This window comes from Gymnodraco acuticeps, unplaced genomic scaffold (assembly GCF_902827175.1).
Source record: "Gymnodraco acuticeps unplaced genomic scaffold, fGymAcu1.1, whole genome shotgun sequence".
Taxonomy (NCBI): domain Eukaryota; kingdom Metazoa; phylum Chordata; class Actinopteri; order Perciformes; family Bathydraconidae; genus Gymnodraco; species Gymnodraco acuticeps.
The window spans coordinates 620,780-692,868 of NW_022989748.1; the positions used below are offsets into that span (position 1 = coordinate 620,780).

The 72,089-nt window shown below is 41.1% G+C and overlaps 2 protein-coding genes across 6 annotated transcripts in view; one reads left to right on the plus strand and one right to left on the minus strand.

The window, feature by feature from the left end:
• Positions 1 to 3,544: 3,544 nt before the first annotated feature.
• Positions 3,545 to 57,003, minus strand: plcb3 (phospholipase C, beta 3 (phosphatidylinositol-specific)). Of its 5 annotated transcripts, none has more exons than XM_034223165.1 (34): positions 56,784 to 57,003; positions 41,457 to 41,543; positions 27,435 to 27,503; positions 25,244 to 25,381; positions 24,080 to 24,159; positions 23,947 to 24,000; positions 23,654 to 23,726; positions 22,221 to 22,324; positions 21,877 to 22,043; positions 20,462 to 20,608; positions 19,672 to 19,829; positions 18,922 to 19,004; positions 18,480 to 18,564; positions 17,489 to 17,636; positions 17,214 to 17,315; positions 17,052 to 17,125; positions 16,864 to 16,960; positions 16,409 to 16,493; positions 16,085 to 16,209; positions 15,089 to 15,243; positions 14,847 to 15,008; positions 14,635 to 14,734; positions 13,943 to 14,047; positions 13,507 to 13,601; positions 13,227 to 13,359; positions 12,785 to 12,829; positions 12,564 to 12,673; positions 12,346 to 12,455; positions 11,505 to 11,664; positions 7,858 to 7,934; positions 7,588 to 7,677; positions 7,409 to 7,466; positions 6,889 to 6,975; positions 3,545 to 5,808 (listed from the first exon to the last, which is right to left on the minus strand). In XM_034223165.1, exons 4-34 carry the CDS (start codon positions 25,262 to 25,264, stop codon positions 5,524 to 5,526), a joined length of 3,375 nt encoding a protein of 1,124 aa, XP_034079056.1. In that variant the 5' UTR covers positions 25,265 to 25,381; positions 27,435 to 27,503; positions 41,457 to 41,543; positions 56,784 to 57,003; the 3' UTR covers positions 3,545 to 5,523. The 5 variants fall into 5 exon arrangements, with proteins under 5 accessions (XP_034079056.1, XP_034078900.1, XP_034078825.1 ...); XM_034223009.1 differs by having other exon boundaries at positions 22,221 to 22,321; positions 56,318 to 57,003; XM_034222934.1 differs by having other exon boundaries at positions 12,785 to 12,826; positions 56,318 to 57,003.
• Positions 57,004 to 64,278: 7,275 nt separating this feature from the next.
• ppp1r14bb (protein phosphatase 1, regulatory (inhibitor) subunit 14Bb) overlaps positions 64,279 to 72,089 on the plus strand; it is a 26,004-nt gene continuing 18,193 nt past the window's right edge. The window contains exon 1 of the mRNA XM_034224536.1: positions 64,279 to 64,877. Within this exon, the coding sequence (XP_034080427.1) occupies positions 64,692 to 64,877 (186 nt within the window). The 5' untranslated portion in view covers positions 64,279 to 64,691. The remainder of the gene's footprint in view (positions 64,878 to 72,089) is intronic.

The following is a 72,089-nucleotide window of genomic DNA, read 5'->3' on the forward strand; positions in this document are numbered from 1 at the left end:
TATAAAAGTGCTTCGTTAATCGTTCTAACGCTCGAAGTGGAGTCGAAAGAGATGAGTTTTCAGTTTGCGCCGGAAGATGTGCAAGCTATCTGCCGTCCTGATGTCAATGGGGAGCTCATTCCACCATCTTGGAGCCAGGATAGCAAACCCACGTGTTTTCGCCGATGGGAACTTGGGTCCCCCTCGCAGCGAGGGCGCAACGAGTCGTTTGGCTGATGCAGAGCGTAGTGCACACGCTGGGGTGTACGGTTTAACCATGTCCTGGATGTAGGAAGGGCCAGATCCATTCGCAGCACGGTAAGCAAGTACCAGTGTCTTGAAGTGGATTCTAGCAGTTACCGGAAGCCAGTGAAGGGAGCGGAGGAGCGGAGTGGTGTGGGAGAATTTAGGAAGGTTGAAAACCAGACGAGCCGCTGCATTCTGGATGAGCTGCAGAGGTCGGATGGCACATGCAGGTAGACCAGCCAGGAGGGAGTTGCAGTAGTCTAGGCGTGAGATGACGAGAGCCTGGACCAGAACCTGAGTCGCTTTCTGAGTCAGCTGGGGACGTATCTTCCTGATGTTGTAAAGCGTGTATCTGCAGCAGCGGGTTGTAGCAGCGATGTTTGCAGTGAAGGACAGGTTGTTATCTAGGGTCACACCCAGATTCCTTGCAGTCTGAGTCGGGGAAACAACTGAGGTGCCGATGTTGATTGTCAGGTCAAGAGTTGGACAATCTTTTCCCGGGAGGAAGAGCAGCTCAGTCTTGTCAAGGTTGAGCTTGAGGTGGTGAGCAGACATCCACTGAGAGATGTCAGCTAGACAAGCAGAGATGCGTGCGACGACCTGGGTCTCTGAGCGGGGAAAGGACAGAATTAATTGGGTGTCGTCAGCGTAGCAGTGGTAAGAAAAACCATGCGGGCTAATGACTGATCCGAGCGAGTTTGTGTACACGGAGAAGAGGAGGGGACCAAGAACAGAGCCCTGAGGGACCCCCGTAGTTAATTGACACAGGTCGGACTCAGACCCTCTCCAAGTCACCCTGTAGGTACGGTCTTTCAGGTATGAGGTGAGGAGGTTGCGTATGCCGTTCTATCCACTTTGGGACCCGTTATCGTTTCCTCAGTCGTTTAGTGCAGTATGCAGTGGTCCTCGTGTGGCCGAATGGTCTATATGACACTAAACAGTAACGCAAACGGCCGTTTTTGTCCTCGTGTGGCTGCAGCCAGTACAGCAAAGTACTCGGTGTGAACGCGGCTTATGGGACGCCCTGCCCGTTGAAAACTGACTTCCAAGGGGTACCCTGTATGTAAATAGAGTGACGGGGAGGGGCCCTGACCGTCCGTCAATATGTGACGGGTTGGGAGTGAGAACGTGTTGCTTCTGAAGCCATAGCCTCGAAATTGAGGGACCAAAATGACTCCGAACTCAAACAACCAAATCAATGACCAAAAACAAACTGTCTTCATCACACACATGAAAAAAAAAATCAAGGTTCAACTCTGTAACAGGAAGTTTATCACTGAATGTTCAGTCATATACTTTATATTAATTATGAATAAAATATTACATCTCATTGTATAGTATTCCCTTACATCCAACAATCATTTACACATATACAGTGTCAAACAACTTATCACACAACTATTGTATCCGGCATGCTTTCTTCACTATGTCAAGTGTACGAACTGCTTTTAATTAACTTAACTAGTCCAAAAGCAAAAGACGGTCCATAATTGAGTGGAACTGAGGAGAAGGAAATGGGACAGAGGGGAATAAAAAGAGAGCAAGAGCAGACATGACAGCCAGGGGCCTCGGGGGGGGGGGGGGGGGGGGGGCCTGCAGGGAGACGAGTCACACCAAATGTCTAATAAGAGTCAACGTGTTTGTGTGAGGCTGCAGCCAGCACAGTGTCTGATGGGACGCTGCAGTGTTTGGGCCAGAGAGTGGTCATGTGCGTGTCTGTTTGAGTGAATTCAACATAAACAAGACAGAAATAGCAGAGGTTAAAGCTCACATCTGACATGAAACATCCACCAGGCTGCCTTCAGGTGGAAAGGGAACTAGCTTAGCAGAATTCACTTTCCTGTGTGTGTGTGTGTGGGGGGGGGGGGGGGGGGGGGGGGGCAGTATTTACATGCCTAAATACTGCCAATTTAGGCATGTATTAAAAAAATACCTTTTTAGTGTCATGGTTTACACTCAGACAAGTATGATCCTGATTCAAAAGCTAGTGTCATAGTAAAGAAAATGTGGGACTATAAACAACGTTTTATTAAATAATCAAAGGTAACACGAGGGGTGGGTAATCGATTTACAATTGGACTTTTTAGAAGTTAAGTATTCCTTTAATTCTGCGACTGGTTGATAGGACTATGTGAACTGTGCACATGCTAATGATTTAGCATGCAGTGTGTTATGCAATGTTAGGTAATTGCAGATAAATATTAAAAACAAAAATGCTAAAACAGTATTTCGCAAGGTTCATCACTATCAGTTGTAATTTAAAAATAAAACCTATTTATAAGTGTGACTTTAAGTTGAATTTGAATAAACAGCTAATGAAACAGTTAACGGGGATTTCAAGTTATAATGTGTGGTATTTTACCAATCAATCAACGCATTACATTAAGCTATGTATAACTAATGATCTAGTATTAAAGTAGCTCGTTGACATTTAATTACAACATTATAGCCTTAGAGCTAACAGGGAAAAGATGAATCTGGTGTCAAACTCCCAAATGCCATTGCACCAATATGAGTTTAGAACTACTAAGACACCATATTTATCTTCCTGCACAAAATGTCCAAACAATTCATGTTGTTTGATCTACAAAGACACTCAACACCTCACGTTAAAGCCACTGGCTGCCAAGTAGAACCAACATGTATTTTTTACAGTAGAGTCTAAAGATCGAACAACTTAAGCTATTTAAAGTAGGCCTGATATGTGCTATCCCCTTTAAGATGTTTCGATGTAACGGGAAAGAAGAACAAGCAACAAAAACAGAGATTGGTATAATTCAATCAAGCATGAAAAGAGTCTCTACTGAAACGGGTACATGTAATGTACATATCTTATAAACATTTTTTTTTTTTTATATATGCTGCTGGACTTAGAACGACTTTGTCCAACTCAACCCTTAAAGCAGACTGCCTGCGAGGAATGTCTCGTCTTTTTTCTCCTTATTTTTTAGCAAATGGTGGCTGTTTCACCTGTTTAATACTCAGACTGTATGCATTAGCTTCCAAAAATAGATAGAGCATTTACATTCTGTATACAGACAGGTAGAGGTGAACAGGCTGGCAATCTTCTACTTTAAAAATGATTAGAGCTCAAAAGGTCAGCGTACATATTTAAAGGAAGTGCTCACACCAGCAGGATGTTGCTGCTGCTGTCCTATACATTTAATACAAACAATTTGATGCACTTTTTTTGGGCTCCAATATTTCTTGACCTGAAAAGCAGGTTGATTATTGTAAAAGATGCAATTTACACTGAACTGAATGAAAAAAACTACCACAAAATAATACGTTGTTAAAATTCCATTTAAATAGATGTTAGTTTACAAAGACGTTTGTGTGGGGGGGGGGGGGGTAGACAGATAGACAGGCAGCCAGTGCTCGCTGAAGGATGGAGGACAGGAATCTCACCCAAAAACAATCTATCTTTGAGAAAAAGCAGAAATGATATTCTTCCCTTAGCCTTCCCTGACCTTCATCCCTCTTCAGCACTTGTGGTCAGTAGTCAAATTCACATAAAACTAAACATTTACATGGAATACATGTACATAGAGTGCCATCATTATACCCTCAAAGCAGACAAGACAACTAAACAGAGTGGTATACAAGAACAAAAAAATAGTCTTCAAAAATGGCTGAAATAAAGATAGAGGAAACTTTTAAAGTACCGTTTGTGCACTATACAATCCTACATTCAATATTTGGCTTAAATGAACAAACTGGGGGAGCTGTGTGGGATCATTTTAAGACATATTCACCCTTAAATAAAATATAACACAAGCTCTTCCTATGTCACTCTGGAGGTGAACGACTGTTACCTATAAAATGATATGTTAAGAGGTCACGCTCTGAATTTTGAGGCTTCAGTGAAGTTAAAGCAAAGAGCTGGGGCTTCTTACCACATTATAGAACAATTAAACAATTTGGTATATTGAGCAGATCTGCAATAAGAACGCAAAAGACCACCCTCATTTGGTGATTCAGACCTCAAATACAGGCGCATTTTTACATTAAAACGTCATGATGCAGCTTTATATCCTCATCTGAAGAGTGCCTCCTACAGTACTGATGCTTTTAAAGCATACTAGGATAGAGCAGATGTCACATCAAGGGACTAAGTTCTGAATGCACATACACACACTTTCAAATACCCTTGAAAAGTTTCGGCCATATTTGTAAAGTTATGGGATTGTGTCTTGTTTTTCAAACGGGATAGATTGGATGGGATGAGGATTTTAAAGGCTTTTGGCCACTGAACCAATTAACTCCGAGTGTGTCCCACTGCATTTTTATAGACGCCTCATTACAAAATACAGTGTCATGCGTGTGTGTGTGTGTGTGTGTGTGTGTGTGTGTGTGTAGTGTGTGTAGTGTTACATCACTCAAGCCCTCCCTATTCTCTCTCTCAAACAAACACACTCGTATCTAGACAGATGGATGGATGTCTGCTGACCTCTGCCAACCTCCCATTCAACCTTGTCTGGATTCAGTTTGGAGGTTAGAGGTCAGAGACTTGATGCTAAACAATGATGCTGCGACAGATGTGTGTGTGTGTGTCAGGGTACAGTGTAATAGGATGATCACGCTCCATGAATGAAAGGCGTTAAAATAAATAGCCAACGCTGCAGCTCCCCTAGCTGGTCAGCTCCTGCCATTACAGTTAAAAACTAAACTTTTAAACCCTTTTGTTAAAATGTTGCCCTCTTTTACTCTGGAAAATGATCTCTCAGCGTTGTTTAAAAAAAATGTTATGTAGTACTTAAAGAACTCCATAGGCTTTGTTTTAAATAGTTCCTCATCTATTTCTAGGGAATAAGACCATTATGAATCTACTAACATCATATTACCATTAATTGCTTGGGTTAGCTGTATTTATTCTAAAAGGTTTCCCTCAACAAAGTCATCCGTTTTCAAATCCTGCTCTTCTCTCTGCACAGTTTAAAGCTTTCAAAGTGAATAAAATGTGAATGTAAAGCTGGTTTCTAACTACAGTAAAGCTTACTGACCAGACAATTTAAATGATGCTAAAAATAAGGCATCAGACGATATGACATTAAAAGCAAGACATAGACCGAAAAGTAAAAAAAGTAATGATTCTAATGAAATCTTCCAACAAAAAGGCATGTGCATCTGACAAAAGCAGCAAAATAAAAAATTATATAGCTCTGTAGACACGAACATAGCAGTCTGTAATAAAAAAAGGAATAAAATTAGTAAATAATTAATATCACTACTATCCCACATTATAATCATTATAGACCCCAGTTGAATGTAAGCATTTTCTTTTTACAAGTAATAGTTTTAACTGAACGACATCTCCGCCTCTGATAGGACAGGAGTGGACGAGGAAGTGGAATCAGCCAATGAGGCGGTGCTATTGTCCATGCTCCTGTTCCAGGGGCAGCGGTCGGGCGTGGAGCAGTTGGAGGGGGGGCCCGACCTGGGGCTGCCCTGGTTTGAAAAGGGCGAGTACAGGGCGTCTGTCCTCAGCCCTTTGTTGTGCAGCTCCACCTGGAGGTGCTGGCAGATCTCCTCCTGCAGGCGCTCATACTCCTGGTCCAGATCCCTCTCCAACTGAGACTGGAGCTACAAGAGAAACACAAAATACACCAAAATATAAACAAATATATTCAAACATTTAATACTATGGTGTCCTATGGTCTTTGTAGGTAACATGAAAAAAAATAATATATATATATATATATATATATGGACCCTGGGGAGGAGGATAATATTCCGGGGGAAAACGTAACATTTCAGATTAAATAGGCACATTTAAATACGGTTATTTATATAAACATAATTGAAATACGGTTATTTATATAAACATAATTGAAATACGGTTATTTATATAAAAATAATTGAAATACGGTTATTTATATAAACATAATTGAAATACGGTTATTTATATAAACATAATTTAAATACGGTTATTTCTTTGTCTGTTTTGGCCGATCCAAGCCACCGTACTGGTTTAAAGAAGCTGTCGTGGCGTTTTAATCCGTTTCTACATTTAATAGCCACTTTCCTCTATCGGGGTTGTGGGTTATGACGTGCCACTCTTTGCTTCCAAACAAACTTTGTGGAGAGCGTTGTAGCGTTGAATCACATCAGATGTATTCTTTGATCAAGGCGGCATACAAGCATGAAGACAAACTTCCTCGCTTCAAATTAACTAAAAGTTCTCCGTATCAAAAAAGAACAAAAAGAACACGGTCAAAAGACTATACCGCTTCCCGTCTAATCACACACTCAGCTGTGTACCATTGTCATGCCATATATAGGCATATAGACATGCACGTCATACCCGACAGCGCACATTTGACAGCAAATAAGTGACCCTTAAATGTATATCTTTTTAACTGTAGTGTGACCCACAAAAGTAAATAGTTAAGAGTTTACTCTAAAGCCTTATTCAAAACATTCAAACCATAAAGATGAAAGGAAAATGGCTCTAACAGAAGCAATATGGTCGCTTGACAAATGAGTGACTCAAAAAGTCATTTTAATCTCAGAGAACCTTCTATTTATTTTTTCTTGTTAATGCACAACCTTATTATCACCCCCCTCCCCCAGCTCCATAGTTATTCATTAATACCTATTGTACAATGACCCTGATTTGTTGTGGTACATCAATGTCAGTGTGAGTCGATGTGTTTTGCTCACCAGAGGAAGTTCATCATCTATGTGTTGCAGCATCTCCCGGTGCCTCAGCATCAGCTTGTCCTGCCTCCTGGTCTGAGCCGCCTCCAGCTGGGGGGGAGGAAATAAGAGAAGGAAGGGAGTAAGACATAGGAAGGAAGGAAGGAAGGAAGGAAGGAAGGAAGGAAGGAAGGAAGGAAGGAAGGAAGGAAGGAAGGAAGGAGACAATGGGAGGTACATTGGATGGGTGTCAGATGGGGCAGAAAAGGTTGCAAGGAAAGTAGAAATGGAGAATGGACAGACGGGAAGAAGAGCAATATGTAAGAGGGGATTCAAAAAGAAAGGATGAGGGAAGGAAGAACGGAGGATAAAATAGGCAGATTAGGGAGGAAGGGAAAAGAAGATGATGTGTGTGAAGAGGGGAGTAAAGATGATGACAAAGGCATACAAATGTACAATAAAGTAGATAAATGGCATTCCTCAAGGACTGACTGTGTGTGTGTGTGTGTGTGTGTGTGTGTGTGTGTGTGTGTGTGTTTCTTACCCCGCCGATTAAAGAGACAGAATCCTGAATATGTTTCCTGTTGATCTCATTCAATTCCCTAGAGAGAGAAATAGGGAGAGGAAGAGAAGGTGCAAGAGGTGTAAAGAGATGTGAATAAAAACACTGTTCCGACTGCCTTAACATGAAATGAAATCTTTAATTCCAGACGAGCTCATTACGTTTCTGCCTTGTCTTTGTCGCGGGTCTTGGCGTCGCTGATGCTGTTCTGTCGCTTCCTGTCCATGATCCTCTGGAGCTCTTTCTTCTCCCTGCAAGTACAATGATATTACATCCAACTGAAGACAACTTGCAATTACCAGAGGGGACTTTTCATGGGAACATTTTTGTGAATGTTATTCAAAAACAATGCTTGTGGCAAAACCAACAGTCCCAATATGGCATTATGGAGAAAACTAAGACCTATTGATGCCATAAGCAGCTGCACTTACTTCTCGCATGTCTCCTTGAGCTTCTTCAGCTGAGCTGCTTGGCATTCATTGGCCGTCTCCTTTAACTTCTTGAAGGCCTGAAAACAAACGGCAGCAGACGACCAGCTGTCATAGAATCGCTTTTTTAGAGGTCAGCTAATGAGGAGTGTTTGCATATTTAAGAATTCATGCAGGGGTGCTGTGTTATTCGAAGTGTGTCACCTTGAGCATGCAGAAGTATGCAAAGAATGGGGGAATGAATCTCTGTGTGTGTGTGTGTGTGTGTGTGTGGTGTGTGTGTGTGTGTGTGTGTGTGTGTGTGTGGTGTGTGTGTGTGTGTGTTTGTGTGTGTGTGTGTGTGTGTGTGTGTGTGTGTGTGTGTGTGTGTGTGTGTGTGTGTGTGTGTGTAACATAACATAAAAACAACAGAACAACAATAAGGATGACATACAACATAATGTACAGTTTACAAACTCTATTTACAGTGACAGGTACCATGAGTATCAAACAGCATGTCACCCAGCTGAGTTTTAAAATGATGCAGGGGAACCAAAGTGCTCAGTTTTAAACATGTTTGCAGACTGTTCCAAGTTAGTGGAGCTGCACAACTAAAAGCTTTCTTCCCTAAGACAGTCCTAGCACTTGGCACATTTAATAAAACAACATCATGAGATCTCAGGCAATACGTACTTTCAATTCGTCGAGAGATCAGAGAGCAGATATAAAAAGGTAGTTTACCCAACATGGCTTTGTAAATGAACATGTACCAATGACTGAGCCTCCGTACAGTTAGTGAAGGCAGACCTGCCTTGGCATACAGGGTACAGTGATGAGTAAGTGCTTTACAGTTAGTAACAAATCTCAGGGCACTGTGATAGGCGGCATCTAACTTTTCCAGGCAATGGGCAGGTGCATTCATATAGATCAAATCACCATAGTCAGCACAGGTAAAAAGGTCACAGTGACTAGCCTTTTCCTGGCTTCAAAAGAGAAACAGGACTTGTTTCTGAAAAAGAAACCTAGTCTAACCCTCAGCTTTTTAAGCAGATTAATGACCTGAAGTTTAAAAGTAAGACAATCATCAAGCCAGATACCTAGGTATTTATAACAGATAACCACTTCAAGTACTTGTCCTTGCATAGTAACAATATCCAAAACAGGCTCTGTAGTCTTTTTAGCTTTTGAAAATAGCATTACCTTGGTTTTATCAACATTTAAAATAAGCTTAAGTTCAGCAAGCTGAGTCTGAATAATGTTAAAAACAGCCTGTAATTTAACACCAGCCTCCTTAATGGAGGGACCTGCACAATACATCACGGTATCATCAGCATAAAAATGTAAAGTAGTTTCATCCACATTTTCACCTAAACTGTTGATATATATGGAGAATAAAAGTGGACCTAAAACAGAACCTTGAGGAACACCATTAGCAATGTTTAACCACTCAGAAGACAGCCCATCAAAGTGAACACATTGGGATCTTTCAGAGAGGTAGTTCACAAACCAACCCACTGCATGGCTGGATATGCCGATACTGAGTAGCCTCTGCTTTAAGATGCGATGATCGACGGTATCAAACGCTTTGGACAGGTCAATAAATAGAGCTGCACAACTCTGCTTATTGTCTAAAATACTCGTAATGTCATTCACCACTTTCATTGTGGCAGTGATGGTGCTATGTTGCTTTCTGAAGCCTGACTGATGTTTAGACAGGATATCATTTTTACATAAAAACTCCTTTACCTGTTCACTCACTAGGCGTTCGAGCACCTTCGCCAGAACTGATCATTTAGAGATTGGCCTATAGTTATTTAAAATAGTTGCCTCCCCTCCTTTCAGTAAAGGCAAGACATAAGCTGACTTCCATACTTTTGGAATTGCATTTGTGCTGAGGGAGAGGTTAAAAAGAGTAGTAAGAGGAAGAGCAATAAAATCTGCAGCTATCTTTAAAAAGAAAGGTTCTACGTTGTCCGGGCCAGCCGGTTTCTTAGGATCTAGCTTAGATAAGGCTTCATGAACAACATTGACAGTAAAAGGAGTAAAACTGATAGGGTTTTCCAGACCACATTGTTCAGAGTCACGGATTGGGGTGTTCACAGCAGCAGAGTTAGTGACAAAATCAAACATAGAACCGCAGGACACAAAATGCTCATTAAAGCAATTTAACATAGTGGCCCTGTCCGATATAGAGCCAGATGCTGTGGTGAGGCACGGAGGTAGCTCATTACGGATCTCACCGGTGGATATCGATTTTATTGCTTTCCAAAATTTCCTAGGATTATTTAGGTTTTCTGTGGTAACTGACAAATAGTACTTCGACTTTGCACTTTTGACATTTGAAGTGAAGCTATTCCTTAGCTGCCTAAAACGCAGCCATTCTACCTCTGAGCCTGATTGCCTAGCCTTAGCCCAGGCCTTGTTTCTCTCATGAAGGAGACTAGACAGCTCAGCAGAAAACCAAGGATTGTCTCGTCCCTTTACTCTAAATGTACGCAGGGGTGCATGTCTATCAATGATCTCCATAAAACCAAGATAAAAATAAGACCATGCGGTTTCCACATCAGCACACAGATCGATTTTACCCCAATCAAAATCAAACAGATCATGCACAAAACCCTGCTCAACAAATGTTTTTTGTCTCTCTTAATGATAATGCGAGGTTTAACCTTTTGGACCTTAGTGTCCCTAATTGTGGCTACAACACAGTGATCGCTCAGATCATTTGCAAATACTCCCACAGATGAATATTTATGGGGAACATTAGTTCAAATGAGATCAATTAGGGAGGATTTATTAGGGGACTTAATGTTAGGGCAAGTAGGACTGTCAACAATCTGAGTAACATTCAAAGAGATACAAAGGTTTTTAAAATCCTCTGACACTGCAGTTAACCAGTCCCAGTTAAAATATCCAAGTAGCACTATTTCCTTGTAGTCTAGTTGTGATAAAAGATTTGCTAGTGAAGACAAGGAGTCTTTCACAGCTGAGGGGGGTCTGTAACAACTCACTACCATGACCTGTTGACCCTTTGCCACTTCTATATTTATGGCTAAAAATTCAAATTGCTTACTGATCGATTTGGAAACTACAGCGGTTACACTGAACTTATTCTTAACATAAATGGCAACGCCACCACCTTTATTAGGCCGGTCGGTACGATACACATTAAAACCATTTAAGGCAATGTCAGAGGCCAAAATAGATTTGTTTAGCCATGTTTCTGATAAGACAATGACGTCAGCGTCAGTCGATTTTGCGGCATGAAACCCAACCCAGACCTAGCTTTAAAATCAGCAGGAGTAGCGATCTGACTACTACTACTGGGCGGACCAGGGTTAGGTTGAACATTTCCTGACAGTAATAACAACAACAAAACCAAGCATCTGTGTGTGTGTGTGTGTGTGTGTGTGTGTGTGTGTGTGTGTGTGTGTGTGTGTGTGTGTGTGTGTGTGTGTGTGTGTGTGTGTGTGTGTGTGTGTGTGTGTGTGTGGTGTGTGTGTGTGTGTGTGTGTGTGTGTAGTGTGTGTGTGTGTGTGTGTGTGTGTGTGTGTGTGTGTGTGTGTGTGTGTGTTGTGTGTGTGTGTGTGTGTGTGTGTGTGTGTGTGTGTGTGTGTGTGTGTGTGTGTGTGTGTGTGTGTGTGTGTGTGTGTGTGTGTGTGTGTGGTTACCTCCTGCAGGTGTGTTTGCTGCTTTTCCCGCTCCGGTAGGTGAAGCTGCTGTCGGAGTTTAAGGAGTTCTTGCATCTGCCACTCCCTCAGCTGGACCGACTGCTTCTCCAGCTCCTGATCCAAAGCGGTTAGCTCGCGCTGCACCGGCTCATTGGGCTCACTGAACACACAATGAACTCTGGTTAAACACACAGTATGTCATGTTCTGCCACTAGTTGCCTTCACCACCATTCTGGAGGTGTTGACCCTGAGCTGAATTATCTGCTGAGATCTTCTCCTCCCCAAAATATAGACCTTTGATTAAACCCGATAAGAAACGGTGAATAAATATGTTTTAAATAATGTGAGTTTCTCCGGTGCCTTACACAGCTTGTGTCTCTGATGATTTAAGATTCTGATGTGCAATGACTTGAATCACTCATCTGGTTAAAATATACAGTTAAAGAACAACCTAGATCGAACAGGGTTTGTGAGAAATGTGGCTTTAAATTGGACAACAACTCACTTTCTGACAGCTTCTTGCAGACGACACAGACACATGCTTAAAGGGAATAAGACCCCATTACAGAAGACCAAATAAAAAGGCACCGTTACCAGTTTAAATTACAGATTTTTGTTGGAAACATTTGGGTTGATGCAAGTACACAACAATTGAAATAACATTTGTGAACTCATTTAACACTGAAATATGAAATATTATACCCTTAGGTCAGCCTATTTAGATCCATCTATCTTTATAATATCAATCTATTCTTATTTTTCATCCAATCTGTTTCTCCTTCCCGCCCTAATTTACGATCTAATGTTTGATCTACTGTTCTTTCTTCACACACACACTTACTTCTTCCTGATGCTCCGTTTGAGGTGTTTCTCCATCTGACTGCGTCTCCTCTGGGTGTCAGACTGAAGCTGGCTGCTCCGACTCTTCTGCTCCTTACTCAGATTCCACACCTACAAACACACGGGGACATTTTAAATCATTTGTTTTGCCGAGGAAAATTACATCACACGGAAAAATATAAATCCTATGGATGGAAGAGCATGTTTCTGTGTATGTACCTTTTTGAGGTGCTTCTTTCGGATCTCTTTGAGTTCTTTGCTTTGTTTCTTTTGGAGCTTCAAGTAGCCCTTCTGCTGCTTCAGCTCCTCTATAGACTGGACCTGGATGTCTGACAGAAAGAATTATAACCAATTATCATATCATTCCATTTGAATAATACTGACAAGACCTGCTAGTTTGTCCAAGTGATGATAGGGAATGAATGCTAGTTTGACCTTACCTGCCAGGACAGTGGCTATGAGGTCCTCCTTTGGACTTTGTACTACTACACACGCATGCAACAAAAAGAGAAGGAGACGCACAGACAGAATGAGTGAAATGGAGATGGGAGAATGAACCAGGAACACATAATTGTGCCTAATGCAACTAAGAAATAGCTAAACACTAAAAAGCTTCCAATAAATGACATGCATGATTTTCACAACACAGTGAGTGGATGTCTGTACTGTTAATGGTCTCTTAATAAATGATACCTGCAATCTAATGTAATACTGACAGTGGAAACACATTAATGGCAGTAAGTTAAACGTATCAATCATTGAAAGTGATGCCAATCTAATGTATTACATTACCATAACACACTTTCCTAAGTGCAGAGAAATGACAGGTGTGTGTGAGACAACATGTATCCTTGTGTATGAACAATGTGTAGAGGTCTCTACCCTGTGCATGAGGTTTGATGATGTCAGGGGCTTCGACCGGTAGGCAGGGGGGAAGGTTGGGGGAGGGGGAGGGTCCCTGAAAGACCTCCCACTCCCCCTTGCTCTCGTGCTCTTTGGGCTGGTTGGGAATATGCTGGAAAAAAAGCGACAGGAAGATGAATTTGAGTGATTGACAGCACACCGTTTGCAGATATTCAAAAAATGCATGGGGTTTTAGAGATTTTTCTTAACCACACACGTTTTGAATGATGTGTGAATCATCAGGATGTTGTTGTCTTACCTCACTGTTGTCCTCTATGAGAACAGCCAGCTGAGTCTCCCTCTTGTGTAACTGACTGATGTGCTTAATGGGGTTGGTCAGAGCCTCTGCATACTCTGAGAAAAACACACACACAAGGTCGTTACTATCATACACAACTGTGACATTATTCTTGAACATCAGCAAAGTTGTATGAAGTCTTTTATGGTAAATCAAGTCTTAAAATCAGGAAACTTTCATTAACTTTAATATTTCTAACGTGTTCCCTGTGATATTGTCTAAAACGTTTTTTAGCAGTAAAGCAGAAAAGTCAACAGTCAGCTAGTAAAATCGTACAAATAGATAGCAAAACATAATGGATGAACAGCTGGAATCTATATCTGAATGTAGTGCCACTTTGGAGTGAAGGGACTGAAGTGTGAGTGTGTTGCAGTGTTGTTGTTGATGTGGGTCTCACCCTGGTGTTCATTGGGGATGTAGTCCTGAGCCTCAGTGTAGACCAGCAGAGAGGGCAGGATGAGCGGCTGGTTCAGCTCACTCTTCAGATTAATGTAGTGGTAGCCTGGAGGGAAGGAGGAAGAAAAGAAAGATGAAAAGAAATACATGAATACTCTCCATTGGTCCTGGAGAGGATAGTGGACAGCAACACTGAGTGCAGAAATACAGGACATCCGCTTTGTAATAACAAGACTTTTCTATGGAAGTCTAAGAAAGAAAAATATCTGGTGATCCATTATGCAACAATCTAAAATCATGTTAGATGCTTTTCTTTAGATGAGGTTTAATTTGTCCATGCATCTTAACAAGTTCATTCAGTTTGAAATCAACATCAGATATTCACCTATTTTCCACAAATATTCAATTAAACATGTTTGTTTAAAGGAATGAGCCTGGCAAACCTTATTTTCACCCGTTCTTACTAAATTAAGAAAATAGATCATACGTTTTTTCATATTGTGTGTGTGTGTGTGTGTGTGTGTGTGTGTGTGTGTGTGTGTGTGTGTGTGTGTGTGTGTGTGTGTGTGTGTGTGTGTGTGTGTGTGTGTGTGTGTGTGTGTGTGTGTGTGTGTGTGTGTGTGTGTGTGTGTGTGTGTGTGTGTGTGTGTGTGTGTGTGTGTGTGTGTGTGTGTGTGTGTGTGTGGTGCTGACCAGGTCTTATGGCTGACACAGGGAGGATTCGATGTCCAATAAACTTTCCATTTTCTTCAAACACCGCTATCCTCAGAGAGGCCAGTGTGGGGAGGACCACCTGCAAAGAGAAGAGGTGATGTCATTGGTGCAGTTAACAATCAGGAGTATAAAGACAGACAATGAAGGCTGACAGGACATTTCACATGACATCTGTATCCTAGTATGCACACCTTATTAAACACAAACATGTCATCGTCCCACACGGGGTCCAGAGAGTTCCCATTGGATGTTTTGGTTCTGTACTTCCTCTTTGTATCAGCAGGAAGTCCAAATATGTCCACTTCCACATACACGCCCACCTTTTTATCAGTCAGAAACTGCCCTGAGATCACCTGGTGGAAATCCAACAAGTTAATTATAACAACTCTTAAGAGAACTTTAATATCTGAATGATGGCATGTTTTGTCCTTACCCTAATTTTAACAGTATTAGCGACTATCCCATCCACTATGTTTTCTGTGAAAGGGTCAAACTGTTTGTCCGTCCTTCTCATGAACTCAGGTTTCAGCAGGTATCCGCTGTGGCCGTTGTACTCAAACACACCCATGTTCAGCTGCATAGGGAGGTCTGGAGGAGGAATGCAGAGAAAGGGGGGAAAGAGATGAGAGGCATCAAGAAAAGTTGGGAAGAGAGGGATTTACAGGGATGAAGACTAAGATGCTTTAGCTTGACCTCTCCGAGTAGGGAATTGTTTATAAGGCTGAATAAGCTTTCTAAATACCACAGTATCTGCCAGCTACAGAAATAAAAACTTAAAAAGACCTTATTTATGGTTCTGTGGATACTTTGTACTTTGAGGCCATCTCATGCTAAACTGCAAAATGACCCTCAGTAGAATGTGCTCAAACAAACAAGGTAGCATCAAATCACATTCCGCTTGTTTACATATTGTATTGTGCCTAACTTGTGGATTAAAACATATCAGGTATGAAATTAATCGGCAGAGGCTTTGGTGAAAGACCAAACTTTTCAATGGATTTCAGTTTTTAATAATAATTATAATACATGTTATTTGGAGGCGCCTTTCTTAACACCCAAGGACACTTTACAATTCATAAAATATTCGGAAAAAAAGGTTAGCAACAGTAAAACCAGACGAAAAAACAAGACTGGAAAACAGCGTTATAGCAACCTGTTAATCACAAGTAAGCAAACGCTGCTTTTTCCTTTCTTTTTGTCAAAATGGGGCAATCATTTACAAACTTAACATCATGCTGTATTAAAGAATGATTGGCAATAGTGTTTCAGATCATAGACTCCTAGTAATAAGTCAAATGAGAAATACGGTCATTTTCTCATAGACTTCATAAATGAGCACAATAGATGTATCCAGGAAAAAGTTCAAAAAGGCTGCGGACAAACTGCGGATACACACAGGAAAGGAGTAGGAGATATAAACGGGACTCACCGAGGGTCTGGAAGTTTAGCGCCACCATCTGGCAGCCGACGTTCCAGAAGAGCTGCGGCATGTAGTTGGAGCTGTCCACCCTCGTTCCTTTAGGGTAGATTCTGCTCAGCTGGTTCTTATTGTACCTGGAGGAGCTCTGTTAAGAACCAAACACTGTATACGTAGCATATGTGTTAGCAGACATCATTTTGTTCATGTTATTTTAAAGTCAAGGCAGCTTTGAAGATTGATACTCCCCCACTACTTTCCATTCTAATGGGCAAAATAGACGCGTTTGAATTTCCTAAAATAAGTTGTCAAAAGGTAACAAGCCTTCAAGGATACTCTACAAACTTGATGGGGGAAGCCTTCAGGATGTCCATGCCTTTTGTTTCCACCAATGAGGACATTTCAAAGTACTTTCTTCTCTCTGGTGGACAGCAAGAGAGAGAAATAAGAGAACAAATTCATTCAGAAAAACCGACACTGTTTTTACTGGTTCAGAAATTGGTTAAAATAGTCAATGTGAGACAGGTCTGTATGACAAGATCAATAACCACAAATGACTCCACCTTCTTTCACTTCATATCTTTCTCATACACTTGTCTTTTTGTATCTCAGTAGTTGTTTTATGTCTCTTTGTAGATGTGTTGTGTCTCATCGTAGTTGCTCTATGTCTCTTTGAAGTTGTTTTACCCCTTTTCATAGTTTTCAATCTCATTGTAGTTGTTTTGGTCTCTTTGGCATAGCTGGTAGGCCTGTTTAGTAATCTGTCCATGCACACACATCCACACACTTACTGTTTGCCACCTCAAAGCTCTTGAATTTGACAGGCTCGATGTAGTTGACAAGAGTGGACATCTCCTCTGTGGCGTTCACCTCACTGCTGGCTGTACCCTGAAGGAGGCAGATAGCACTGATCCATCAATCATCCAGTCACACAACACTTCAGCCCTTCACAACATCATCACCCGCTGGAGGCTCTTACCTCGTCAGAGTTGGGCTTCTTCTGGTCTGTCACCGGTTCGTCCTCCTCATCCTCCTCGCTTTCTCCCTCACCCCCTGAGACATGTAATACATACACTTTAGGCAAAACTTATGTCTAACTTAATAAAACTTAAATCCATCTGTGCCTTCGTTTAGAACCCACCAAGGGATTTGCGTGGCTCAGAGTCTTTGACCATCCTCTCAGCTAGCTTCTCCTCTCCGTTAGTCAGCAGCTGGCTTCCCTCGCCATCTGTCAGTGGGCCTTCTACACATTTAACAGGAAACTTGTAGTTTAGTGCAATAAAAGTTTAAAGGAATAACGGTTATTTTAACTCCATTGTAAGCTTGTAAGATCCTATTCCTCAAAACACTCATTAGAGTCAGATGGGAGTAACATTAGAAGTGAAATCAGAGATATAGGTAGTCGCCTGCTCTCACCGTTGTTGTGCGACGGTTGCTCCTCCAGCTCTCTGCGCCGTATGCTGCCGCTACTCGAGGGTCGGTGGTGCTGGTGCTTCTTCTTGTTTTTGATGAGAATCCTCCCCAGCAACTCCTGTGGGGTGGGGAGCGGCTGACCAGGGTCCAGCTGACCAAACACAAAGACAACATGTAACATTTGGAAGAAGAATTAAGGTAAGTAGGGCTGTGTCAGTGATGTGGACCGGCAACATATCAACATAGTTGGTGTTAAGACACACAAGTCACAGGGTTAAACACAAACACTACTGTATGACTTTGTAAATAAAGTTAACAACCTTAAAACTGTTTAAATTAAGAACAGTTTAAGATTCTTAAAACTCGGATAATTGTGTTTAATTTCAAGTGTTTACACTCTGCCTTTTCAAATACTTTGGTAAAAAACTACATTATATACATGCAGATTAAAATGTATAATTAAACACATGAGGAAATGTTTACATATACTTTCTATGAATACAAGCTCATCAGGAATTTCATTCATACAGTATGTACTTCATTTTCGAACCCTGCTTTTACTTTCTCAGAAAAACACTAGAATAAAAATGAAAACATGCACAACTTTCTGCAAATACCCTTATGTACCCCTTTCACCTATAGCATAATAGAAACCGATCACACAAAATGTTTTAATGATCAAATCTGGTACCAGGATGGTGTAAGGTTTTTTTTTAATACAGAGAAATGCATCACAAGTTGTGTCTCAGCAAAAAAATATCATCTGGTTATCACAAGCTGTTTCATCCTTTTGATGGTTTGTAAGTTGATTAACACCATGACTGTGGAGTCAAAGGACATGAGTGTGTTGAATCTTTCCTTAAGGAAATGTCAGTGACAAACCACTTAAGATGCATTTATTTTTGGTCAAAAAAAGGCCTTAAAAGGATACCATAACTGAATGTATCCCACAAGGACATTGTTCACGTCAGATCTGCCTGGGGGTTAGTCTTACCGGATATTTCTCCAGTGGATCGATGAGCAGGGCGTCTCCAAAGATGGTCCTGCAGTACTCTGCCATCTTGGCCTGCTGCTTAGCCCTGACAGAGCAAGAGACACGGGTTACTTTCTCATTTACTTTAACCCTTAAATTAAAACCCAAATTCCTCGCGATTATCAATTGCTGTTATAACAGCCCAGATTTATTCTCGACATCAAGGAAGACTGTTTAAAACTTCCAATAAATGCTTGAATATTGCATCTGGTTCTAGTGATATATACAATATAGCTTTATTTATAGAGCACTTTAAACCTCCAGACCAAAGTGCTGTACAGGCAAATAAACAAAACATACAAAAAGTAACACAGCTCAGCTCACACACCATAAAACAAGTACAAGTAAAAAACAATAGACAATTTAAAAGCAGCGCTCTAAAAGATATACATTTGTCACTTACGAATCTACGTGGTTTTCAAAGGACAGGATGAGGGGGTACGCCGACGTCTTGAAAGCACTCTCTGCTATCGCCTCGATCACCTCCTGCAGGCAGAAAGAATCAAACATTAAAAGGAGCTCTAAACATGTTTTGCTTCAGTTCATTTTTGGCAAGAGGTCCTCATAATAATGTTTTATAGTTTTACTAGCAGAGGAGGAGAAATCGCACCACAGCTGTGGTGGAAAGGGGAACATATAAGTCAATAAACCATCAAATAAACTAGACCCAATGTCTTTTTTTCTATTGAGGTTTTCCAATGAAGCTTTATATGTCTGTCCCCATATCTTAAGAAAATATCTTTATATAGAATGCTAATTTAGAAATTAAATGTTCGAATTAATAATTCATGGTATTTACAGTAACGCTTTTCCAAGAGCTCAAAGCGCTTTACATTATATTACATATACTGTATTAGACATGTAATACATTGAATACTGTGGATAATACGCACAGGAGAAATTTTAGGGTGAAGTGTCTTGCCAAAGGACACAACGACATGCTGTCTGCAGTGGCGGTCAAGGTGGGATTGAACCTGTATATCTGAAGATAAGCACACTAAACCACAGCCGCCCCAATTCATGTTCATGGCTGAAGTGAACATTTAACACCCTTGTAAAATCCCGTATAGTACATATATATGAGAGCAAAGTCTCTTTAACATTCAAACTCAAAAGGGAATCATCCTGTATAATAAATGAAAATCAACCCCACCTTAAAGGGGATCTCAGTGGTCATGGTGAAGCCGTGGGTGATGTAGGGCTCCTCGTCCTGCGGCCGGCCCTTCCAGCAGTCCAGCTCGATGCAGCGGCAGCCGGTCAGCAGCACCTGGCGGTACATCTCCACCGAGGAGAGGCCGGTCAGCTGACCCACTGCACACACACAAAGGAAGGGCAAATGGTTTTATATAAAGATATTCAAAGTTAGCATTGATAAACTCAGGTAGGTACTAGGCTGCATTTCTTGCAAGATAGCAACTAATTATTCTGGTGCAAATTCACTTTGAAATCTGCTTTGAAATTACCTAAAATTCTGGCGAGAAAAGCTATTGATGCGGAAATGGTCAGGAATGAAGTCTCCTCTACTTCCATTAGAAAAACTGTAATCGTAATCACTGGGTACTTTGACTCTAGAAAAAACATGACGCTCTTTCGATAGATGAACTCTTTTTTTGCAGAAATGTAAGAAACCATTGCAATGGTTTTTGATATGATCATTGTAATATTGTTTTCTGAATTTAAGTTAATTATACCTGTGTAAAAATGTCTGAACTGGGGACACTGAGCATTAATCCATATATACAAAAATGTGCATTTAATGTCACCATTGTCTGTCTCTTACTATAGTTGCCTCATTTCTTTATTTTGTATCTTTCAAGGAGCGGTCCTGTAACATTTTGTCTGTACGTTTAATTCTTTGGAAAATGTTGAATATTAAAAAAAAGTCAAAGCAAAAGAATGCAGCATCATACGTGTGTTAGTTCTGAGGTGTGTATCTTTTTTACCTGTGAGGTATGTGTTGTGTGATGAGTTGATGAAGTAGTGAGACAGAGGCTGATTCATGTCGTCGATGATATCCAGCCTCTCTGGAGGAACGATGCTGTTTTCTTCTCCTCCCAGATACCGAGTGAAGGCCTGCAAACTGATCTGATCTGAGACAGAGAGATGGGGAGAAGAATGAAACGTGTTAACCTGTAGTTAGAAAAGGTCAAACTTGTTTGGGGCTCTGAAGATTTGAAGGGCAGAGACTGGAGGATACTATAATTAAGTGACGTCATGTGCTCGATTACAAACTGACAAAAAGGCTTCTGTTTTCTGACTTAAAGGGAGCTCTAGCTGAGTCTGAACACTGTGGGCTGGATTCTTGATTACCTCACAGTTGTTGGCTTAACAGTGTCCTAGCAGGGCAGCTAACGGCAGACAAGGCTGTGCAAGTTCCACAGTTTTTCCACAGCAACACATGTCGAGGACATTTGATCAAAATCGCAGCTGATTCCCACATTCTGGATGAGAACAGATATCTATGTCAGTGGATGTCTAAGGATTTAAGAAAAGGACAACCTGATGCTTACAAGAACCAGGAATAAATCATACCAATAAACCTGTAATATTCTCAGTACTACTGCAGCTGGTAAACACTGCTTTGGGATAAACAGATCAAATCTACAAGAGGACACAGCTGCACGTACTCTGAGCTCTTGTTTTGAACCCTTATTTACGTGACATGATTCTCTTTAAGTGTGGGTCTTTGATTCAGCAGCTAAATAAGGTCAGCGTATCCTGGATATGACCTTGGATGATCTTTGGGCAGCTAATTAAAGGTAAAAAAAACAGGACTGATTTATATTAGCAGCACTGTGTATTTTTATCGAATGGAACATTTGTATTCAAAGTCCAACGTCTTCTAAGGTCTTGTTTTATCAGTTTAATATGAAATAAAAAAGAGAAAGCAGGATATGTCGAAATAAGCTGAATTTTTTTTTGCTTTTTGGCATGAGAAATTACTTCAACAATAATTTATTTGGCCATAAGCTTATTGTTTAGTTGATTGATCTTTTCAGCTCTATTAATCACACAATGGAATTTCTACCAGGTTGTAAGCTATGTTTTTTTTATCAGTATCAAAAGCATGAACACCCTTCCAGAGGTGAGGACATACAAATCCAAGCTAATTTTGTTTGTCTTTACATCTCTGTTCTGTCAAATGCTGGTGCATGATGCAGAAAGAACATTTGATTGCAGCTGCAAATTCAGATTTCTCTGTCAATATAGCCCATGTTGTTGCTTAATTCGAGTACACAAGCCATCGACATAAAATGATTCTCATAAATGAAGATCACATGTTTTATCTGCTCTGGATACAAGCATCTAAATGTCAGGAATGTGTACACATAAATAAAGAACTCTCAAAGTGACGTACCTCTCTCCAGCTGGCTGACGTTGGTCTCGTATTCCTCCATGATCTGTCGGACCTGCTCTCTCTTCAGGGGGGGGTACAGCACCTCGTTCAGTCGGGAGTCTCGCTGCCTGTGGTTAATGAATTCTATCAACTGGTCCAAAGAGATGAACGGCTTCCTCTTGGAGCCACTGCGAAAGAGAAAAGAGTGTGTGTGTGTCACCGATAAAGGTTGCTGGCATTACAAGGAATCCTACAAATACAACTAGAGCACCATTATGAAACGATTTAGGGTGGGGGTTAAACCTTTGGACAACATAATGGAAAGAGATTGGATTTGTTTGTAAAAAAAAAATGTTATCACATACCTTTCCTCAAAGATGCTTTGTATCTCAGGCCGGAGACAAAGGCTTTCAAGAAACTTCTGGAAGGCGTCCCACGTGAAATCATCTGGCTTGATTCCCTCGGTCTGCTGAAGGAGAACAAACAAGATTGTATAGAAAGATATGGAGGGAAAAGAAAGAAGGAAAATGACCAAACTGAGGATAAAATACTAAATGTAACACATGTAAGTCATTCTAATCTTTACTAATGATCCCCAAAAACATTGAAATACTGTAAATGTTAAGGGCTGAAGATAATTAAGCCCAGAATTGTGGATCAGATGTCCTTCTGTCTTTTCCCTCTACATGTGTGTTCTGCTACTCTTCCAGCAGGAGGCACCAGAGCACAACAATACAAAGAGAAGTGCTGACAGTGCAGTTTGCCCAATCTTACCTCTTACTCAAAAACGAAATGTCTTGTGACTCTAAACTGATTTTCAAGAAAGATTGCACTGATCAATTAGACAAAAAGAACCTTGTTGTTCACCTAACAAACCACACGCCTGCGGTCCCTTTCACTGCAGAGACTTTTAGGTTTGACAGAATGAATGAAGCCTGGGTTTCTGTTTTTTTAACAGTTGGAAATGTATTAGGGACTATTGTGCAACTTCTCACCTACTTGATATCTTGTTTATGCAACCTTAAAATGGGGTTACTATTGTGTCTTCATTTTGCAATCAAGCATAAGACTTTTGCACTGTCAATAACTGCAATCTAAAGTTTTGTTTGCGAATCCAAACGTTTAGTTTGATGTTGCCCTAAATGTGAGTGACAGCTTGGCATCATCCGCAGTTAATAAATGAGAGCTGTGAATCGATGTGTGCTTATTAAACATCCGTGTTGGTCGCAGCCAAACTTCTGGTTTGGCAAGCATAGCTTTGGAATTCTTCTTAGCACAACTCTTTATCTTTTTAGATTGCAGACACATTTGCTCTAAAGTCTTTTTGACTGTATATTAAAGAGAAACCCCATACCTTAATTGCAACAGGAAAAAAAAATGGTATAACATTTAGGAAAATAGACGTATTTATTCAAAGTTAGGTGATAAGATTTACACTACTCGGTAAATATGAAGGTACCAGTAGCTGGTTAGCTTAGCACAAAGCTAAGTAGAAAAATCTAGCTGTGACTGCGAACCAGTATTTAAAGTCATTAGCATTATATATGTTGTTTGTTTCATCTGTGCCAAAACAATCTTAAACTCTTGATTAAAGTTCATTAAAATGTCCACTTTAAAGCTACTCTCCCACAAGCCTGCAGCCTTTGGTGCCTTTCTAACAGAGCAAAGGCATGCAGAGAATGCTTTGCAGCACCCCAGGGTGACGGACTGATTTGCAACTTTTCGAATTTATGAACCAACATACTGAACAGGCATTTTTAAAGCTGCGCTGTGGTCAGTGATGGTTTCAGATGATTACCTTGTTATTGACGAGGCCACACTGCTCCAGAGCCGTCTCCACTCTCTTTTTATCTGAGAACATCTTGAGGATACTGACAGAAAGACAGAGAGTTTGGAGAGTTAGCAGTCATTATTCAAAAGGATTCCTTTAGCATGATCATCAACAGTGAGGAGGTAAAACCAAAAGTGAACTTAAGACGAGAGAAAGTGGAAGAGAGACAGAGAAGAGGAAAGGAAATGAAGAAGTAGAGAGCACTGGTGTTTACAATTCTGTACAGAGTTTAAAATGTGGTAGATGTGTGTGTTTCTCACTTCTTCACAGGAATCTTCCCATCCTGATTCACCTGCAGCTTTAACTTAGTGTACCTGAAACAGAAATACAGGGTTTAAAAACCAATATCTGAAATCTACAGTTCCCGAAAGTTAAGATAAGACTTCTTCTTACGCTTTGTGCAGGAAGGTGTTCCGCGATGCGTTCTGGGAAAGTATGTTTGTGGCCAAGGTGAAGAGCTCATCTGTCCAAATCTGGAAACACACATAACAGGGTTGTTTAACTCTTCGTCTGATGTCAAAACTAAGTGGAACAGTTACTATATACACACCACACACACACACTCAGAGGAGAAATCCCTCTTTACAACCCCTAAACACGCACATGCCTTGATGTCAACATCGTAAAGTGAGCAATTAGCATATGTCCTGAGGAAAGAAGGAGACAAGTTTAGGGGATAAGGAGAGAGGATGGAGAGATGACAAGAGGAAGATAAAATAAAAGGGAAAGTTCAACACTTAACCTGTATTAACCTGTCTAACCTGTATCGCTATTTATTAATCTAGATTGTTTTGGTGTGAGTTGATCACAAGCCTCTTGCCCATGAGACAATGAACGCTTCCCTTTGTGTGGTAATACAGTTGTGAGGTGTAGTTTGGTATCGAGAAAATAGTTCCTACAGGAAACACAAGGTGGAAGAAGTACCCGGATGATTATTGTGTTTAAATACTCGATTACAAGTAAAAGTCAAAATGTCAATTAAGTAGTAGTAATTAGGAGTTTTATCAGCAAACGTTCTTTCCTGCGTGAAAATCATAATAACAGAGTGTTATATTACTATAGAATATTATATATTGCTGTTTTTATCACAAATAAATGCATATAGGAGCATGCTCATGTTGTATTTTGTGTATTTAAAATGGTTTAATACTGTGTTCAGGAGTACTGTATCATATCAATAAGGCATACATGGGTTTCCGATTTGAAAGTAACTACAAGCATTAAATAAATGTTGTGCAGTAAAAAAAAAGTACATTTATGTCAAAGTAGTACTAAAGAATGGGACTTGAGAAAATGTACTCAGATGAAACTGCTTACAACTAGGTCTATAGCCAACGTCGATAATCTTAAGTAACCGTATTGTCATTTCTGAAAAAATATAATGCTTTTGTGGTTTTGAATAAATGTTTTAGGCGAGTGCCATCCGCTTATATTGTAAAGAAGGCACACCTATATAGGCAGCTCATATTTAAACAATCTAGATTGAGTTTGGGTGAACTGTTCCTTTAAAGCCAGGTTTAAGTGAGTAGGTAATTGGACGGTGGTTTCCATGGTTACCTTGGCTGTATCTTCCTGCATGGCCTGGAAGTTCAGGTAAGAGATGTTGACCAGGTCATTGCCATAGACGACGGTTACCAGCTTCCTCTCGACGCTCTCCCCCTTAACGAAGCCGAGCACGTCCCGCAGCTTGGCGTCCTGAAACAGAAACACACACTTTTTATAGACACACACTTTGCATACATAATGTATCGACCACAACACTCTCCATCCTTCCCGCTCCAGCTCTCGGTCTCCTGAGAACAGTAAATGTGATGCATGTGGTGTAGCACTCTGATCTAATTAACTAAACGACTCTTTCCTCCTTTTTAGACTCTTTATCTACCACCAACCGTCTCTAACACTCAATGTCTCTCCATCACTTCCTCTCTATCATGTCTCCCTTTCATTCCAATTTAACTAATCAACTCGGATGGACGTTCATCAAGACAAATCCGGCCAAAGTAGCGCACAAAATGTACTCAAGCAGCAAGCGAGAGTTTAGAGGATCAGTGCAATCAAATTACGGAGAAAACAAACAGCGTCCATGTGACTCAAGACGTTACACAGGCCTCACTTTAAACAGTTTTCTCTGAAACCATAGAAATAGTCCTCGTAAAACTGTTGACAGCGAGTTCTGTGGATTTTCAAGAGCAACATTGCATCTGGATATAAACATTTTAGATAGAACATCTACAGTGTGTCCCACACACAGTACGGTTTGTTAACGGCCGCCAAAGCATCCCTGCTGAACCTGTTCACATGGCAATCGCAACAACGGTAAAACAGAAGAAGAACACAGACAAAAAATAGAATCAACCTTGAGTCCACCAATTGTTATTTTTCAATCGGTGGGAACCATCATTATTTGCAAACATTTTAAGAAAATAGATAAAGGTGTAGTGTAGATCTCCAACAATAAGTCGACCAACGATTGAGGCAAGCTGTGGCTCAGGAAGTAGACGGTAGTCGTCCAATTGGAAGGGGTAGTGGTTTGAGCCCCAGTCCATCAGGACGACATGTCTTTGGGAAAGATATTGAACCCCAAATTGCTCCAGATGGCATTGCGAACAGTGTGAATGTTAGTCCACGTTTGGGATTGGAACCTTGTATGGCCACCTCTGCCTCTGTAGGGATGTGTGTGAATGCTGGTTTGTGCTGTAAAAGCGTTTTGATTGGTCGCAAAGACTGGAAGAGTGCTCCATGAATGCACTCCTTAAGTATTACACAGAGAAGTAGCTGAATATCATCTGGAGTTTACAAATGGTTCGCCTCTGTCCAAATGTGTCTGTCTACTGTATGTTCTTAACACAGTGTGGTCAATGTGGTAGACACAACTTCATATGCAATCATTTAAGAAGGACATAGTACACATAGTACTGATAAAGCAGTTTGACCAATATACAGATCATTCTATTTAGTTAAAATAAATAATAAACAATAAGTAAAAACATTTAAATAATGATAATCTATTTATCATTTAAAGAGCTGTTTTTATTTAATCCACCCGTGGTTTGGTGCAGTTCAGGAGGCATACACTTAGGTTTCTTTTACCCAGGGTTTTCTCTGATAACATCTCTGTAAACTATCTGCAGTTTGTGACTTTAGGCAGTTGAACCAGTCTGATATGATTCTTTTTTGTTTCTTCTCTAAAGACCACATTTCGAAATAACTTACCATGTCATCACCACATGACAGCCTACATTTCACATAATAGATCCTAGAAATGCTGTTTTCCTGACATTATGCCTAAGATTTTTGGTTTGAGTTATTAGCAAATAACTATAAACTCTTAACCAAATGAAAGCAGAATCAAATGTCACAGTGACAGCTGTTTTGTAACCAATTTGAGCCAGGAGGCAGCATATGTTTGAACCACTAAAGCCACTGGCAGCGTAATATCAGCGTCTCCTTCAGCCTGATCTATGTCTTACAAAACGACTTCCTCGCTAACGGTCACTGGTTATATCACTTCCTGTCTGAGAGCCCATCTGTCAGCAGGCTCATTAACGCTCCGTCACCTTTGCACCATCAGCTGAGGGAGGAAACACTCGCAGACAGTGGACACACACGGTCACATCTTTCTGTGACAGTCACACGTCTGGTCAGAGGACAAAGTTATCAACAGCAGAAGGTGACAGCTTCTTTCTCTATATAACACACACACACACACACACACACAAAATTACACACATATACACACATTACTGACCTTTGGTAGTTTGGCGTATTTTCCTGTCCTGGTGTCCCTGATGGTGTTGATGTCCAGAGTCTCCACCTCCTATAAAACAGATTAAATAAAATATAAATAAATAAAAAGATTGAGATTAGTGTCAGTCAATCCCTAATTGATCACTTATTTTGCATCAATGACAGAAATTCCCCAATTGTATCAGTAATAGCTGCCTGTAGAAATATATTATTAACTCAACCAATGAGGTAATGTCTTTTGGTTGTCAACAGGATTTGCATTTCATTTTTGGAGCAGCTCAGAATTTTGGTATTTTTGAATGGAAACAAATGAGTAGCCATCATTTTTGGTGTACTATTCAGTATCACTGTTGAAAATCAGGGAAAGAGGAAGCAGTGAGATTAGCTGTAATACATAATCACTTACAATATAGGGACAGTTAAGGGCCTACACACATTTATTTGTTTAACAAAAGGCCATACCATCAGCCTTAGCTTTCATTTATGCTAAAACGCACATGTTTTCATGCTAACGGAAGAAAACATGGGCGTTTTGGTGAATGTAAACTCAAAACAACAACACCAGTCAAAGGTTTTTGTTTTTTTAAAGTAACAAATGGTTTTCCTGGTTTCAGATGTGTTGTGAAATACTGAGTTTGGTCTAACACTTCTCAGATTGACAGTATCAGAAACAGGATATTTAGAAAACACAGGGCAGAATACACAGATGAATTGACAAATTACAATGATGAAAAACAGGGATTTTAAGCTGTTTTTTTAGATAAGGGCTCAAAAAAATCGGGCCATATTGAGGTCAAGGGGTGATATTTGATGCGCTCGAGTAGAGGGTAGAGTTTGCAACCACAGGAAATGTACATAAACAGGTATGGGTGTAAGTATGTTTACACACCATATATTATAACATGTTCTGCTGTTTGCAATTCATAGCAACAAGCAGAAATACTGATGGAATACAAATGTATTTTTGATATGTTTATGCCCTCGACTTTCTCTTTCCACGTTTGTCTATCTTATCAGTCTCTTCTGCTTTTTTAGACATAAAACACAGCAGTGACATATGTATTGTTTGTTTAAAAAAACAAAACTGCACACACAATTTGGGTAACATTTGCATAACTGATGTTGCGACACAAGTAGTGTTTGTATCCATGCATGCATGCAAAAACGGGAAATCCACAGAGAGAACATATGAAAAATAGTTTGCACTGCATAACAGTAAACAGCGACCCAGCGAGGACCATTAACCTGAAGGAAAAGTGGTCTGGAAAGGCAGAGAAAGAGCGGAGGATGGGGATGACAGGAGGAGGAGTGTGTGGTTGTAAAGCCACCATAAACAGAGGAGGGCGCACTGTAAATATTTGTTTAGCCGTGCACTCAATCCCCAAGCTTTCTACTACATGTATGTCACTCATCATTTTTTCTCCTTATATCTGTGTGGCTTTGCTGGCTGTATTTTAAGGAATCTATTTGCGCTTTCACTTTTTACAAATGTTTATGTTGCTCTTCTTGTTACTCTGTCTGACTCTGGGTCTGTTTGCTCTCCCCATGTTTCCGTTCCAATAACCAACACAGAATACATCTCATAAGGTCACTGTCCCTGGCCTCCAAGTATTATAAACTCTTCTCTCATTACCTCACTTGGGCATGTGATGTCATCGCCCTGCTGGCTGTGTTGCTCTCCTGGGATTGGCCGTGGGGTATTAAAAGGTCAGAAATACTGGACCAATGGGCATTACACTCTGTCTCAATCAACTTTGTCCTCTGATTGGCCTGTGGAGGGAATAAAGGAACTCAATTCCTGGGGGGAAGTGGAACCACTGCGGGGGCTGTGGGACCACACACACACACACACACACACACACACGACACACAAACACACACACACACACACACACACACACACACACACACACCACACCACACACACAACACACACCACACACACACACACACACACACACACACACACACACACACACACACACACACACACTACACACACACACACACACACCACACACACCCACACACACACACAACACACACACACCACACACACACACACACCACACACACACCACACACACACACACACACTACACACACACAACACACACACACACACACACACACACACACACACACACACACACACACACACACACACAACACACACACACACACACACACACACACACACACACACACACACACACACACCACACACACACACACACACCACACACACACACACACACACACAACACACACACCACACAACACACACCAATTAATCTCCCCCAGGCCCGTGGTTTCCATTCTGCCATTACCATTGCGCTCCTTGGAGACCGCCCCGTAGTTAATGAGCACTAAAACTTAGTCTGTAGTGTGTGTGTGTGTCTTTAACAGTTCACATTTTCTTACTAGCTAGTAATGCAAGACACACACAGACGCAGCGATATGCAGACAGGCATATCCTCGACATGCAGGTCCTGACTTGTGAAACATCCTGACCTGTTGTGCAACTAAGACAGGGTGTGTGTGTGTGTGTGTGTGTGTGTGTGTGTGTTAAAGATGTGATGCACGTGACACAGAAGCGAGAGCAATTCTTCACGAGCAAATCTTCGCGCGGAAAGAGTACAAATGTGTCAGCATGTGATCTGAGAAGTGTGTGAACGCGAAGAAGAAATGTGTGTGTCTTGGCACGCTGCTGTGTATCCGAGCGCACAGCGTGGTGCGTGTGTCCGCGTGAAGGTCGCTCATCCCAGCAAGCACATTCCTAACATATTCCTGCCTTCTGCTCAGTTAGCGTGTGTGTATCTGTGCGTTTCAGTGTGTAATATTTAGCTCGTCGTGGCAGCTGTTGCGCTCCATTCATCCCACGGAGCCCAAACACAGCTCGCTCCATTTATCTCCCCTGACTGGGCTGCAGGCTCATTGTTGCTTCAAATGACTCTTGTGTTGTGACAAAGTGCTATACTTTACTTTAATTGACTCTTTTTTTCTTACTCAAGTACTTCTGGCTCGCTTGCTGATTTCCTACAGTTTCCACAATGCACTTCTTCACCACTCCCGTGAACTTGTTGCACTCAGCGGCTGATTGTGTGGGCGAGGAGTATTGCTAGTTAAAAAAAAGGTGTAGTTGTTATTGCAGCGGCATGTGCTGCAATGCACTGTGGTCTATTGAGTCTAGAAGAGTTTCAACCTCCCTTTGTAGTTCTAATGAAGAGACATAAACATTTCTAATGATGTTTTATATTAGATTTGTTTCTGCCATCAACCACAGAAGCCCTGAACTTAGCTATTGCTGCTATATCATTTTACTGGTCAATTCATTGTGATTCATGATATTATCCTGAACCATCAGAATATGCTTTAAACTTTTACAATGGCACTAAAACATACTGGAATCAACCTGGGGGGGCAGAGCCATCTGGAACTCACTCCCCAAACACATCCGTGACTGCCCCAATCTCAACATGTTCAAATCTCACCTTTTCTGCTGCTTTTAATCTGTAATTAATGTTGTGTTTTATATATTTGAAGTGTTTTTATCTGTAAAGTGTCTTTGAGTTTCCAGAAAAGCGCTGTATAAATAAAATGCATTATTATTACTACAGTATCCCACATTTGGATAAGAGGACTATATCATAAATCATAAGATCACCATGACTAAAAAGAGAATAAATAATGATTTTTTTTATTACATGATAACTCCTGTATTTTTTAAACCAGGCTTCACTTCACTTCTAAAATGATAGATTTGTTATCACATCCACGATAAGTTACTATTTCCTCCCTGATAGCATAAATAAGATTATAATTCATGACATAGTATCCTATAGGGTAATTGGGTTGCCCTTCTGCAGTTGCGTGCAAAGGTGGGTTTGATGCAACAATTGCTATAAGGTTAGTCTATTGTTAGACACTACACACAAGCAAGGTAAATGCTACTCTGATTAGGTCCTTGTTCACTGACTCCTTTCCTTCCTTTATTTATTTCTTTGATGGATTCTCCACTTCCCCCTATTGCCACTCTCCCATTCATTTTCTTAAGATTAAAAAAACACAAAAGGGCAACTGAACAATCCAAAGAGTGCCACTCCTTTCCTGTGACGCGCCTGCGAGTGCGTTTCAAAGATCAGCACAGCTAAATAAGCCTCCAATAACCAATAACAGCTCCTATCAGATGGCACATGATGACGGCATAAAGGAAACTGATCCACCTTGACACGTGAACACACACAGCGCCAGAGCAGCACACATCTCCCCCTCTGGGGAGGTAGTTCGACAGAAGAAGACTTTATAGGACATAGAAACATGGGAGAAGTAGAACAAAGAGACCTTCAGATTGTTTTATGGCCGTGATGGGAGAGATGGCAAGGTGTTTAGAGAAAAAGAAGGAGAAGGACACTTTATACGCTGTGAAACATGGGAGAGCCCTGGATCTCTTTCTCTGTCGCCTCGTAATATTTCCTCTGCGTGAGATAACGCTCTGCCTTTTATCTCTCCGTCTCGTTCTTTGTCTTTCACTTTGTTTCATTAATCTGTGGTCTGGAAAGAGAGCAAACATTTTAGTCACTTAGCTAAACAGTCTGATCCGGAGTCATTTGTAATCAGTGAATTATGAGCACAAATACAAAGCAGTAGAAGTGCTGCAAAGCTGGAAAAAGAAACAATAAATGAAGTCCAAATGTGCGAAGCGTTTATGAAAAAGTTGGAAATCAATACCAAATGTCCCAAAACAAATAAATAAATGCAGGACTTGGCCCAATTCACACGATAACTCACACACAACAACTGCAGTAATCATAAATCTCTCACACATAAATCAGGGAGTGAACCCAAACCTGCATGTGCAGGCAGATGCACAGAAACAAAGCAATAAAAGATCCAGAAAGAGTTGATGAAACCACATTCTTGGGAGGTGGAACAAAGAAAGAGTCAACATTAATGTTCATATTAAAAAAGGGAAAACTATGGCAAGGAGGTCAAAGCTGAATCAGAATGTCTGTGTGTGATTTGTGAGGGATGTATTACATTTAGTCATATACATTTTTGTAAAGCGCTTTGAGCACCTGTAAAAGCGCTCTAATAAAAAAAAAAATGTAATGCATTATTATTATTATTATTATTATATTTTAGGGATACAGTGTTTTAGGCACAGGAACGAGGCAGGACAGAGACCCTCTAAAAAAAGACTCATGGTGATGACATAATGAATTGGTGGTTTACGTCTTAAGAAATGTCTCGAGTCAGCTTCGTTTGTGCTGAATGCCTTTATTCAAGAAAATGATAAGCCAGAAGATTTAAAGTGGGGCTATGATGTCACTCTTTTTGGAGAAACTCAGTTTTATGGATCTCTCGATTAAATCAATTCAGTGGTTGGTCATTAAAGTGTTGAATGTTAGGCAATTAGTTGAAAGCCAAAGCAATACATTCTATTTGCCCATATTTTTCTGCCAAATAAAATAAGTACTGTATGGTCAACAAACCACCTTTTTGTATCGCCCCGTCTGCCTTTACGCTATTCAGTAGTGAAAAACTAGACTTATGCTTTAAATTAGAATTGATAAGCCGCTAACACACGTGGTGGAAGTTTGAACAGCGGAGGGATGAGTAAAGCACCATGACATGTACTCTGTGGAGAAGAGGAAGCATCTGCCCAGACAATGGACTCGATACTGACAGTGTCTCACTTCTCCATTCAGTGAAATTGTATGTGTGTGCGTGCGTGCGTGCGTGCGTGCTTGTCATAGAGTGAAAGTGAAGACTGCTCGGCCATGTGCACGGCCTGATAATGTCAACAGAAGATGATGGAGTAGAGTACAGAAACCAGGAGGGAAGAAAGAGGGAGCAAACTGTCACATTATCGACTAACACACTCCACTTCCCCTGCAAACCGCTCACTGGGGGTGTGTGCGAGAAAAATGACCTCCTGCACGAGTATGTGTGTGTGTGTGTGTTATCTAAACCCCGTGTTCAAAGTTAATTCCTTGTGGATGTTTGACTTTAGTCAGGGAGATAATCTTTATTAGATCTCTCCCTAGACCTAACAACACACACACACACACACACACACACACACACACACACACACACACCACACACACACACACACACACACACACACACACACACACACACACACACACACACACACACACACACACACACACACACACACACACACACACACACACACACACACACACACACACACACACACACACACACACACGACCTTTGTTACCAGTTAAGATGGCTAAGATAAAAGAGTTGATTTTTAATGGTTTTAGGTTGTTGCTGCATTTCTCTATATTATATCTTAAAAAATGTAAATGTTTGACAGAATATGCAGTTTAAATATGTGAGCTACTTTATTCAGAACACAACAAATCTAAAGCGCAGACACCACTTCCTCTAATATTTGACTTACACGTTTCAGATCATTGTCACAACTCAAGTGTTTATGGTTTCTGTCCCCCCCCCCCCATCAATCTGGTCAAGGTATGTGAAATCACTTCCACCCCATTAGAGCCTAAATTGCACTTCTGTGGCAACTCAATTACCTCCCTGAGGGCAAAGTCCAAAGGACCAGGTGCTATTGACATGACCTGCACACCTTAATGGAGGAGGGAGGGACAGAGAGAGAGGAGGAAGGACAGGAGGAGAGGGAGAGGAATTCAGAGAAAAGGGGAAATGTGGAGGAGGAGGGGGAGGAGGTGGGGGAGAGGGGATGACGAAATTCCCCAGAACCTCCATCTCCATGTCTGAATGACTTCCTGCCAACTTTCCCACGCCAAGGAGGGGGAATGAGCGAGATTAGAAGTGTTGTTGCAAGAAATGAAAGAGTCATAACTCTAGTAGGAAGGACCATGTGAGAAAGAAGAAGAAGATAAACCGAAGAAGAAGAAATAAATTTAGCTATAGGTGGCAGACAAAGAAAAGATGAAGAGCAGAGAGGGAGGAAATGTCATCCTTCAGTTTACATTAGAGGAACAACTTCTGCCTCGTCTCCCTGAAGGCTACCAGCTGCCCCCGACACAGAGAGACACGAGGAAGTGAAGGGGGGAGAGGGAGATGAATTGAAGGTGGATTATCTGTTTAGAAACAGGGCAGGAGCCAGCAGCTAAAGTGATCAAGAAAGCATAGCCAAAGTAAAACACAGCGGTGAGGAGGATTAGCTGTAGTGTTAGGTGCATTTCAGCTCATGGCAGGTGAGGCCAGGACAACACTTCATCAGGAAGGCTTTGGAGTTTACTGGAAACGACCTTTCAGCTGACAAATCGTCCGCGTTGGCAACAGCAGTGTGGAAACTGACTGCAGACATGAAATACGGGGAAACAAGTTGCCATGATGGATATCTGGACTGGTAAGCCCAGTTTGGCCATGCAGTGGAGACCAGGCTTTACAAGGTGTTGTTTTTCAAACTACAGGAATAATCAAATGTCAACATTCCTGAATAATGAAGGTGCAAGATAGAGATGGAATTGACACAAATCCAGGTGAAGGGCTCAAAATGTATCCGAATTTGATTTAAATTGCAATGTCCAAATATTGGAGTAAATTCAATATTTATTAAAGTGAATAATATGAATCCAAATGAAGTCGTGTGGAGCTGCAGAGATGTGCCAGCCAACAAATGTTATTCAACAGACATACAAATCCTTCCACATTATCATGTTAACATATATGTTAGTGAAGATTACAATAACGATGCAAAAATGGTTATTCTCTTCAATAACATGAATAATTATGAGATTGCAATATCAGTGAGAATAATCGCAAATATCTTCAAAAGTGTTCAGCCTTAATTATAATGAGTAAGTATTGAAAAGGAAACTTTGATTCGAGGTTATCCTCTCTGGGAAAGCCATTTTTCACTGAAGTAGCTTCTTTCATTTATACTAGCTGTTTAAAAGTTTATGATGCATCCCAAACTTCTTAGAGATCCCTTTAACCCCCTTCCTCCATCTTCCTGTTATTGTACCAACATCAATCCTCTCATCTGCTAAACACTGAAAACACTGAGTTAAGCCTGCACATGTAAAACAGAGATGAAGCACAGTTTGGCTAGAGGACAGAGAAAGGACACACACAGCGGAGTAAACAGCAGGGTGCAGACATATGTTGTAACAGATGTGTGGATTTTGGATGTTGTGTAACCCTCAGGCTGGCATGCACTGTGTGTATGGACCAACCGACCAGTATTCAGGAAGTTTGAAATGAGTCGTAATTAGTTTTTTTTAGGTCTAATATGACTATTTCATTATAATAAAAGGCATTTTAATAGTTTGATAAGAGGGTGCCATGAAGATGTTTTTTTTATTTTTAGGACTGATGATGTATTGGGAAGTTTCCCACCTGGATAAGATGGACACTTAAGGATTGATAAAGGGGTCCCAACCAAATACATTTACATTTTTTCCGTGGACAGGCAGGCATTTAGAAACAGCTTTTGTAGACTTTAATCATATGGGTTTTATGTATTTAAAAAAAGATATCTTCTGAACTCCTGCTGCACATGAACTGTTTCAAAGATAACACTTGAAACAAATGAGCAGTGTGTACATCAAACGGCATCAAATGTGTTAGACCAACGTTTGTTTAGGCTTGTACGCAATGTAACAGAATCCTGCTGTCATTACTTTCAACTATTCCTACAAAAATCAAGCCCCCTGTACCCAGCTCGATTAATGCCTGCAAAAAACCCAATGAATAATTACTAATATAAATCACAAGATTAAAGGAGCTGAACTCTTTCAACTGCAAATACATTTCTGAGCATGTCAATAACATATTTCCCAAATAGTGGACAGATGTTAACATTTGGTAACGAAAAGACAGACAGATGGAAGGACAGTGAGTGAAAGGAAAGAAAAACAGACTGGTGCATGCTGGGGTGTGTCTGCCTGGTCTCACTGCCAAACCACCGGTGTGTGTGTGTGTGTGTGTGTGTGTGTGTGTGTGTGTGTGTGTGTGTGTGTGTGTGTGTGTGTGTGTGTGTGTGTGTGTGTGTGTGTGTGTGTGTGTGTGTGTGTGTGTGTGTGATGTTATCACCACTGACTCAAGAATTATGGGAAATTCTGGGCCCCGAGCGCGCGCACGCACGCACGCACACACACGTCAGAGGTCTGGTAAGCCGAACCTCCGAACATTACACAAAGATGGAGAGGGGGAGATAACCGAGAGAAAAGGATAACGGAGGAAGGGGGTGAGAGAGACATGTCAAAGATTAACAGATGGAGAAAGCGCATATAATGCACAGCTGAGCGACACCGCAGGAAGAATATTGTCCCCAAGAAAAGGACGAATAAGACCAAAGCATATCAAATATCTGAAAATGAGAGAAATACAAAGACGGTTACTCAAACGAAAAAGTTAAACAGAGTGGAGGTGACACAAAACAGATGGAGGAACGTGAACAGAAAGGAAATGGAGGGAGGATGGGACGAGGGGGAACACCTGGAGAAAAGGTGAAAGGACACACATTCAGATGGATATACAAAAGGAGGAAGAAAGGGAATGAGATGATAAACATTTGAAGAGGAAATTTGGCCCAATACATCTGAAAGAGAAGTTGAAAAATGGAGGCAGGTGGACTAAACAAAGAGGAGTAAAGACAGAGTAATGATGGATAGAGAAAGAGAAGTGGGTGCACATAAGGATCATTCTGAAGTCATATTTGATATATCGTGTGATACCAATGACCCACACTACCATATCAAAACTATGAGAATGAGATAGCAGCAGGTAACCGCTCACTTTCCAGTCCCAAGTACATCTATGGTCAATTAAATTAAATTATTAGTTACAATAATTGCTTATTACTGAAGATCATTAAGTGAAACTACAGCTGAGATATAAGGACACACTCTCAACTGTTACACAAGTTGTGTGTACTTTTGACCTGTTCAGGTTGGTATACATATGAACACGTGACCTGGTTACAACCTCCTTACAGATGTTTTTAATGAAACTGCACTTGTTTGTTATCATGGTGATACCAGGCTTATCGTATCATTTGTTATTTCATAGTCTTAGGTAAATAGAATTAAAGTAGTTCAGCTGAGGTTTCTTTGTATGTACCTTCTTCTTAAACAGTGGCACTTTCCTAATTGTAGTATAATCAACCTTTTATTTACGAGGTAAATACTTAGTAATTAGTGAGCTGTAAAAAAAAAAAGGGTTACCGGTCCTTAAACTCAAATCCATAGGGGAGTGGACGGGAAGTTCTAATAAAATGGAATGTCACTGCTTCCTCCTTCTCACCTTGATAACGAAAAGATAGAGAAAGATACTTTCTACCCTCTCATCTCAAGTTGAGCATTGTTAAAAAGTTATTGAACACGTTTTTGGGTTATAGACTTTCGGACTTCTGAGTTGAGCTTTCTAAAAATAAACGTTTCTCCCTGACCATTGGCACTCCTGCAAAACAGACACAAAACATCTTCATCACCTCCATATGGGAATAACCCTTACCCAAAAGCAGCGTCTTTAGCTGAACAACTTGACATCCAAAGTGAAATGAAAAGCAGAGCATCAAAAATAACAAACTGCACTGGAGATCAAATATTTTGGGTCCCTCTATTCAGAGAAATGGGTTCCATCCAGAATGCCCTAGTCATCTGTGTAAAGCGTATTAGCCGATTAATAATAGCTAGATATCTGTGTTGCCGTGTCCTCTTTCTTTCTAGCTCTGGTTCAAAATCTCCAGGGGAGCTGATTTAAAGTTTCACTGAAATAGGACTTCTGTAAAGCCACGGCCCTTGTCTTTATTTCTGAGGTGGTGATTTAACCTCAGACAACAGAGAGAGAAAGTTCATTCGACCAAAAGGAGGTAAGAGAAGGAGCACGGTATCATTTCTACCGTCCAGATTTTGTGAGCCAGATTTAACCTGCGTCATTGAAGAAACTTAATGCTCAGAAAAGTAGACAGAAGCCACCGTGCAACGGAGTGATTTCTGGAAGGTGTAAAGACACCACAGATGTGACTGAAAAAAAAACATCTTAGCAGCTGCAACATCCAACTTTGGACATTAAAAACCAGCTACCATTATGACATTATGTCACTGGCTGACTGTTTTCTACATGTCTAAATACCCACCTTTCTCTCTCATTGGCCCTGGTGGTCTGAATGTTTTGAGACAGATTTCAGACTTGTGGCCAACAGCGAGCCGCATTCCCGCTACTGAAGCAAGAATAGAGCCACAGTCCAGCTCAGTGATGCCAACATTAACAAAGATGAAAAGGACTAAGTAAGTAAGGAAAGAAAAGCCAAACACTGCGGCACATGAGGCAGATGAGTTGGCTCCGCTTCATCCTCACATTCCCAGGGAAGAAGAGGCCGTTGAGTCAGAAGTTGTTGTTGTTTTAAGATTAAATCTGACAATAGTGTGACAGTTTCAGTAATCGTGCTCACATGGGATTGAGAATTCTGGTTCATGTCTGTCTATAGCTATTTTCTCTTTTTGTTTATGTAACACTGAAACCAACTCGTGTTACATATCTTTGTTAATCTAAAGATAATCCATCATTTAATGGGACAGTTTTTTAGTTCGGTCAACATTTGAGGTCATTGTTATGGATGTTAACAATGAAAATCTCATCTTTCAACTTTGTCTTGTCGTCTTTTGTCTGAAACTGGCTCTTTCACCCTGTGTGTTCATGTCCCAACCTGACTTCATTTTAGCAATGTTGCCACATTCCCAAATGTCCCAACTAGGAGAGTCGTGGGAAAAAAAGATAATTGGAAAGGAAAGAACAAATAACACAACTTCACATGAAAGCAAGTCTATAAAACAGGGTTTTAGATGTTACTTTAGTGATTCTATGAGCATTATCGCTTCAGGCAGGTGACTCATAGGACTGGGGTCATTGGTGACATTTTATGTTTGGAACTTGAATTCCCTATAAAAGTGTTACTGCCAATAAAAATAGGACCAAGACAGCACGCATGAGTCCGACTAACCAACAGAACCAGGCAGGGTTTGCCTATCTCTTTACTTTAAGTGACATCTACACAGTACTGTATATGCAGTCGTCTTTTCTGAATCTGTGTTCCAACTTGTAGCTTCTCCACAGCTGAAGTGACTTCTAACAAACTCCAGTTGTGTGTCTTCAATGAACGGCTTGCTCTCGTTGTGTGCAGAGATTTCATCTTCACGATGTAAAGACTTAATGACGCTTGCTGAAACAGTGTCCACCGCTGCACCGCAGGCGACAAATGGCCTATGATCGCAATCACCACACACACCCCACACACAACACACACACAAACACACACAACACACTACACACACAACACGTACACACACCTTACACACACAACACACACACACACACACACACACACACACACACACACCACACACACACACACACACACACACACACCACACACACACACACACACACACACACACACACACACACACACAACACACACACACACACACACACACACACACACACACACACACACACACACACACACACACACACACACACACACACACACACACACACACACACACACACACACACACACACACACACACACACACACACACACACACACACACACACACACACACACACACACACTGAGTATTTAAAGCCCCTGTGTGTTATGTGAATGCAAGGACACATGCGGACACACGTGCAGACAGACAGCATGATGTGTGCTCTGGCCCAGATCATGTACACACACACACATGAGTACACACACGATCACACACACCCAAACAAGCAGACACAACACAGTGGTAATATTAGCTATCAACAGGTCATTCCGTACATGCCTTAAGGATAAATAGGCAGCTAGAAATAAAAAGAGGGACACTGGTTTGTGTGTGTGTGAGAGAAAAGTCGAAAAACATAGAGAGAGAAGTGGGTGGAGGGATGGGGGAGTAAATTAAGCTGTCCTGAAATATCATTTGATACACATGAAGAGGTTTCACAGAATGTACAAATAGCCATTTTGAGAATTTGGCCTATTTTCATTTTAGAAATAAACATCTGAAATACACATTAAGATGTTCATTTTAAACTGTATCTATATTTGTTTCATAGATTCAAATAAGATAGTGTCTTATTTGAATAATTAAACATTAAAGAAAATGTATATTTCATAACAAATGTGGGCTAATGTAATTAATCGAAGGGGGATAGTGACATCTGTTAAATGTGCACTATTCACCTGTATGTCTACCGTTAAAAGGTGGAGAGGAGACAGAGGAAGACGTAACAAAGACATGGAAGATGATTAAAACAAAAAAATATGTTATTCTTCTACACTGCACAACCGTAATCAGAATCTCAAACCCTACATCCTGCTGACGCACTGTCTACTACATCTGGCTAATCATGTCAACAAATGGCTAAAATCCAATATTACCAAACTAATGGCTTAAGCGCAGCCACCAAAGACATGCGGGGGGGGGGGGGGGGGGGTATTGGGAAACAGAGATTGAGGGAAAGAGATGGAGGACTAAAAGGATGAAGACCACAAAGACATCGGGGGGAGACGGAGGAAGAGAGGGGAGAGGAGGCAAACAAGGCCGGGACAAATTGATGAAAGCCAATTTGGCTGAACTAATGGACTGGATAAAACCACAATGAGAGACAATGAGACACTGAAGACGAGGAGGAAGAATCGAAGAAAAGATAAACTAAATGGCAGGAGGAAGAAGGAGCTATGTGGAGCTCAAGGAAACAAATCAAAAGTGTATTGTCCATTTGCGTTGGTGCATCAAAAACCCATTGTGGTCTGCTGTAGAATGGACCTTTAGTATTCCATCACGTCTGTTTTTGTGAATGCGATGCACCTTGAGAACAAACTGCAGTGATGGAAGAAGTACTCAGACCTTTACTTAAGTAAAAGTAGCAATACTATGGTGTAAAAATACTCTGTTACAAGAAAAAGTCCTGCATTCAAAAGTGTACTCAATTTAAAAATCCACAAAGAAGCTGGTAGCTATTCCTTAGAACAGCTGTGGTGGAGTAAAGAGTGTCTCACCAGGTTGGAGCCTCCAGTCCAGTAGAGGAAGAATCCATCGGGGTCAACTTTCAGGGTCACCAGGGTGGGGGGGCCGCTGTTTGGCTCCTATACAAGAGCAGACGTAGAGAAGTTAGTGGGACAAAAAATAACATCCGTTTCTTCTTCAAACACAATTAGAAGTTAAGTGAGGTCCATGTTTAGAAGCAGATGGGTACAGGGTTATTACAACCGGTGTCTTATCTCAATTCATTCAGCCATACATTCTATTGGCTGTAAAGACTTCAAAGTCTTCGCTGATGCCTGGAAACATGGCGCACAAAGACAAAAACAGGGATATAGATGATCAGTGCAGCCATATTATGTGTATTAAGTTATTTAAAAAGGTATAGCTGAAATAATAACCTTTGTGAAAGCCAAAGTCACAGTTGGGTTATTTTAACTGACAAGCAATATGAAGTACGTCATTTATACAACGTTACAATATTTAACCCAAAACAGGTTTCAAATGATGTTTTCCAAATCCTAGCCACATATATTGAGCACTAACGTAATCTTGTATACCATTACATTTAAAAAGTAATATAGTTGTCTTAACAATAGACCTGAAACGATATGACTTTATACTATATTTTGATATGCAAAAATACATAAGAAACAAGAGGTAACAAAAGATAATGAACTGACTGATAATGAACAGCTGTTTAGATGATGCAAACAACGGTTTGGCCGTCTCATTCATGTGCAGTATAATGATGGCACAGGAGCCTTCATCAACATGTCATTAGCATCATCATTATGTGGTCATACATATACTCACACACATACACACACACACACGCAGCTACTGGCTCTGTAATTACAGTGGTAAGCGCTCGTACTCCGGTCCAGCAGACAAACATAACGTCCAGACATCCTGGGAAACAGCGATGATGATCTAGATTGTTTGTTATTACAGTGACAGATGACTCATGTGCACATATGGCATTACAAACATCAATATCATCATCTTCATCTTCATCAGGGGAAGATCTGCCCAAAACCTTCCCAATGACACCGAATATCAGAGGGAATGCAGCAAGATTTTAAAAACGCACGACACAAACTGATAGCCACATAAAAGGTATTTCTTAATGAGATAGAACATCAATCCATTGATACAAAGAGATACTCTACTTATGACAAGCAAATTATCCAATAATACATATCACTTTATAGTTCAATAAATGACTATTTCAATCATGTATACTCACAATAATCAGGCTCGCCTTGTATGGGGGAATAAACATTGGTAAGCAGAAAAAAAGCTTTAAACAATAGAAATGATTTAAAAAAGGAATTATAAGATGTCTTTACGCTCACTTAAAATCATGCTTCTAATCCATCTCTCCACAAGGAAGCGAATATGTGTAGCTACCTAAAGTTATATATATATATTTGTTATGTTTTTCCCCCAGGAAATGGACATTTTTTAGTGCATTTCAAGCCAAACATACCTTGAGTTTAGGCTCCGCAGTTGGCTTACGGAGAAAGAGTTAGCAGGAGAGGAAGATGTGTGGATTTGGATAAGGAGGAGGAGGTTTGAGAGAGAGAAATATGGGAGAAAATGGTGAAGGGTGAAAGAAATAAACCAACATTTTAGAGGGAGTAGAAGAAATCCCTCAACATCACGAGACCTTAATTAGCTACAGTGGATTAAACGTTTTTTTAAAACCAGTTGGAAATTTGCCAGCTGTCTTTCTGGGCTTTTATATGAATCCCAGTGGGTTTGTGATGTGAAGCCACGTCGGAGCTGTAAATCACTCGCTGCGATTAGGCTGTGACCTGATGTCAGATTAGGCTGCGACTTGATGTCAGATTAGGCTGCGACCTGATGTCAGAGTAGGCTGCGACCTGATGTCAGATTAGGCTGCGACCTGATGTCAGATTAGGCTGCGACCTGATGTCAGATTAGGCTGCGACCTGATGTCAGATTAGGCTGCGACCTGATGTCAGAGTAGGCTGCGACCTGATGTCAGATTAGGCTGCGACCTGATGTCAGATTAGGCTGCGACCTGATGTCAGATTAGGCTGCGACCTGATGTCAGAGTAGGCTGTGACCTGATGTCAGATTAGGCTGCGACCTGATGTCAGATTAGGCTGCGACCTGATGTCAGAGTAGGCTGTGACCTGATGTCAGAGTAGGCTGCGACCTGATGTCAGATTAGGCTGCGACCTGATGTCAGATTAGGCTGCGACCTGATGTCAGATTAGGCTGCGACCTGATGTCAGAGTAGGCTGTGACCTGATGTCAGAGTAGGCTGCGACCTGATGTCAGATTAGGCTGCGACCTGATGTCAGATGCTCTCTTCAACTGGGGATTTAGTGTCAAGGCAGAGCAGAACATGATTACAACTGATTGACACATCCTGTTTATATTAGTAGATCAAACTGTGCTTTCAATGCAAATTGTTTGCAAATCAAAAATGCATCTTGGGGGATGGAGGCAAATGAGAATGTTTGCTGCTGCTGGTAAACAACAAAAGAATGTTGTATTGTTTTGGTTGACATTTGAATGCTTTTATAAATGCATTCATTGTGTTTTGATATGGTTTATCTGAACTGCATTATTATGCATTATTATAACATTGGTAGACTGAGGTAGGATTGTTCCTGGGTTATGATTCAAATGTCTAATAATCTCAGAGCAAAATCCATGTTTTATCTATCCAAATATCCAGCTTCCATTCATACTTGATGAGGAAGATTGTCAGAACAAAAGAACAGTTGGCTCTGCAGCTCACTGCACACAAAGGGAGAAACACACCTGTATTAACTAACAGCACCATCAATTACATTTATAGACCCACAATAACATCATAAACGTCATCTGTTCATCATAAAATATAACGACAGACATTTGAAAGCCTTAATAGAAGCTTGAGACATTAGGTTCAGCCCTATACAGTAAATCATGTGTTATGGTAGCTGTGGTGATGCTGCAGTTATGAAACCCTCTCTTTACCCTGTCACTATTTCATTCTTCTCTTGACAATTCACACTTTGCAGTATAGATACACACATGTATGGAAATGTGATCTATAGGCTGATGTGACATTATATTTCAACAGCTGCATATTCCCTGCAGGCCCCCCACACACACACACACAACACACACACACACACACACAACACACACACACACACACACACACACACACACACACACACACACAACACACACACACACACACACACACACACACACACACACACACACACACACACACACACACACACACACACACACACACACACACACACACACACACACACACACACACACACACACACACACACACACACACACACACACACACACACAACACTCTTTAGTGCTGCCGTTCGCCATGACGCGCATTTCTGTTCACTCTGTCTTTTATCTCTTTCTATATGGAGTCTTTCAACCTTTTCATGTTCACACATTTCCTAGCTTGATTCTTTCATTTGGTTAGTCTTAGCATCAATTAAGTGTCCAAATGAAATGAAATGTCAAGGTCATTGTAGTATGCATTAGTTAAAAGGTAAGTCCTTAAAATATGCTTAACATTATAATGTGTTAATAATAGCTTCATAAACATGTCCGTTGTTAGATTACAAAATACATTTATAAACTTAAAAGTTAATGTACTGCTTTGGAACGCAAATACAATACTTAAGACTTTCGTCATCACCTTTTCTGGCCAAAACGTACCCCTCTTCACATCAGTTACCAACCTGGGTGTATGATTTGACCGACATCTGACCTTTGACACCCACATCAAAGACCTGTGCAAAACCTCCTTCTACCACCTCAGGAACATTGCAAAACTCCGTCCTACACTCTCCCTGCCAGATGCTGAACAACTGGTCCATGCCTTCCTTTCCTCAAGGCTTGACTATTGCAACGCTCTCCGCATCGGGACTCCTAGCGGGAGCCTTCAGAAGCTCCAATACATACAGAACAGTACCGCTAGGATCCTGATGAGGGTGAGAAAGTACAACCACATCAAACCCGTCATCTATTGCCTCCACTGGCTTCCTGTCTCATTCAGGATCAAATACAAGATTGCATTACTGACTCATCAGTGCATCCACGGGAATGCTCCTCCATACCTCAAAGAACTACTCTCATCACAAACCTCCACACGCAACCTCCGTTCCACAACAAACCATCTGCTTCGCCCCCCCAGGACCAAACTCCGCACAAAGGGGGATCGGGCTTTCTGTGCAGCGGCTCCTTACCTGTGGAATTCCCTCCCAGACCACCTGAGGACTGACGCCTTCAAGAAAGGCCTAAAAACCTTTCTTTTAAAAAAAGCTTTTGATTTGAGTTTGTTTCTTTTGTTTGTTTTTTACACCTCCTGCAGCACTTTAGGGTTGCTTTTAGCAATGAAAGGTGCTTTACAAATACAATTTATTATTATTACTTTCTTAAACTAAATTATAACAGCATTACAAACCCTTGTATATACATTAATAGGAAGTAATCAACAGGTATTTCAGAATGGAAATAGCCGTTGTTTATTGTACTAGTCATTTTTTCTTGTTTGGGTTTATTACAGCCACTCTTGTAAACGTTTTAGAACTCAAAGGGTCACTGTGGTTTCCAGATGGAAATAAGGGAGATGTCAGAAACCTAAATTATTACTTCATGCCGTTGACACACGCACCTTGTTTACCATAAACATGCACCCTGTGGTGCTGAGAGGGGGTGGTAGGGTTATAATTAAAACTCACCCTCTCCCTAATTAATGGCCATATGTAGAAACCTTCTGAAGTCTCGCCTCATTTCCTTCCTTTCATGTTTTTCTTTCTCTATGCATGTCAATCATCCTCCAGTTCACCCTCTCCCCAACACTTTGACTTTGTATGCCCTCCCTAATTCATTTAATGCCACGTCTCTTTCTCCGGATGCCCTGACCCTTTGACACACACACACACACACACACACACAACACACACACACACACAACACAACACACACACACAACACACACACACACACACACACACACACACAACACACACACACACACACACACACACACACACACACACACACACACACACACACACACACACCACACACACACACACACACACACACACACACACACACACACACACACACACACACACACACACACACACACACACACACACACACACACACACACACACACACACACACACACACACACACACACACACACACACACACACACACACACACACACACACACACCACACACCACACACCACACACACACACACAACACACACACACACACCACACACACACACACACAGAGAGAGCAGACCAAAGGTGCACTTGGAGCAGCCACTTTTTTTTATCAGTTAGGCTTTCTCCTGACTCACATTATACAACACACACACATTAATTTACAGCGAGGTCAGCGTGTAGGAAGAGAGCCATGTGTGTTTTTCTACATGTGTATGCTCTAAGTTAATAGGTTGTGATTTTTCAAGAGGGGCTCATTAGCTGCCGTCTGTCCGTGTTAGGCCCCCTCCTCGGGGGGGGGGGGTGTGTGGTGTGTGGTGTGTTGTGTGGTGTGTGTGCTGTGTGTAGCGACAGTTTGCAGGAGTGGAGTGAGAAACAGGGCCAGTGTGCACTTAGTGTGTTTGAGCTGCTGCTTTGGCAACATGGTAAAAGTTGATGACAGTAGGTAACCTTTGGACTCCAGAGAGGCGAGAAAGAGGGAGGCCAAGCTATAGAATATAAAACAGAAAGAAGGTCAGGAGAGTTAATGTTTAGTAGATCGCTAGATAGCATGTAGTAGATGTATTTACACTGAACAAAAATATAAATGCAACACTTTTGTTTTTGCTCCCATTTTTCACGAGATGAACTCAAAGATTTAAAACATTTTCTATATACACAAAATAACTATTTCTCTCAAATATTGTTCACAAATCTGAAAAAATCTGTGATCTGTATCTCCTTTGCCGAGATAATCCATCCCACCTCACAGGTGTGGCATATCAAGATGCTGATTAGACAGCATGATTATTGCACAGGTGTGGCTTAGGCTGGCCACAATAAAAGGCCACTCTGAAACGTGCAGTTTTGCTTTATTGGGGGGGTCTGGGGGGGTCCGAAAACCAGTCAGTATCTGGTGTGACCACCATTTGCCTCACGCAGTGCAACACATCTCCTTCGCATAGAGTTGATCAGGTTGTTGATTGTGGCCTGTGGAATGTTGGTCCACTCCTCTTCAATGGCTGAGCGAAGTTGCTGGATATTGGCAGGAACTGGAACACGCCGTCGTATACGCCGATCCAGAGCATCCCAAACATGCTCAATGGGTGACATGTCCGGTGAGTATGCTGGCCATGCAAGAACTGGGATGTTTTCAGCCTCCAGGAATTGTGTACAGATCCTTGCAACATGGGGCCGTGCATTATCATGCTGCAACATGAGGTGATGGTCGTGGATGAATGGCACAACAATGGGCCTCAGGATCTCGTCACGGTATCTCTGTGCATTCACAATGCCATCAATACAATGCACCTGTGTTCGTCGTCCATAACATACGCCTGCCCATACCATAACCCCACCACCACCATGGGCCACTCGATTCACAACATTGACATCAGAAAACCGCTCACCCACACGACGCCACACACGCTGTCTGCCATCTGCCCTGAACAGTGAAAACCGGGATTCATCCGTGAAGAGAACACCTCTCCAACGTGCCAGACGCCATCGAATGTGAGCATTTGCCCACTCAAGTCGGTTACGGCGACGAACCGGAGTCAGGTCGAGACCCCGATGAGGACGACGAGCATGCAGATGAGCTTCCCTGAGACGGTTTCTGACAGTTTGTGCAGAAATGCTTTGGTTATGCAAACCGATTGTTGCAGCAGCTGTCCGAGTGGCTGGTCTCAGACGATCTTGGAGGTGAACATGCTGGATGTGGAGGTCCTGGGCTGGTGTGGTTGCGGTTGTGAGGCCGGTTGGATGTACTGCCAAATTCTCTAAACGCCTTTGGAGACGGCTTATGGTAGAGAAATGAACATTCAATTCACGGGCAACAGCTCTGGTGGACATTCCTGCAGTCAAAATGCCAATTGCACGCTCCCTCAAAACTTGCGACATCTGTGGCATTGTGCTGTGTGATAAAACTGAACATTTAGAGTGGCCTTTTATTGTGGCCAGCCTAAGGCACACCTGTGCAATAATCATGCTGTCTAATCAGCATCTTGATATGCCACACCTGTGAGGTGGGATGGATTATCTCAGCAAAGGAGAAGTGCTCACTATCACAGATTTTTTCAGATTTGTGAACAATATTTGAGAGAAATGGTTATTTTGTGTATATAGAAAATGTTTTAGATCTTTGAGTTCATCTCATGAAAAATGGGAGCAAAAACAAAAGTGTTGCATTTATATTTTTGTTCAGTGTATCAAAACAGCATTAATACTGCAAGCGTAAACGTGTCTGGTATTTGAGGGGACGCTAGGACTGAGAGCCGCAAATTCACAAAAGGATTGCGTGGCTTTTGTAGCTGCTAAACCTGCACAAATAAGACTGAATAAATCATGTTTTGCTCAAAACTTTGCAAGGGGTGAGATACAACTCTAACTGCACTGTCAAACAAATGCAGTTTTTCTGCTCCACTGCCATTTGCACATATGGAAATTGGGTAATATGCAAATATTTGCTCATATCAGATTGATTTTATGACACAGAAAACAAAGTATCTTTGCAGAAATTGTTCATGAGAAATCAACCAACCAACACCATTTTCAATACGTCCAGTGTATAAAGAAATAAACTCATTATTTCTTTATGGGATTGCACTGCGCAATATATTTTGTGAATCGGCCCTCAGTGCTCTCATAGCTGCTGTAACACCTAATTTCTCCGCAGGGGTCATTTAACCTTCATCTGATCCAACATCCACTCAGGAAATGAACCGCTAACCCCGCCAGTGCTAGTGCCATGTTCTAACTACCGAACAATACCCCAGTGTATACAGGTTGCACCGAGTTAAATAAAGTGGCAAGATTTTATTCCGGATTCCCCCCCCCCCCCCCCATTAGGAGGATCAAATTCTCTGCACCAGAGTCCTCGTCACAGCTGAGGTGGTGTGAGAGAGCACAGGGGATGTGGGTCGGGTTACGCACAATCTGAACTAGTTCAAAAACGTAGTCAGAAATTAGAAGTTTATTGTTGTTGCTGCCTTCACCAACAACAGTACATAGCGTAGCTTCCTGCTGGTGTTTCTCCAACTATAATCTACCATACAAAATAAATCACATATACATATAACCCTACTTCCATGTGTGCCATTAACATTGGGGACACTTAAATGGCAGATTTAGTTCCTTTTCAAAGTATAATTTGAATAAAATGTTCTGAAAAAAGCTTGCGAACAAATGAAAACGCTTTAAGAAAGTTGTGTTAGCACATTAAGTAAACGTAAAATGCATTGAAAATGTAGATTTAACAAAAATGTACTGTCATAAGCCAAAAAAAGACCCCTATCTTACTGATTATAAAAGAACCAAAAATAACGCATGCACTGCTGAATAACTTTAACCATTTATTTGATGTAATTTCTTGTTTTTCTTGTTATCTTTGTTATTATCTACTCTGGCCTCATTCAAAACCACCCATTACATGCCTACAATTGTATATGTTGAGGACCATTTAACTAACTTTTGATCCTTCAAACATCCACACCATCCTTTTAACCCAAGTAGGGTTAAATTAAAAAAGACCAGACAGAGATCCAAACTGAAGACGAGCACAGAGGGGGAAACAAAACTCAAGGAATAATAAAGAATCTAACCGAAACCAGTAGAAGGAGGAAGAGAAAGAAGAAAGAATGGGGAAGAGTTCACATATAAGATCCAGGAACACGAGTGAGAGCAGAGAGATGGAGCGGTCCCACACTTCACATGTGGCTGTGGTTGACCTTCCACCTCTCCCCCCATCCGTACATCCATCCTCGCTTCTCACCCCTCTGTCAGGATGTCAGCAGCGTTTCTCGGCACGCTGTCAGACCTTCACACAAGCCTGCGTTTCCTAAACATTCACCCCTTCACTCACTCATAATGGCTTCCAATCGTCTATCTGCTGCTAAACCAAGACTTTCTGATACTGATACACAGAGTTGGAGCCCATTGTGTTTTCCCATATGGTCACGATGACAAAGCACCTCTGCTTACAGGAGAGATTTGCTTCCAAAATAGACATTTTCATATGGTATGACATATTGGCTGCCACATCTCAGGTAAAATGCTTTCCAAGCAGCTATAAATCCATCTGGACTTGTGTTATGACTTTCACCACTCTGCAGGGTCGCTTTGGAAAATATCCTTCTTATTTATCTTTTTTAAGGAGGGCAATGATTGTTCAAGGCTGCTTTTTATCAGGGCTGTGGCATCATAAAAACATTCCATGGCGTTACAGTATAACTAAGAAACCAAAAAGCCAAACAGGAAGAAAAAAACAAGACGATAAAAAATGCTGCACAGCAAGTCCCAACATGACGAGGAAGAAAGCGTACAGGAAGAATCTATACCAGGGTGAGAGTTTGAAAAACGGGTTAGAATCAAAAGAAAAGTAAACATCCACATCTTCCTCGCAGCACTACAGGCCTGCAATATCTTAGTCTTAGAACAACAGGAAAATAAACTATGCCAAGAAAAAGAAAATAATAATTAGCTAAAACATAGGTCACCATTGAAAGGATTTCCAGGAAACATTAAACTGGCTCTGAGGTCAACAATGGCGCCCTCAAACGAGCAGAAGTCCTCTAATTGGCTTTGAGTGTTACATCAGAAGATTGTAACCACATTGTTAAGATTAAAAGCATAAAGAACGGAAACAGCTGGTGTTTTTTTAAGTGAATAGTTGTAATGTTTGCAGGGACTGATTCAACCTAATAATTACTCTATGAATCTAAGGAATCTGGGTGTGAGTTTGCTTTAGAACAGAGCCTTTAACTAGTGCTTTATGCTAAGCTACGCTAACTGGCTGCCACTTCATGTTTACCATACAGACATTACATTACATGTTACTTAGACGCTTTTATCCAAAGCGACTCACATACTCAATACTGTGGACAATCCCCATGAGCAATTTGGGGTGAAGTGTCTCAGGGACACAACAACATACTGACTGCAGTGGGGTTTGAACCTGTGACCACCTGATCCCAACACAAACGCACAACCCACTGCACCACACGCCTCCTTAACATAAGAGACATAAGAGTGGGGTTGGTCTTGGTCTCAGTTAGAAAACAAACATACATTTCCATAAATCGACTGTTTTTAATACCTGAAGAAGCGTTCGTAGCATAGCTTGGCACACATTCAATTAAGTCTTTGACTCACCGACGATCATCCAAACCACAATTTACTACATATTTGGTTAATTTCAACTAATTATAGGAATAAATGATTTAAAGTCAGCTATGATTTTCACTAATTTTTAGTCCTGTGTCCATATTTATTAAACCTAATCCTGTTTTTCATGTTTTAGTTGAATACGGGGCATTTAAGTCAGATTTTAGTCCCAGAACGCCGTAGAATTTTAGTCTAGTTTCAGTCAATCACATTAAGCATTTCAGTTCATTTATTCTAGCCAAGTCTTTCTGACAATGCTAATTGCGTTCTGCCTGTTCAGGTTTTTCCGTTTCCAATGTTTCAAGTTGATACAGTTACGGATTATGAAAATAACACTGTTGTGCGTGGATCACTCAAAATGCAGCACGAGGGCTTTTAAGAGTATCTTCAAACTAGATGTGGATGGTGAAAACATTAGATCTAAAAAATGCCAGGTCAGGACATTTGTGAATGGAGGATGAGCGTCTGCACTCCGTTTGGTTTGGCAACAGAGTAATGATAAACACTGAGGACAACAGCAGCATTAACATGTCTTTACTGTCCTCAACTGCTGCCAAGATTATCGCTCTGCGCTCCTCTCAGTGAACTGAGGTGCGGTCGGACTGAACAACCCCAAACAATTAGCAGGAAACAGCTTCAAAATGTAACATCTTATGGTGCATCATGCTTCGCTCAAGTTACAGGCATTTTGAGCTGGAGCCAAAACTGTCACAAAACTATTGTCGAACTAATGAGCTACTATTGATTCCATGTGATATAAGCTTTGTAAGCCGTGGTTCGCTTTTATTTGTGCCATGTGAACATAAACAAATCAAATCCAAAAAACTGCACTTTTCCCATGTGGTTCTGAACAAAGAAGAATAAACGAGTGTTTGTGACGCGGGTCACGCGACAAATTCTTCTTTTGCAAAGGGTGCCTATTGAGTGCATATTTGAAAGCATGCAAATGCACATTATGTACAGGGAAGTTGCATGGTGGAAGTGTATTTGAACACAGGTGAAAATATAATCCAGCTGAACAAATGCTGAAAACTCTGCAAGGTGTAAAGAAGATTATTTTGACTTGTGTGCCCTCCACTCTGACAGAGAGCAGAGCTGCTCTGTAGACAATCTGTCTGTCTCTTCGTGTTTAATTGGTTGTTTGGAAGGAATTTTAACTGAATTCCAGTTGGAGTTCATCTAAATTGAATTGCGGCTGGGCAGCAGAGGGCGGAGACGCAGCAGGGGGGGGGGAGAAGGAGAGAGGGAAGGAAAACGGTTTGGCTCTGGAGCCTTAAAACAAGCTCGAACAGGAAGTCATTCAAAGTGAGACACACACCCAGAACAAAACAGCCACACACATGTGAGCACACACGCTGAAACACTGAAGAAAGACGGTCAGTTTGTAGTGCATTCCTCCCCCCCTCCTCCCCCCCTGCATGTGTGTCATGATGGCCTACAGCAGCAGCTCAGCGACAGATCAGTGCAGGATTGAAAAGTGAAGAAGGAAAAAGAGATGTAATGAAAAGAGACAGAAGATGAAGAAGTAATAGGAGGGAGGACACGGTGATGAGGAAGGGGGTGAAATGTGAGGGATGGGGTCAAAAGTGGGGTTTTCATATAAACAAACGGCACTGCCCTCGGGCACTTTCTCTGTATGTGTGTCCTCGTTCTTTTCTCACTTTGCTAAGTCCTTAAAGGAGAACACCAAGTTGTTTGGACAGTGGCCCATTGGTCAACTTCCCTGTTAAAGCACAGACAGACGCTAAAATAAACCATGTGCACCGCCACACTACGTTTTATTAGATTTATAATATGTCCAAGTAATCAACACCTCTCAAATAATAACATTAATGAATTAATCTCCCTGTGGTTTTATTATTCCTGCAGCACAGTTGGGGTGATTTCTTTTTGTTTAGATTGAGTCACGCTTAGCTTGATATGGATGCCCTTATGATTCCCCCCCAGAGTGTTCTGAACTTGTAAAAAAAGTACCTTGGTTTTGGAATAACTTACATGATTCAGAAACACTGCCTTCACACCAGGCATATTAAGAAAAAGTTTAGCGACTATTTCGACTGCGTTTAATAGTTAACTCTCTCCTTTATGCCCCGCGGGCCCTATAATAATATACTCTATGCCGTTGCTGTGTGAGAAAGTTGTAAATCAATTTTCATGTGAATCTGTTAGCACTGCACCGCTGTTTCTGGCAGGTCTCTCTCATAAAACAGATGGACATCTCAAGAGACTTCCAGATGAAATAAGAGTTCATACAATATACATATAACAACAATAAGTTCTTAAAAGTTCTCATGTTTGAGACTATGGTATGCTTAAGTGTGATGGAGCAACTTCGGAGTGATCCAATACAGAATTTCCGATTTTATTTTTACATGATGCGTTCGGTTGAAAATCTGAAAAAAAAATCCTTCTGGGACAAAACATAAGGACATTTGGCTTCGAATACAAAGCATTCCTGTTTGATTTAATTATTTTGGAAAACTGACAGTTCTAATTTCTCCTTCTCTCTCATCTCAGCCACATCCCTCCTCTCCCAGATGTGTCGTCTCCAAAACTAAATATTTTCCATAATTCAGATGTTGATTTCAATGGGGTAAAGACACACAGGGAGAAAACATGCTTATGTTTTGGAGTGTTCCCACACTTTATCACCAGCATAACCATTTCCTGGGAATTCCCAATGAGAGAGAGTCAGTGTGTGTAAGAAAGAGAGAGAAAGGGAATCAAAAGGACGTGGTATGCAAGACCCTTATTTTGAAGCCAGACACACATTACACACATCACGTCATCATGACGGTGTGTGTCGCGCTCTGTTGCTGATAGCTGGGTTTTAGGGCTCACTATTATTTTTAGTCTCAATTTATCTGTCATTTATTTCCAGTTAACTCTTTTAGCCAACAAAAAAATGTTTTCTTAAAATCCAAAGTATTTTTTTAAATGTCCTATTTTATAATTTCAAAACCCAAATATATTCCCTTTGATAAGATATAAAAAGGAAGAAAGCATGAAAACGGTCATATATGAGGGTGTTTTTATCAAGAGTTGATTTTTTTCAAAAAAAGTACGTTTTTAATACATACTTTGTTTTGCGTGTGTGCATGATACACCACACCTGACCTTCTATGACAACACCTTTGATAACAACCTTTTTGGACGTTTCACTTTAACTGATTAATATTTGAGGATCCACGCACAATCACACACATTCATAAGTTACAGTTTGTGTGGCATGGACGGGATCAAATATACACTGCTTTATTTATGAGATATAAGCTGAATTAAACATCACACGGCACAATTTAGTACAGTGACACGTATTTATTGATAAGGAAGCGCAATAAACACACTTGATTTTCCACCATGCGTTCCCGTGCTGGAGCTCAGCAATTGGACACTTTTGCCAGCAGATTAGAATAAATTGCATTTATTTCATAACCTGGTATGTTTAAACACGCCCAGTCTTCTTCCTTTGAGATGAACTGCTGAACGAAGCTCACTGTTAAAACCTACATATCTATTTCTGGCCAAATTGTGGTCGTAATTTTTGTTTAATGCAAGTGGTTTGTCTGATGAAATGTTGCCATTTTGATAATTATATGTGAAGGTGAAAGGTTACATATCAAGAGGTTTTAGCCTAATAAATACATTTGGACGACAAACCACACACTCCTGCATGCCACTGTTGGAAGACACTAGGGCTACAACTTAGTTAATCATTGACACACACACACTTTCTTTACAGAGACGATTGCAGAATGGCCCTGCAGTCTGTATCAGAAAACCCACACACAGACAAATTATTATGGTCAATGACACGGTGCAGGGCAGGCACATGTTAGGACTGCCAGAAAAGCTGCTACAGAACTAAGGAAAAATAGAGCCGGACAAATAAAGAAAACTTCTAATGACGTGATTTAGAGACTCATGGAAAACAAAAACAGAACACACATGGAACATTTTTTAAAAAAGGGGACATTTCAGAGCTCTAGGTGCACTCTCAAATGGAGGTAACTTCTACAGGCAGGTGCTTTCTCCTCTTATCCCCTGCGGATAAGGGGGGAGTGCAGAAAGAGAAGGACACAGGAGGGGAAAGGAGGATGCATGAGGGCGTCTGAACTGAACATGAGCCCGAGAAAAACCGGCTTGACAACAATTCAACACAACAGACAGCTGGCAACTACAGAGGAGTTTTCTACTACAATATCTGATTAAAACACACTCATACATATAAAGGTGTATAGGTTTTTTTTTGTTTATGAGGCACACCTGCACTCCAAATACTCACGCGCGCGCACACACACGCACCAGTCTCGTGGCCACTTCACAACAGTGTGCATTCTGTCAAAAAGCTGTCATGTCTCACGGTGTCTGTCTCTTGTCATTTTTTAGTCGCCCTTCTTGACTGAGAAACATGTTTTGTTTCACTCGCGAGGCGACACGTGTATTAAACTTTGAGGAAAACAAACATTTCATGTCTCACCTCGTCCCATTTGATGAACTTCCCCCCCTTCTTCAGTGCTTCGTGGACGGACATGGGCTTGAGTTGCAGCGCGTGGACTCCCGGCTTGGCCCCGGCCATGGCAAGGTATTCCCTGCCGGTTGCCAACGCCTAAACCCCGGCTAAAGCGAGCTGGACTCCTCGGAAGGAACAAAAAACCGCGCTTCCTTCCTCCAACTTCCACCCCGGAGCTTCTTTTCCGGGGAGAGAGTGAACCGACAGGACGAGGGGGGGGGGGGTGAGGGGGGGGAGATTTTCAAACTAAAAAGTTACTACACAGCAGCGAGACTTTGAGGAACATGAGGAGTAAAATCCAGAGAGAACACACAGGACTTGTTTCAGCGCGCTGTCTTGTCCGCGTCCACGCAACGCGGTGGCGCGCATACAACTCCCCCTTTTTTAAAAAAAATTGTATTATAGGCTTTGATTCATTTGTTTATTTACGCACAATCCTTTAATCGCGCACTTGAGCCCGCAGAGAGATCCTTTCCTTCCTTCCTCCCATCTGCTCGACCCCTCTCCTCTCGCTCCTCTAACTTTCTCTGCTTCCTCTCTCTCTTGTCGCCTCCGACGAGTTTCTTCTTTTCTCCTCCTCCTCTCCTCCCTGCATGTTTTCTGTGGAAAAAGGGAAGATTCCGAAGAGGAGAGAGAGGACAGCGTCAGATAGCACCGAGTGAATGAGGAATGAGAGAGGGGGGGAGTCACAATTTAAGTAAAAAAGGGGTGTGTTTTAATCCAAGTTCCTGTCTCCTAAAATGTACAGTATGAATATACTAACATGAACATGACAATTGCATGATAATGATTTTCACTTTCTATTTGCTTAATGTTTGCACACGTTTAATTTTCACTTCATTACTACTGAAATATCAAAAAAAATTGCAATTGAAAGGTGTTCTCTGGGAATTTAGTATTGTACTTCCATAAAATGTGTACAATTTTCAGATTTTCAATCAGATTAAAAGAAGATAGTCGAAATTAGCAAAGGCATATATCCTGACGTTTGGTCCCTAGCTCCAAAAACCCTACATGTCCCACAATGCAACTCTCAAATGTCTTTCATTAAACCTTTCAATTTAAATTATCTGCACTTTGTTTGACAGCAGGATTACAGAAAAATAATAGGCCTGAAAATAATCTAAGTTTATTGTAAGAGTATACATCACATATAACTAGATCCATTCACATCTCCAGGCATCTAAGCATCTAAAATAAAGTGTAAGCAGTTCTTTGTTTTCTTTAAGATAGTTTCTATGTTAGGCCTTCGACGACGGGGAACAAGGAAACAATGCTGTTTTTTAAAAGATCAGTATCAGTATCAGTGTCATGTCTGTTCGCTAAGTGTAAAGCTACTACTTGCTATTTAAGGGTCAATTCAAGATTAAATCACTCTTAAAGCTCCTTAATATGCTGCAGGTAAACTCTCAATTTGTTAGTTATTAGAAACGTGAGATGTCAAATACTGGCAATTCAAAAAAGGATAAATAAAACTGGTACAAAGACCCCAAAACATGCCTGTAGAAATAGAGTCATTTCCTGCTTACTGTCTACAGGATTTAAAGTTTTAATAATATAAATAACTCTGCTTTAAATCATTCATCTTGCTGTTGACTGATACGGATTACTCATGCAACCAATGATATTATTAAATCATGGAACTGCATATTGGAAAAACACATGGAGGTCATTTTTAAACAATAGTATTATCTGCATCAAATGAATAGGAAATAGTTGTGGGTGGATTTTGGAGGGAGGTAATTGAAGCCGCTGGAAGTCACCAGGTAACTTTCCTCTTCCTGATCAGTTGCAGCATCTCATGTTTTAAAGAAGCGTGTGAACAAGAAGGAAGGCACAGCTACAGTCCGACCCGTCCAAATCCCACTGCCAGGCAACATTACAAGTTCTCAAAAAAAAAAAACCCTAACAGATTTTTTGGCCAACGTTGCCATTCTCCAACTCCCTAACTACACTCGGCAGGAATGTCTGCTATGCAGCTGCCTGCTGACTGACTGCCTGGTGTTTCTACTTGACCAAAACCACAGCGAGGAAGAGGAAATTCAAAGAAAATCCACAGGAATCATCCGATATTAATCTATCATGGAATGAAAATTGCATATCCGTGTCTAGAAAGAGCTGGTGTCATAGTTACATGACCCTGAGGAGGTGCACGCATCCAGCAGGAGACACATTGTTTAACAATTCAGCAGCTAGACAGATTGTGTGTGTGTGTGTGTGTGTGTGTGTGTGTGTGTGTGTGTGTGTGTGTGTGTGTGTGTGTGTGTGTGTGTGTGTGTGTGTGTGTGTGTGTGTGTGTGTGTGTGTGTGTGTGTGTGTGTGTGTGTGTGTGTGTGTACCTGAGCTGCGTGCGCCTAAATCCGAGCCGTAACTGAGTCCAGGTTAGACTTGTTGATTAATCTGAACCACCACACACACACACACACACACACACACACACACACACACACACACACACACACACACACACACACACACACACACACACACACACACACACACACACAACCTCTCAAATGACAACAAACGAATAAAAGGTGGACACATGCAAATGCATTCTTTCAACAGCACAGAACACATGCATAAGCAGGGGTATTGTGTTTCTCTGCGTGCATAATAAAATACATGCACACACAGTATCTCTCCTGTCTCATACACACAAATGAACTTCTTTTTTCGCTGCATTTGAAGTGCAGGCACCTGTGGTGTCAATAGACAGCTCCCCTCACCCTTCTTTCTCCCTTTTTACCATTCGATTCCCTCTTAAGGTCTCTATTTCGTAGTCTTTCTCTTCCTCTTCTGGGTTTTTCTCATTTACTGCTACTCATTCCAACAGGTGTCCAGCTCAGTTTGGATTATCTGACAGTGTACTCATCTGAATAAACATAGAATAAGGAACATTTTGCACTCTGTAAGAAAAAGTACACTCAGACGAGCAGGATGTTTTTCACTTTTCGTCCCTACTCAGTTTCATTTTCATTTTTCTACTTTCAGTGGTTTTCTGACTGTACCCAGAAATATGTTTTTGGTGAGGTTACTTCGGCTCTGCTCTGAAAAAAGTGCTGTGTAACCGGATATAATGTACAATAACTGTGTCCATATTAGAAGTTTGTCATTTTATATGTAGTTTTCATATTTGTCAGTCAGTCCACTAAATAGTTCCTATAACAGGGACCTGTCAAATAAAGATGGCTACAATGAAAAGAACTCCTGGCCTTTTCTAATATCTGATATTCTTACTACTCTTCTTGAACAACCAAGAGACATTTTGAAGTAACATTTCTTCACCACTAAGCATAGTTTGCAATGAAATGTGGTACACTATCCATGATCCCCAGAGTATGAACCCTTATGACGTTGGTGATTCTCTGAGTTTCTAGCAACCACCATCATGTCAACGTTTTCACTTCACTGTGGAGAATCTGTACTTTCTATCAATGGATTTGCATGACATTTGTGTAATGAAATTCAGAAGAAGAATCCTATGTTATGCCATTGAGTGCCATGTGCTGTTATCTATCAGACTGGTTGCCATTAAACAGCTGCAGTGTCCTCAAAAAGCCCCCGTCAGAGGAACTCAAAAGACTGGAATAAAGTACAGAGAGCAAAAAGAAAGGACCATTTTATAAAAGAGGCACAAAACAGAAGAGGATGTGAGGGGAAGGAAAGGAGCAAAAGGGACAGATTGTTTATATTCATTGGAAATGTAACTGGAGTGAATGTGAGATCTAATCATGTTTAGGTATTTACAGAGGAAGTCATTATTTTCTCTGTAACACATACAGAAAGAAAGACAATAAAAAGAAAGAAAAAAGGTAGGGGGTGTTAAAAAAAAAAGAAGCCACAGTTAATGAAAAAGGGGGACAAGAGGTTAAAAAGGAACAAAGTGAGAGACAAGATGTTGGGGAGAAAGGGAAGACCCCCGAACAGAAAGCTCTTTCTCTCCAACGCAGAGCCAAGGACTCACAAAGACACATTGTATAAAGACACACAGGCATATTCACTGTGTCACCACACACTGCCCCCTCCCTTGACACACACACAGAAACACACACATGTACAGTACACACACTGGCTTTAATAAGAAAGGCCTGACTCAGTCAACAGTAGCAATACAAACTTGATCAGATTACTGCTGAGATTTTTGGCCTGCAGAGACTCTGACAGTTCACAGCAGACTGAACTCATCCGTCTCCATGACAATGCAAGGTTAGTGTCGACCATAGATATCACATGTGCTGTTAACAGTTTCCTCAGAAGAGGTGTTTGATAGACTTGAAGATGGATATGATACACTTATTTCCTCATAGCTCCATTCATCAGTTCACTCTGTCCAAATGAGTTTATATCCAGCTGTTAGTACTCCCCCCTGCAGCCCAAAAATGCTCCACAAAAGGGAACTGAAAGCATGATTTTTACTCCTTATCATTGTCACATGTCTGCAATACACTCCTATACTGCCATCTAGTGGCTGAGTGGAGTGTGGTGCAAGCTGGATTGCACAACTGTGAGAAAGTGGATTTCTTCTTAAGTGAATCAGGGTCAAATCAATAGTATAAACTAAAGCAAGACTTTAGTCTATTACACAATTAAAAGAAGATTGTTTAAATCTACATCCTAAAATAATGAGAGTGTATAAAATGGAGACCATAACATACAATATAATAAAATACAGTCTTGGATTTCACTTTTTTTTCAATGAATGCTGACGTCATGTGCTTGTGTATTTATCGAATAGGTTCCATCCATCCTGTCATATGTCAAATAATTTAAACAATACCACTTTGTGTCTCAGATCCTTTTTTCCACCTCTTTCATTTTGTTCATTTCCTTGTCCCTCTCATACTATACTATATGTTCTTGCTTTTGTAACGTTTTGCTGTTGATTATTATTACATGTTGTATGTATTTTTATTTTTGATGTTGGTTAATTGGTCTTCAGAGGTTATTAGACTTTGACCTCTGACCTCGTTATGGAAAAAGGACAAAGGACATTTATTTTTTGACTATAATCATAAACAACATGTAACCCGATTCTAATTTATTCAAAAGAAAATGCATTGGCAAGAAACAAGGGGGATAAAAAGTGTTGCAGGTAGTAGTAGGTACTGTAGGTAGTTTCTCCCAGTGATGACATAAGAGGGAACAGCTCCCCCCTGTGGGAGGATGACTTCCTCAACTCCTGAGGATGTATTCATATTGCTCTCTCTTTAAGAGCTGCTCCATGGAAGCATCTTAGAAGAAAAGAAGTCTCTTCCGCTTATGTTCTTACCGTATATGTCAATGTAGGGCTTACTTTACTAATAGATTTTCCTTCAGACTCACACAATGTTGCTTTTTGTTTATTTACAATTCATTCAGGAGGACATTGCGATTTATTTGTGTTTAATTATTTAAGATTGTTTTTTCCTAAAATGGATGTTCACTTAAAAAGATCTATATCTGGTATGCAATATAAATATGTGTAGCTTTTAAGGTAAAGTGAAAACAGGATGCCATTATTTTGAGTTCCAAGCACATTGTGATGATTATCAGGACATTATCATGCATCAAAATCATTCCGGGCAGGATATTTGTGACATATAATCTTATAGTCTAATGCAGTACAGTATAATATCCGACCTGTGTGATGTATAGGTCTCTCACGGTGCTTAAGCTTAGGGATATACAATGTAATAAGTTCAGTTTTCTGGCTGTTTGCAAACTTGAGCTTCTTAGTAAGATTATTTGAGCTCATTACATTTTCTCACACATCATACTGTGCATGGTTCCTCTTTCACTCTCCTCATGGCCACAACAGTTTTAATGTTGCATGCGTACATCATACTGACTTCTTCTGCAGTGTCTGTCTGACATATAGTGGAAAGACTCAAATATCAAAGAAAAAACAAAGTTTGCATAATGCATTTTACTCTATAACCTGGTGACACATTTGGTTTGTGCAAAGGATCGTGTGTAACAGTGACTGCATGTCTTTGCTATATGTGAATGTTTACGTTAGTGTGTGTGTGTGTGTGTGTGTGTGTGTGTGTGTGTGTGTGTGTGTGTGTGTGTGTGTGTGTGTGTGTGTGTGTGTGTGTGTGTGTCCAACTGTGCTTACTCAACTGTAAGTTTCAGACAAGCTCACTGAATAATTCAGTTTTTTATGTCTTGTTGCCATGGTTGTCGGTGGAATGCCTGCATGGGCCGGTACGACACATCACACACACCAATATGAGCATGTTGACAGATGTGAACACCAACATACACACTCTAAAGAAGATTAGAAGGAGAGAGGCATTATGAATCTGCTCTCCCTCAGTTGCCTCCCCCTTTACTTCACACTCCTATTATTATTAAAACTCTTTTATTAACCAGCCTGGCCGGGTGTAGGACCCCTGCTGTGGACACACAATGGACACACTGTGAACAAATGGGACTGGTTTCCTGTTGATGGAACACCTCCAGTGTTTCTTTTGTAATCTTTGCAATGTAAAAGTTAATTTCCAACTGAATCCAAACTAGTAAATCCAGTTGCTATCCACTCAAATTGCGTAATCTTAAAAGAGATAAAATGACATCTTGCAAAACATACAATAACACTTTTGTATAATTGTGAATTATAAGCTCTCTATTCATAAACTGTGAAATCTAAGCGTGAAATCTTTATCTGTATACATTTCACACATTCCAGAGGACACTTTTGTTGTGAACTAGTCAAATGAGCATTAAAATACCAAGAGTTTGAAGCTGTTAGGCCCCGGGCCAAACTGGCACTTTGTGCAATTACCGTGTAAGGACAAAGTGCTGCACAATGCACTAAAAGCCCATGCCTTTAATGATGAGAGCAATTGTAGGTTATTTAAAGAGTCACAAGATTTGTCAAAGGTTGGGCGATTGAAAAGTTCTGAATAGGTTCACTATGGAGATAAACTTAAAGTGAAACATTTTCAAAACTCTGTACAGTACATGCTATGGTTTAACTTTAAGACATTAAAACATATTAGTCAGCATGAACTCTTAGCCATTTTGAAAAATAAAATCCAAAAAGAAGGCAAAAAAGCGAGGACAATTATATTTGTATAAAGTCTGGAAAGCTCAACAGACAAATCATTGGGAAACACAGAATAGCCAGGGATAAGTACCGGTATATGGAGACTTTCTGAATTACAACTGAGGGAACTATAATGGACAAAACATTTTTTTAGCTTTAGCAAACAATCTGTGGGTCAATGAAGTCTCCCATTCATTGTCTATGGGGCAGATCCTGAACAGGAAGTACATTTTAAACTTATTTCTTTGGTTTCTGGGTTGTTCTCATGTTCACAAATATAGATTTGACTTTCCTACAGCAAGGAAATAACATAACTGTTTTAAGTTAGGGTAAGAACACACAAAGTAAATCAATATGTTTCCATAATCGTTATCACACTAACAATTATCGAGACCGATTCAAGTGCAGATGTATGAAATAAAAATACCAGCACATCTATCAGTGCAACTATACTATTGCAATTAACACATTACAGTCTAATTTTGGAATGCTCATGTCCAAATTTATGTTTGCACCATGGGAAAAAGATTGTACATCTGTGCACGTGTGAAGCTCATCTGTTACAGTGGGCTCCAGGGGGTCACATGGGAAAGTTTTGGAAAAATGCATGAGAAGGAAGAGGGGGAGTGAACTGATATTCAAAGTTGGAAAAAATCAACATTTGCTTTTCTCTTTTTTCAGTCGGGCTACGTCGGATGCGCTCGAGCTCAAGGAGAGCGCGCGCACGCAGCTCTCCTGGGGCTGAGAGAGAGAGAGAGAGAGAGAGAGAGAGAGAGAGAGAGAGATAGAGAGAGAGAGAGAGAGAGAGAGAGAGAGAGCGAGAGAGAGAGAGAGAGAGAGAGAGAGCGAGAGGAGAGAGAGAGAGAGAGAGAGAGAGAGAGGAGAGAGAGAGAGAGGAGAGAGAGAGAGAGAGAGAGAGAGAGGCGTGTGATTTCTCTTTGTACTGAATGAAGAGTTCAGCCTGCTCCGCTCCTCTCTCTTCTCTTTTTATATAAGCAGAGTTTGCATGCTGTAAATAGCCCAATAAGCCGGTTACACTTCACGTTTCACCGTAACGGTCGCTCCGGTTTGTTTTGTGGAAACGTCCGGCTACTGCCAACGTCTCTTTGAGCAATTTTTGGACAACAAAAGCATCAGGTCCAGCGCTGTTTCTTCGGGGGATTCCAAGTCACACATTTATCAGCCGAGATTTTTTTTTCAGTGAGGAAAAGGCCAGCACGTCAACAAAAGCCGCTTCGCCTCCTGACTGTCGCCCATTTCACACTTCACACCTCCGGGGGGGATTTTAGTATCCCGAAGCGAGTGACGATGGCTGATACGAGCCCTCAACCCCGGGTATATTTCCAGACGCCGGGCGGCACCGCGGAGGAACCCGAGATTCCGGTTCGGAAGCAGGGACGCGTTACCGTCAAATATGACCGTAAAGAGCTGAGGAAGAGACTGAACCTGGAGGAGTGGATTATCGACCAGCTAACGGACCTCTACGACTGTGAGGTAAATACCCTATCAATAACCGGCCTGCAAACCGATTGATCCTATCGATCCGGGGCTCCATAAGTAATAGAGCTCTACAGTAAAGCGTAATAAGTCAGTTTATCAGATCTGGAGCCTCTGTCTGTCCTCTTTTAAGGCAAACTGTTACTAAATAAACATTAAATGTAGGCCCTTTGTGGCTGCTTTTGGCCTAGACTTGCTTCTTATAGCCTTTAGTATCTGGGCCATATGCGAAACGATGAGGTAATGAAATACGTGACATAAGAAGAGTGTGACAAGAAACAAAGACTCCATCATGTGAGACATTTGTAATGTTTAAAGACCTCGTGGTTTAACTTCAGCCCCCACCCCCACCTACAGGTAGCTACATGTAGAGCTGATGCAGCTTTACTGTCTTATCGTGGAATAGAGATCTCTCTCTTCTGATTGGCTGAAGAGATTTTAAAGCACACCTGTGAATCCACCAAATCAAGTATGGCAGACAGTAGGCTACTCTTGTTTAGCAGCTGTTTGGGAACGGTTTTTCCTATTCAAATCAGGTTTTAAAAAAGTAAAAATTTCATAAAATCAATTACGAAAATAAAATGTTCACGTGCTTGTTAGGCATGCACAAAAAAAGGAAACTATGTAATTTATTTCGATTATTATATAAGTTATTCCGTCTGCTTTCAACGTAGTGCTTAAGTACAGTAAAACAACTTAATGTTAAAATTAAATAAATACAAAAAAACAATATTATTTTATAACTTCTATAACACAAAAGGCACCAATAAAAAAGGGTTTTTTTACATATCAAAGTGCGGTTTCTAACAAATACTCTTTCAACTAACTAACAAAATCCCTTTGTTCAATATCGTTGTCTTTGCAAGTTGACAAGTATTTCATCCTAGCCCTAGGTTATGTCTTTGTCTCATCTACAATAAGACCATTGTTGCACACCTACTCTCTTTTTTGGTGTATGCTAATTGTAAAGTTTTAAGTAAAATGAAAGGAGGGATACTCTCTTCCGGAAGGGGATGTGCTGGCAAATGAGATAAATGAGGTGTGACTGATGAGTCTGAGTGGGGGGTCTGGTTATGCGTATGACCTGCCTGGCTGTGGTAATGACTGAGTATCAGTGGAAGCTAACTTTAGAGTCCCTCATCAAACCCTGGGCGACACGGAGAGCCACGCCAACTCCTGTCTGGCTGCTGCCGTCAGGAGTTGGTAAGCCCATGCCGACTGAGCTAGCATTGACCCATATTCTATTAGCAATACAACGACTTAACAGGTATGAAGGTTCCTAGAAGGCTAAAAGAGACAAAAAGGCAGGAGGATTCAAGAAAATGTGCACATAATACAACTAAATTAGGCTATTCTAAAGGGGATAAAGAGTTAGACTTGAGCAAAGCTTCCAAAAACTCTCCTACTACTTGACCTTTGACCCTACTGACGCACACAGACATACGATGGGATTGTCTGGCTGTTGCTTTGTGGAGTTGTGTTGTTGCAGACACAACAGAGGCTGTCTCCACACTCGCACCTGTAAATCCCAAATCTAATCCACTGACAATCTATAACTAACTGTAACCAGATGCTATTCAAAGCCACTGAGGATGGAAAACGGATACCTCCTTTTTAATCTGTTGTGAAAATAAGATTGTGTCTGACTTGTATTGACATTTCAAAGGCAGTTGCAGGGATACCCTGTGACATTTGGATAATAACAAAAAAGTAGCGGAGATACTAGAGACTTTTATGCCAGCAGAGGGGATTAATGGCGCATTTCCACTGGGCCTCGCACGGCTTTGTACGGTATAGTTAGGCCTTGGTAGGCCAGGCTCACTTTATGCTGCGTTTCCATTACAGTTTAGTAGCTGGGGCAGTAACTATGGTAACGCAGTGTAGGCGGAGCCATGACGTCATCTTCAATGCGAACCACAAAACCAACACTAGCACTGTTGCTAGTTGTTGTTAGCACTCAGAGCTCACAGCTCCTCATATCTGTTCAGAAACTAGACAAAAGTTAAACAAGTACAAACCACAGACAGCCTGTGTCATGGCGAATACAGTCGCTGGTTTATTTATGTCTGCAGGCCGTTGTTGTGAGTGTGGACGGTCGGAGCATATACAACGTTAGCTTAGCCGATCTCCATTCAGAAAACACGCATTTTAAAAGGTTTTTCGCCTGCCGTCTGTCTGCAGACTTGTCAAAGCATTAATTCATGGTTTTTACTAACCGGTATCAGTATGTAGTTACTTCGGCATCATTTTGAAACGTGTATTACAATTAAATCACGGTCAAATATGTTCATCTTGTTGTAGTTGTAACCACTCACGTCACTAGTTTAGCATAATTTTCAGCCCGGTTGTTGGCCCGGAAAGAACCACGATTTTGGAGGGCCAGAAACAATTATAACGGAAACTCTGCCGCAGGGTTCCCTCGTCCCTTGGAGAAGGCGGAGAGATGGGTGTTTCTCATCTGATTGATTGAAAATGTTATTAACAGATTGCAGAATGGGTACAATACAGTACAGCTCAATACACAATTGTTAAGGGGATGCAGACCAGAGAAAGACTTTCGTCTTGTTTACATCAGGGTCCCCCATTTTAATTCATCATAACATATATGACATACATGACATACAGATAGATTACATTTTCATCTGCTGATGGACTACCGGGGAGATTTACAGCAGGAGCACACGCTTGCCTCGGGGAGGGAGAAAAAAAGCCAGAGCCCTGGCCCCTGCCTCTCCCCACCTCTGCTGCTAAATCCACCACGGAGAATAAACAGAAGGGCAACCATGGCAACCATGCATGCTTGTGAAGTCTTCTTCGCTGCTTTTGGTGTATTTTGTGGCGGAAATACAGCGCCACTTACAGGCCCGGCATATGTACTACAGCGTCTCCAGCGGGTTGAGCGGTCTCGTGTGGACGGACACGTTTCTGGTGCCGATTGCGCGTGGACAGAAGACATTTTTGATATCGAATTCGGTTCGTTTTCGTTACCGTCTCCGTGTGTCGAGGGTCTAAGGCTGCAACCAACACATATTTTCATTATCGATCATTTTCTAGATTAATTGATTAATCCTTTGTCTATACAATAGGGAAAATGCGATCATCAAGTAACTCAAAGTCCAAGGTCATGTCTTTAAATGTCTGGTTCTGCAGTCCAGAAACCAAAATATATTCACTTAAATATGATACGAAACAGAAAACAGGACATCTCCATATTTGAGAGGCTGAAAACAGCATTTTCTTGCACCTTTGCATGAAAAAATGAATGATCATCATTATATTTCTGTCGATCGGCACATTTTTGCAGCTCTACTCACATCCATCTCTTATTCAATAACGCACTAATTATTACAGTTATGCTAGCTTTAAAGCACTCAATCTTTATTGTTAGTCTGCTTTTTTTTGTGCCAACAGCTCAACAAATAGGTGCTGTGAGACTTTATTTGTTATCCTTTGTTATTCTCAGATCAGGTCGTGTATCAGATTATACTCGTGAAAATGGTATATTGATTTATTTCACATTTTTGGTCACCTATCTCTCATTTATCTCTAATAATAATGGCTATTTTTCCGCTTTTATCCACAGAGGTTTCATTGTTCTGATTCCTTCTCTGCCGGGGCTGTTAGACAACAAAGAGATTAATTTACAGTCGGTTCACTAATGGAGACACATTGGGCTCATTTAGACGGGGAGATGTGGAGCACGTGCTCCCAAACAGTGTAACTGGAGAGCAGGGAGCAGGGAGGGCTACCCTCTTCACTGACAAAAGATATGGAGCATGTGTTCTGGGATTTACTCCTTCTCTTTCACCTCCGTTTGCTAAAGCACTCCTTCTCTTGCTGTGTCCGTATATTTGCTCAAGCCGTAATCCACATATTCACCCATCATTATTTCCTACCCCTTTATTTCACTCCTTTGTTTGATGCATACTATTTCTGCTGTTCATAAAACAGCATGGAGTTCAGGGAATTCATAATGAGCCATTTTCCCATTCATATAATCCTTTAAACCTGCTACAAGCAGTCATTTCTGCCAGCCAGCATGTCAGATATTCATCCAGCCACTCAGTCCGTCTATCAGGGAGTTGCTATAGTGAGGATCCGAGCCTTAATATGACGCCATGGCAACAAGGCTTGGTTAAATGTGTATTGGTTAACCGTGCAGTCGAAAAAAAAGAGTCCATTCAGTCAAGGAAAGAGTAGTCAAATTCCAAAAAGCCCCTCATTATTTTCTTGCAAGATTATATTTAGAGCTATTTAAGCAGCGTGGTTTAGCATTGTTGGAATGTAGTTTTACTCAAGTACTGTACTTAAATAGAAATGTGAGGTACTTTACTTAATATTTACATTTTCCTGCTACTTGATACTTCTACAGCTTTAGTTACTTTTCTCACTTAACATGCAAAACATGTGATAATTTCAGAAAATACCAAAGCGATACATCACGTTTTGTATGTAAAATATTATAAACTCCGCAATAGTGTATGGGATAGTTCAAATCGGCACCGCCTCAACCAACTACAGAAGTAAAATGCTAATTACAAATGATGCATGAGTAATAACAATCATTTTAAAATAGTAAAAAACACAACATTTCGCATCATGGTTACTTTGTGTCCATACTGAGATGCTTGTACTTTTATTTAAGGATCGGAATACTTCCGCCTTCTTGGCTTCAGATAATCCCTGCAGTCGATGTTAATGTGACATTTGCTTTGTTAAAGAAACACTCCGTGGTTTTGCGATTCCCAGTGTTAGTGAAGAGGTTACTTGAGTTAATCTGATAGGGTTCTCAGTAGGGGTACAATTGTAAAAAAAAGAAAAGGTTGGGAACCACTGCGATTGTCACGGTAGAGCGAAGGAAGCAGGACCCAAATGCAGATTAAACTTATACACCTTTATTTCAAGGATACCGAAATAGAACTTGGACAGACAGAACACTCACCGGTGAACACAGTCAACAACAAAAGACGAACCGACAAAGACAGACAGAAAAACCAGAACTTAAATACACACAAGACTAATCACACAAACAAGACACAGGTGAGGAGGGAGGAGAAAACACAGAGGCACCAGGTGAACACAATCGGGTAATCAGGGAGGGAAAACAGACAGAAAGCAACAGGCAGGAAACGGGGGTGAACAATCTACAAAATAAAACAGGAAACCCAAAGATAGAAAAAGACAAGACAAAACAACAACACAGACAGATCGTGACAGCGATACAATCTTAAGACCCTATATTCTCACAGTTTATATCATAAACCCAACTGTAAACGGTGTTAGGTTGGAAACACAAACAGTGAGCTGGCAGGAAGTGTTGGGATTGGAGGAGGGGGAGAACAAAAGCAGGGAGTGTTTCTTTAAGGATAGATGCCTTTTTAAATTGTTGTTATTGAGCTTCCACTCTATTACTGGCTTTATAAAGGTCCTAAGTGAGTTTGAGCTCACTCCAGGGAAAAAGGAAGGTGGGGGTTACACACATCAAGTCCACCTAAAGTACAAACGATCAAATTTCACACCAGCCCCGGTATCGTTTTCATAACAAATTATTTTTCCGTCTGTTTTATCTTCTCGTAGTGACCAGTAGCTACATAGTTAACAGTGGGGCAGGGAGGCGATACAATCCCCCAAACTCCAGGGCCCTACGTGGCCACACACACATCCACACACACACACACAAACAAACACAGAAGGGGATACGAGAGAGAACAGAGGCAGGATTGGTGAGCAGGAATGCAATAAACGGGGGAAGAGAAGGAAAGAAAAACTGGAGGGGATGGCAAGAAGAGAGGGAAAAAGGAGTAGGAGGAGGCAGGGATGTCACAGAGGGGGAACATGTTTTTGTAACATGTGTCCTCTGCTATTGTTTTAACATTATAGCAGTGCCTAAAGTCCAGTTTGACTGTAGCAGCACACAATCAGACACTGAAAACAATCCTTCTGAATGCCGAAAAAATGAACAACAATGATTATATCTTACAAAGGAATCTTTCACATTGATTATTCTTATTTCTGTTGCCTCATTTTCAGCTTGTGTCTCAAACTAATTTTTTTTTTAGATATGGTTGAAGACAGGACAACACAAACCCTAGTAGAGCTACACACTAAATAATAATTTTGATAATCCATTAAACAAACACCGTATATGTAGTGTGAGGGTGAGTGTGCAACATTTGCTTAAACCACTCACCTAAAGGTCTGAATACCAATCAGCTTTACCCTGTTTCACTCCAAGAGGGTGACTACAAAGAGTGGTTGTTACACAGCGGGTAGTGAAAGACTCCAGTGTGTCTTTGTAAACCCCCCCCACAACAGCACGTGGACACAGATCTTGTTAATAGCTTACATGTGGTTCTACATGTTAAACAGTCTCTTCCTGTTGGATTGGGGGTGAGTCAGCATGTTGTAGCTGACCCACTGACTGACCATGTGAGCGTTTATACCACGCAGAGGGGATAAATCAACAGAGAGGATTGTGAGTGATCTTGCGTAAGTGTGTGAGAAAGATCGGAAGGAAGTAAGAAGGCATGGGTGAAGATGTAGAGAGAGGGAATGAGGGATGTGTGTAATCCAGGGGAATGTTTAGATTGTTGTCACAGGAAGTGTGTAAGAGACAAACACAGTACATTAGGGAAAGGGACAATATTAAAACATTACTTTCCCCCAAAAGCACAATCGATACACACACCTGTTGATTCACACACTCACATGGGGAGTTTCAACGGGCACATTTACACACCATTTAGGCATTGAGCCCTCGGGTTAGGCCGTGAGTCACCTTTAAAAGTGTCTGTTTTAAACTGTGAGTCAGGTCTGAGGCTGAAGTTTGCTTAGTGTTAGGATGAGAGATAAAGGAATGAATTACACTGCATGTGTGGGAGATGTGTCTGTTGGCCCATTTATCATTTGAGCTGACAAGAACAACAGGAAGTCAAAATGTTCCCCCGTGGGTCATTTGTCACAGTGCTTCCTTCTAATACATGTGTTGTTGTGAAACTCAACAATGCATCGGATCAACTTATAGTCCATTAGAGGACAGTTGTCTTGCAGACAGGTAAAACTTAGAACAAACAGACGTTGGGTCACAGACATGAATTCCTCAACAGGAAACCCAAAGCTAAAAAAACATCATAGTCAACCCCGGTACTTAAGCAGACAAACGGGTCATCAGTTGGATGATCAGCGTGAGCATTTAATAGCTCATTGTCT

Coding starts and splice junctions, on each gene's coding strand:
- plcb3 (XM_034222902.1), bottom strand. CDS start 56,416: ATGGCCGGGGCCAAGCCGGGAGTCCACGCGCTGCAACTCAAGCCCATG. Junction 25,382..27,434: donor AATACGCCAAACTACCAAAG/GTCAGTAATGTG, acceptor TTTCTGTTTCAG/GACGCCAAGCTGCGGGACGT. Junction 19,005..19,671: donor CCACTGAGATCCCCTTTAAG/GTGGGGTTGATT, acceptor TTCTGCCTGCAG/GAGGTGATCGAGGCGATAGC.